This window comes from Agelaius tricolor, unplaced genomic scaffold, assembly GCF_023055355.1.
Source record: "Agelaius tricolor isolate 1412-34295 unplaced genomic scaffold, bAgeTri1.0.p SCAF_1, whole genome shotgun sequence".
NCBI classification, from domain to species: domain Eukaryota; kingdom Metazoa; phylum Chordata; class Aves; order Passeriformes; family Icteridae; genus Agelaius; species Agelaius tricolor.
This window is the reverse complement of record NW_027269261.1, coordinates 77,081,576-77,153,664: the sequence shown is the minus strand read 5'-3', so window position 1 is coordinate 77,153,664 and position 72,089 is coordinate 77,081,576. Positions and strand designations below refer to the sequence as shown.

The 72,089-nt window shown below is 38.5% G+C and overlaps 1 protein-coding gene across 5 annotated transcripts; it reads right to left on the bottom strand.

Moving 5' to 3' along the window:
* Positions 1-27,027: 27,027 nt before the first annotated feature.
* On the bottom strand, positions 27,028-48,581 carry CYRIA (CYFIP related Rac1 interactor A). 5 transcript variants are annotated; one of them, XM_071440460.1, is made up of 11 exons: positions 48,368-48,581; positions 46,469-46,548; positions 38,470-38,591; positions 37,525-37,630; positions 36,366-36,502; positions 36,204-36,281; positions 35,813-35,929; positions 35,639-35,718; positions 34,026-34,152; positions 30,338-30,459; positions 27,028-29,193 (listed from the first exon to the last, which is right to left on the bottom strand). In XM_071440460.1, the coding sequence occupies exons 1-11, from the start codon at positions 48,370-48,372 to the stop codon at positions 29,130-29,132; spliced, it is 1,038 nt and encodes a 345-aa protein (XP_071296561.1). In that variant the 5' UTR covers positions 48,373-48,581; the 3' UTR covers positions 27,028-29,129. The 5 variants fall into 5 exon arrangements, with proteins under 5 accessions (XP_071296561.1, XP_071296555.1, XP_071296571.1 ...); XM_071440454.1 differs by lacking the exon at positions 46,469-46,548 and adding an exon at positions 46,203-46,282 and having other exon boundaries at positions 48,368-48,575; XM_071440470.1 differs by lacking the exon at positions 46,469-46,548 and adding an exon at positions 46,203-46,282 and having other exon boundaries at positions 30,338-30,408; positions 48,368-48,524.
* Positions 48,582-72,089: the final 23,508 nt, after the last annotated feature.

Here is a 72,089-nt window from a genome sequence, read left to right as displayed (position 1 = left end):
CACCTGTATGAGTCCACTGTCATCATGGGGGATTGTATCTTGTTGTCCTCTCTGGGGTGGAAATAGACTGACTTCACTGGCCTCTAGTCCATTTGAGTTGTCACTTTCTTGTGTGTCAGCATTTCTTCCCTGCTGATAGAGATGGGCATAGAGAAAGTATGGCTTTGCTTGGCTCTTCTCAAGGCCACAGCTGCCTCCCAAGGGTTTTCTATCTAGTGAAAATAAAATAGTGTTAAGTCCACATCCTTAGTTGCTGTTTTATTACATGATCTTATTGATTTTGGTGGCTGCTGATGTCAGTTTATTTCAAATGAGGATTGGGCTGTCACCAAAAAAATCACTTAATTTCCATTTGAGAAAGGAGGTTTGAAAATTATGTTCTGCTTTATGTTATGTGTGTGACAGGTTATAGTCCATATATTTGGAGTAATATTTTGTGACATTTTCAACCCTGTTCAAGTTTAGATACCCAATCAAAGCTACTCATCAAGAAACTCCCCTCCTGCACATTAGAAATATGCACAGGCACTGTGAAGAAGTGCCTACAATATGTCCTAAAAACAGCTGGCCTGAATGTCTGCCTGCAGAGTTGCCTGCCTTTCTCTGTAGAGAGCAATCCTTTAAGCAATTCACACAGAGAGGAAAATCTGCAGCTTACAGAGACAGGAAAAAACACTTTATTGATAAAAGGAGGTCGTACCAAGCTTGCTCAGACAACTGGATTTAGTTTAGGGATGAAGTACATATGCTCCAAAACCAACTCACTGTCTCCATTAGCAAACATTGGCATACTGGAGGTGGTCTTTTTGGAAAAAGAAGACAAATAATGGAGCTGCAGACATTTTTTTCCCCTGTAAATATAAGAGGGCTCTCTGTTAAACCTTCACTGATCCACAGCTGCCCTGTGATATAGCTCAAAGTGCTCAGAGATCAGAAAGGGAGCAGATGTGGCAGAATCAGTGAAATGGCACAAGCCAGGTTTGCCAAGCAGCAGTCAGGGACCACATGCATCCGTTCCTCAGAGCTCAGCAGGCCAGCTGTGATGGAGAGAGATTAGCTCAAATGAAATGGAACATGAAAAGTCTGATGAAATTGCCACAAATAAAGTAAAGGGTGGTTCCTGGAGAGACAAGCAGCTCCATCTGCAACAGATCTAATGAAGCTTGGGGTTTTTTAATGGATTTGTGCCTTGTGGTTGGATTCTTTGGTGTGAGTACCAATTAAAACTCTTCCTGTGGTTGGGGTAGTCATAATAGTTGTCTTCTGTGTGAATTCTGCAGTGGGTGGAGAGCACACTGCAACCTCATGATCAGGGAAGGTCTGACTTGATTAGACCACTAATAACACCTCTTTTTCCTGCTCTGCCACCTGTTCCTACAAAACTGGATACTTAATTCCTGCTCACTACTGCTATCCTGGGTTGAAACTAGTTAAGTGATTCAGAGTTTTTGGGATTAGATGAGCAGTATGGCAGAGCCACATGCACAGATTCCTGTATGTGCACAAGTGGAGTGTAATCTCACACTGCTTACTGCAGGAACCATCACATGGGCCTAGGATATTATCTCCTGGGTAATGCTGACTTGTGATTTAAATTACAAAAGCTGAAACATGCCTGTGTCAAGGTGATGATGTCTGCTGAGATGACAGTGAGTACAGATGTGTTCTTGAAGATAAACACCTTTTGGCTTGAGTCAGTCCAGGCTTGTGGGTAGAGCACTATGTGGGACAAAGGGAACATGAAATCTAACTTCATGCTTTGTTTGGAAAAGCAGCTACAGCTCCTGTTTGTAACAGAAAATATTAATTCCTTCCATCCACATTGTTAGCCTCTTAATTACTTTCACATCACATTTTCACTGTCCCTGCAAGCTGAGGAGTTCTCACCTTATACGATGATGATGATGGCCATGACTGTTGATTGCTGGTTATCCCACTTATGTGACTGTGGAGCAGATATTTCAGGTGACAGTCCTTTCATTTTTGGGAAGCAGAAGTCCCCTTTAAGAGAAAGAAAGTCCACAGCTCTAATGTAAAGGTCTGCAAAATTAAAATTAATTTTCTTTGCACTCAGTTCTTCTTGGCAGTGGGACAAGTGGATCAGTTTTTTGAGCTACTTACTTAACTCTTATTTTTAGTAGTCATTAAAGAGTGACAAGAAAATAGAAAAGATGGTGTTATATTTGGCACTACCCTGACTTAATTTCCTGACTTGGTCACAGTCTTTCTTTGTGACTTGAAATCTTGTACCATTTTTTACCCTAAAAATGGTCCTTCCTCTTTTTAGGTATAATGGTACAAAAGCATAAAAGTCTATATACACCCATGTAAACCTTCAGTCAAGATTAATATAATTCCAGAGCTATTTAGTCACTCACAGAGATAGGATAAACAACTGAGTTCAGAAAGAAGGCTAACTTTTTATAGACCACAGGAAACTATTTGCAGAATTCTTATTTTGTTCCATTATTTTAAACCAAAAAAACAAATAAAAAACCTTCCCTCAGCTAGAGATTTAAACATTAAACAGAACATCTTTGTCAGGACAATTATTTCACATTGTTTCCAGTGATTATTTTAATTATAATGCATTGCTCCAGAACTATGGCTGTGGATTTTGTTATAATAAGACTCTCAGAACGAGACCATTTCTTAGATCTAGTCAAAGTGGTGTTCTGGTTGCTGTCAGAGCTGGAACATAGACTGGAACCAACTCTTCTCAGGTGGCAGCAGAGAATTTTCATATATTAGTGGATTGTACTCTTGAGAAATATGCCAAGAACACCCCCACTTGGTCAAGGAAAGAAATGGAGTCAGAGAAAGACTACCACATCTGAAATATATTGCACAAAAATGTGTACTATTCTGTGCTTATTTTTTGAAGGCTGCTGCCCATGAATGTCAGCATGAATGAAATTCTACAGGTCAATGAGAAAAAAAAATAAAGGTATAAATGAGTTATAAATGTTTTTAGTGTTTTTGTATAGTTCATTGAAAATTTCTCACACAAACTACATATCTCAGACTGTAGTTTAAATACTCAAGCCAACTTGCCTGGCATCAGCACCCAGGCTTCTACAACATCATCCTAAGTACAAACTAATTTCTTTTGTTGTTACCAGAGAACACATTTTCTAAAATAATCTCAACTCTACATGAATTCTTGTGTCCACAGGAACTATATCCTACTGTACACAGCCCAGACACAGTCATTGAAAGAATGCTGTGAATGTTAGCACCTTTTAAAAATTTTATTATCATTTGTTTCTTTCTTTTAGCATGAAGTTTTCAGCAGTGTTGAAGAGTCACAAGGAGAAGCCACCTACATACAGCCACATGTAAAGCACAACACCAACACAAACATTTTTTCTGCAGCCACTCTCAGCTTTCCCAGAAGAGTAGAAAAGAAAGTCAAGAATGCCTATTTTATTTTCTGTAGACAATCAACTTTGAATCATCCCTAATTAGCTTCCAACAAGATGTCTGGTTCCAGTCCAGAAGTTCTTAATTAGTCTCTATAGCCATTGATTTCAGGGAGTTTTACCTGAGTGAGGATTTTGAATGAGGTCATGAGGTGTAAGTGAGCCCTGAGGAAGAGAATGGAGCCTCACCCTTGTGCAGGTGTGCAGGTGAAATTTCAAGGAGCTTCACTGCTCCTTCTAATACTTTTAGTTCCCTATAGAGAAAGGCTGCTGTTTTAGCATGGCACTACAGGAATTTAGAAGCATTCAGACAGGGTCAAATGTGCCTCAGAAAAGGAAAAGATCCCAGAAAAACTGAAGGAAACAAATGTAGGGAAAAGGAATCCACAATAAAGTTCACAAACAGCAAAGCTTTAGGAATATGAACTGAGGGTTTGAACTTGGCACTGCGTTTCTGTGAAAAAAAAAAAAAAAAACAAACAACAAAACAAACCAATAATAATAATAAAAATAACAATAATAATAAAGCAGTTTGTGGCAGGAGACTGGGAGGAAATTGTGAACAGGATGTGAGGAGCTGGGGCTGGGCAGAGAAAAAGAGGTCAAAGCAACTTCCTGGGCTGGGCCTTTGGGAGGTCTCTGCCCAAGCTCCCACTCATGCACAAAAAAAGCCTTGGCCTGAGAACATGTGGGTCTGTAAAAGTGCAGACAATGAAATGAGAAAAGGAATGACTTTACAGGAAAAATGTGGTGAGACGTGCTGCTGCAGTGGGAAGATGAAGACCAAAATGTTGTAAAATGCACAGTCTCCCCCTTTTCCATATTTAAAGTCTCATGGCATGTGGGTAGCTCAATCACTTAAAGTAAATCACCTCTCTGTAACAGCTATAAAAACATATTTTTCTTAAAACTCATGTATTAGTTTTCAGAAACAGCTGAAGAATTTTCAATAAAAACTTCCGTGCATATGCACTGAATCCCATACAAGACAGACTCTTGGATTAAAAAAAAAATAGCCAAGAAAACAGGAAAAGTTCTAAACAACTGAAATTCGTTTCCTGTATGCAGAAATTCCTCTAGCCTTAATACCTAGTAACCTTAACAATATCCTTAAATTGGTCCTCCTCTAAGACTAAAAAAGGAAAGATCTGGCAGACTTGTGTGTGCATGTAAGAGTAGATAGATGATGAAGGTCAGTAAACACAATTGCAGCAATCAATAGATATGTATTGGCTTTGTAATTATCTTCCTATTAATGCTAAATTAGCTAAGGTATATTTCAGGCATCTGTTATAATTTAAAGGATTGCCAATAATTCTTATCTTATTGAAAAATAGATTACTCCTTATTGGAAAGACCATAAAGCAAACCTGAAAATCTTTATTTATGGAGTTTGTCTCACAGTGTGTGGTGTCATCAATAAAACATCTCATGGTCCACTCACTACTGCTGTGCAGACTGAGGACCATTAAAAGTAGGAGGTGTTGATAATTTTCTGTCCTGACATAGCCTAACACATGTTTTAATGGTGCTATTGCTCTTGCATCCTATCTCACTCCTTTAGGACATGTCAGTTCATCACCCAGCCGACCTATCCAGCATTCCTGGCATACCTTCAGTCAAGTGCCATGACCTGATATCCATAAAAATCCACTTTAGCTGACAGAAGGTGTATAATATCCTGAGTTTAATAGCCTGTTTTTAAAAATATGCTTAGTAAAACTTATTTTTGACTGCCTCCCCACCTTACCCCCAGCTCAGGGTGTTTTTGACACTTCAGGCATAACTGCTTGTATCTTCCCCTCTAGCCCTTACCAAACAATCTGAGGGAGGACAAGGCATTGGTTAAATATCTCACAACCCAAATGTTAACTCTCACAAATCACCTGTGGGGGGAAGAGTCTGCCTTTCCACACACTCTTACATATTCTGTGCATGATGCAGTTTCTCTCCTCTGCAGCCCTGGCAGCTTTCTCAGGATTATGTGATTTACATTCTGCACAGGCCTATGTGGATCCATACAGCTCAGCAGGAGTGATTTTTACAGATTTACTGCAGCAACCACAGGGTAGGATTTGAATTTTTTTCTGACTTAGATGTGATTCACAGCAAAATCTCAAGAGCAGAACACCCTCCAGCTGCTGCAGGCTTAAACTCCTGGGAAAACCATACCTGTCCAAGGTGGAAGGTACTTCCCAAGGTACAATCCTTGCCTAAGACTTTTTAAAGGAGCTGAAGAAAATAGAAGGCTCTGACACATGATCAAGTTACTGAATATTAATGAATTACCTTGCATCAGCTGAACCACAGCAGCTCCTGTGTACTTAATCACAGCCCATTGCTGCCACCAAGGATAACACACAAGTATTACCTTTTTCACTGAGGTCTAGTGAGACTCCTTTTACATTTGGTACAAACTAAATGCACACACAAAATATGAGCTATTGACACTCAGCTGGCAGGCACTAAGCCATGAAACTCTGGTCACAGGGGATACATGGAAATCAGGAGTCAGGTTCATCAAAGTTGCTCATACACTTCTGAAATGCAATGTCAATTGTCAGTTTCATAGAAAAAGCACTAGCAAATATCTCCTGAGTTAAAAAATCCTTCAGCTGTCAAGAGAACAGCCTCTTGATGCTGAGCATTACTTTCTCAGCATTTCTTAATGCTGAGCATTACTTTCAGTGGCTCTGTTTCTAAGCTCTACCTCCACCTAAGTAGCTTGTATATCACACCAAAAGACCTTGTTTCTCACCAGAACATCTGTTCTTCTCCTATTCAATATGCAGCACAACAAAGGTTTTACACAATAGCAAGTTTATGCACACAAAGAAGTCTTGAAAAGTGGCTCCTCTGGGTTTGGGTGGATTAAATTTTTTCTTTTTTTTTTTTTTTTTTTTTACTACTGCAGAAAATGGTACATAGAGTCTATCCACAAGAAATATTTTGATTTTAGATAACACCAGCCAGCTGGGAGCAGGGAGTGGGAATACTACCAGGTAATTGGCATTTTGTGTGATCTCAGGGGGCAGAAGCCACTGAACACTCTTAAAATGGTATTGCTAAGGAGGAAAAATATGCTATGCTACAGTGATCATCAAAAGTTTATGAACACACAAATGCTAGGAGAGGAGAAGTTTCTATGGGCCACCAGGTGTAAAAAATACTGAATTCTTGCTTTCAAAATTCCTTCCCTGAAATACGTTTCATGGGTGGCACTATAAAGAGACTTGGAGCTGTTCATATTTGTTCTTATTTTGGTATTTTGCAGTTGCAATTCAGCCTCACTGTTCTAAGGAACTGAGTCTTCTTATGGGCCAAGAGAAGCAAAATCTCACCTTGAACTAAATTCAAGCTAGCAGCATACAGACACAAGAGTACAGCACATGTGTTTGTGACACCTGTGCATCCAGACCTCCTGTGCATTAATGACAAAAATTACCTTTGGTTGGGTTAGTTGCACTGAGCAAACCTGCAGTGTAGAAATCTGTTTGCAAGTCCGTTCTTCCCTGGTTCTTGTAAAAACTGATTGAAAATGCATCATATTCCCTCATTATATATGCATTACTTGCATTCTGTCAACTTTATTGATTGTTTTCCACTAAAATCTGATTTTTCCAACAGCTTCTAAATGAAAACTCTACGGTGGGATTTCAAAAAGCATGTCATTAAGTGAATATTGCACAAACTAAAGTCACTGGAAAAATTCCAGAAAGAAGAATGTCAAAGGTAGCAGGTTTCTAGAGAAAAAAAAAACAAAACAACAAAACAATCCAAAGAATCATTAACCAAGAACTCCTTTGCCCATTACTGCAAAATGACTTAAAATGAGACAGAACCCCCAGTTTTGACTGGTGACAAAATAATAGTAAGAGGCTAGTGTTAACATGAAAAAGACATTTCTTGCTTTTCATAGCATTTAAATTACAGTTTGGTTACCATACCATGTTGGTGATATGCAGGTGTAACATTGATTGAAAACATGATTGTATTTTATTTCCAGAACTCTTAGCCCTCTCCTAGAAACTTATGCTTTTCCATACAAGATAGTTCAAGACCTTATAAGAAGGCATGAATTTTGCAAATAGCCTTTGCTTTTTGTACATTGTTATATCAATGGACTTTTGCAGCCTGACTTTCTCCCCTTCATGTGAGCTCCTTGGAGACTTGAATCCCGGGAGCATGAAAGAGGTGAAGTCCTGTCCTGGGCTCCCAGGTCAATCAGCATGAGCTGACTGTATCACAATATTGAGTCTTAGCACCATTGACTAGTTCGGGTTGGAAGGCGTCTTTAAAGGTAATCTAGTCCAACCCCCCTGCAAAAGGGCATCTTCCACTAGATCAGGTAGCTCAGGACCCTGTCCAACAGGACCTTAAATGCTTCCAGAGATGAGGCATCTAAAACCTCTGTGGGTAACCTGCTTCATTGTTCCATCATCATCATCCTTCCAGCCTGACTATACACTCTATTTTAAAGTTTAAAATCATTACCCCTTGTTCTGTTGCTACAAATCCTACTAAAAAGTCGTGTCCTCATCTTTCTTATCAGCTCCCTTTATGTGTTGAAAGACTGTATTAAGGTCTTCCCAAAGCCTTCTCCTCTCCAGACTGAACAATCCAATGCTCTTAGCCTGTCCTTACAGGGGAGGTATTCCATCCCTCTGATCATCTTGGTGGCCTCCTCTGAAAGTGCTCCGAGAGGCCCATGTCCTTCCCATGCTGGGGACCCCAGAGCTGGGTGCAGCACTGCAGGTGGGGTCTCACCAGAGCAGAGCAGAGCAGAGGGGCAGAATCCCCTCCCTCCCCTGCTGCCCACGCTGCTTTGGATGCAGCCCAGGGCACATTTGTCTTTCTGGGCTGCAGGGGCACATGGCGGGGTCATGTCCAGCCTCTCACCCACAGCACCCCCAAGTCCTTCTCAGCCAGGCTGCTCTCAGTGAGTTCTTCTCACAGTCTCCACTTGATCCCAGTGTTCCATTGTACCAATGAAGATATTAAACAGCAATGGTCCCAATACAGACCCTGAGGGACATCACTCATCACCACTCTTGATGCTCCCAGAACAGGTTGTCCTTGTTCAGATTGCTACTGGGACAAGGTGCTCCTTGCAGAATGGTAGATGCAGACTCTTGTTCCTGTAGTGCTGAGGCACCACTCCTTACACTCCACTAGCACACGTTTAATAGATAATTTAAAAATTCATTCTGTGCTGAATGGATAACTAAAGCTTGCAGGGAGTTGTGTGTGGCTTTGCAGAGTCCATGCTGTCAGTGATCCCACTGCCAGGGCAGGGGACTGCGGGCACAGCCGAGCCAGACGCAGAGCCCTGGCCACGATGGAGAAATGCTCAGTGCCTGTGGCAAAGCTCCAAAGCCGCACGGCAGTGAGGGAATTGCAGGGAAGGAAATGTAGGGAGATAGAACATAAGTAAATAAAGGGAGTATAGAAAGTAATCTTACCCCCTAAAGAGTTGCAGCTGGGTTAATTATAAAAGACTAGGAGCAGGCCTGATGTTAACAGGCCACAGCTGTAGCCAATCAGAAGAGTCTTATAAAAGAGTGGATTGGTTGGTTGAGGGGAGCTGGAGTCAGTTGGCTGCTATGAGGACAAGGAAGAGTCAGTGCCTAGAGGAGCTGCCTACAAGAAACATCAAGGAGGTATGCAACTCTAGCAATATGGAACCCTTGCACTATAACGACAACAAGGAAATGTAACAGAACCTTCCCCAAAGCAATGGGTGTGTGACACTGTTGGGAGGTGTGGTGCTGCTGTCTGGGTGTCATAGTGTTCTGTGTATCTGCTGAGGGCACCCAAACCTGTGGAAATGTTGTTGGTCCACATCCCTGGGTGTTGGCTGCCATCAGCCCCTCACACTTTTAGTCCCTGCTGGCACTGGATGGCCTTCTCATCTATCATGTACTCTTGTGTGGCTGTAATTGCCAGCAGATGTGACTGCTGCACAAATGTTATGGACTGTACTCCTCAAGGCTCCTGAAGGGCGACACTTGGAGAGGAACAGGAGAACAAGAGGTGGATTACTCCTGCTCCATCCTTCACTGGACTGTAGAATCTAGTCTTTTGCAAGTCCCAGCTCAAGAAGATTTTAGTCTGTGAACATATATGGTTCTTGTCCAAGAGACAGAAACCATCTAACCTCCTTGGCAGGTCAAGACTTTCTGGTTCAGTTCATATCCACACCTCTACAGCAGCTTGTTTAGCTCTCCAGTGACAGAAACATTTAACTCTGTGATTCAATCACTTCCCTCAAAACTGTCTAAGATCACAGAATCACAGAATAGTTAAGGCTGAAAGGGACCATTGGAGGTCATGTTCTCCAACCTCTCTGCTCCAGCAGGGTTCCCTGGAGCACATCATTCAGAGTTGTGCTCAAGTAGCTTTGAACACCTCCAGTGAGGGATATCCACAGATCCACAGCCTCTCTGGACAATCTGTTCCAGTGTGTGGTCACCTGCACAGTAAAGAATTTTTCCTTGTGTTCAGGTGAAACTTCCTGTACATCAGTTGTCTTTCATTACTCAGCACCACCAAGGAAAGCCTGGTCCATCCTCTTGATATCCTCCTCTCAGATAATTACAGACATTGAGAAGATGTCCTCTCCATGTTCTCTAGGCTGAACAGGCCCAGCTCCCTCAGCTGTCCCTTTAAGAGAGATGCTCCCCTCCCCTGATCATCTTTGTAGCCCTATTGATGTTCTGAAGTATCTAAAGTTCTCTTGGATATGTACTTCAAACTCATACTTACTAAGAAAAAAAACAAAACCTAAAGCTTTAAAAATTCTGTTAGCACAGCAGTAGTGCCACTTTTAAGCTAAAAAAGATCTCTGATTAGCAAGCAGGAGCTACCCTGCGGTTTAACCTGAGTTTTTTCACTCACTTTCTATTGTATTTCAGTTAATGAGACAAGAAGGGTCATGAATGATTAAGTACAAATATTTTAAAAGAGATAATGTAATTAATTAGCCTTGGTACCAGATAAGGACAGAATAGAAAAGAATTGATCTTTAAAAAGAGTTGAGCTTAATGGAGAGTTATGTGTGCAAAACTGAGAATATTTCTGGCTGTTGTCATTAAAACAAGTCTAGAAATACCATATCCATGGCCTTTTTAATGCACCAGCATAAGGGTGTGCTTTCTCTGCAAACAGAGTTATTGAGCACAGCTGATATGGCAGGAGGGGGACTGGGCTTTAGGGAGAGGCCTAAATGCTCATCTTCGATGTGCACATAGGGTGGAGTAGTTGCACCTGTAGATGATGATTCAGAGACATAAAAAACTTGAGGAAGCAACAAGAAATGGTCTGAGCTTTCTCCTGATAGACCAGTATTGCCCAAGTAGCAGTGAGTACCCAAAAACACTTCAGTGAAACGCAGGAACACTGACTGACAGAGGTCTCTCAGACTGCAGTGTTACCCAGCTCACACACCCAAACTCCAGGTGAGCAATGAGGAAGGCAGGCTGCTACATGGGTAATAACACTGAGACACTGAGCAAGAAAGCTCCAGTGAGCAACAGCTGCTGGACTGAAAAAACAACAAGATTGAAAGCTGAGGTGAGCTGCTCGGCTTCTAAAGGTGAAAGGGAAACCTGGTGTCAACTTTTAGCTCCTAAGTCTGGCAATTTCCTCACCTCACAAAACACACAGACCTGCTCTTGCTAATTTCATTAAGCATTTCATATTGCTGATGGTCAGGTTTTATTTAAATTTTGTCAGCATATAAACAGGCCATTTAAAAGCACTGCAGTAAAGTCATTTTAGGCAGTGATACTTTAAATTTTAAAAATATTGAATTCAATACAGTATTAGAGAGACTTTCAAAAAAATCAAGTTATGATTGGCATTGAATACCAAATGCTACACTTCTTGTTGAATAAATCAGCTGCAAGCTGTATGGATTTACATTAAAAAAATAAACCTTCTAATTCTTTTATTTCTATAACTTGCAAAGGATTATTTTAGACAGCTTGTTCTCAAACCATTGCTGGCATTTCCATGCTGTTCAATGAATTTGATGCAAACACTCTTCTGTGCTCAGTTTAGGGCATGAACTGGTGATATCTATGAATAATTTTCTGTGATACTTTGCAGAAAGTGAGAGTGGTTCTAATTAATTTATAAGTGGTTTAAACAATTTGTATTTTACTGATTAGCTAATAGAGATAGTTTTGGGACATTGGTGAAGTTCCTTAACTGCTGCCTTACAGGTTCCTCCTGCACCTCCCTTTAACTTGCTCACTTTCTGATGCTAGATTTCTGCATTCCTGAGATCAGCTTTAATGAGGCTGTTGGGGTGCTGGAGCACAACTGTTTGCAGGCACATAAGATTTTCTTTGAAATCACAGGTGATCTTGACATTTCCAGCAGGCAGAACTTGCACTAGTGTAAAGTTGCTGGATCCAGTCCAAAGGATTTGACTTGGATGAGTGAATAGAGCTGGACAGAAACCCTGGGAATACCTCTCCTCACTATGACTCAGAGAAGCAGTGCTGAGCATAGTCAGAATATTAAATTACAATAAAACCCCACTTGCTTTGTCATTCATGTGTTCCTCATGGCTTTAATGAAACTATGCACATGGTGGAATTGTGAAACATTTATCCCATTTTCTGAGGAATACTACCATATGGTATAACATCATGCCATTAATGTTTGGCTACCTGCATAATAAAGTTATTTATTTTTAATTGCCCTGATAATATGCTCCCATAAATCATAGTACCTGATCCTTCTGTGCACAGCCCCTGTCCATGTGTTAAAACTCCAACTTGTTCCTTACCGTTCTTACTGATGAAAAACTTTGCTATGAGTAATTTTCTGTACATATATGTTAGTTTTAGATAACTGAGATTGCCTAATGAGATTACAATCAGCTGTTAAATATTTCTGACAGAAAATATACAGCACGGAATTTGGAAAACATCTGTACCTCATGATGAAATCAACTTCTAGAAGATTTTGTTAGAAATATAAGCCTTTATACTTTGGCAAGAAATTATCCTGCACAATGCTAACAAAGCAGAATTAGTTCAGGTTGATACTGACAGCAAAAGGTTCTCCGTTATTTCACCCCATCAGGCACACTTGGAAATTATTACAAGCAACTGCTAGAAACAAGATGAACGTGAGAAAAAGTAGAGAGAGAATTTGGGTTTTGGCCCCTTGGGATGATCATCCTAAATAGGATCCCAGCTCAGTCAGCTGGGTGAATTTGCCTCCAGTGAAGCACACTTCAAGACATGGGAAAGAATTCAGACTGATTTCCTAGGAATTCTAAGTTTTACAGAATGGTGGGACTATATTACTCAACACTGCAATAACAGAATTTTAAAGGGAAGTTCATTTTTATGAAAACAATTTGGAAGTAAGCTGCTGAATAGTAGCATGCTTTACTCACTGACATTCACAGGCAGGAGTTCACCTGGTTGTAGGCAACTGGACTTTGCTAGTTTTTGGTATCATTCTCTGTTACATCTTCCTGTGATTGCTGAGAGATCAGACAAGTGGCTGAGCATTTTACCACCATGTCCAGTTGATTGTGGTAAAAAGCATTGTAATAAGTGTATACTAAAGCTCTGATCAGTGTTAAATAATAATGGATTTGACCCAATTTTCTTTTGTGGCTGAAAAGGAGTGAATCTGTAAAGCAAAATTCATGGTGCTGACATGATGTCCCTGTATGCACATTTTGGAGGCTTTACATAAGACCAGATCTATTCTAGTGACAAGAAATGAATGCTCATGAGAAGCCAGAGTTGTGAAGCAAACTTTTGGAGCACATCACCTGGTTTGTTATCAGGGCAAAGTAGTTTTTTTGTGTGCTCCAAGACATTTCCACCATAGGGGTCAGAGACCTGCTTCAAAGACTCCAATCCCCTGATATAAATTAAAAAAATTAAGGCAGATACACCCAAATATGTTGCTTAACTATTACCATGGGCCTGCTGTACATGGATGCAAACTCTGCCATGTCACTCTCCCTCATCTCAGAGCCAGCCATGCAAAATGCTACATTATCTTGCCTATGCAAAATTAGCCACAACAGTCCTACCCCCACCACGCATATTTCATTTGATGGAGAAGAAGGGGCAAATGCAACTCACATTTCTTCAACTTGATCTGCAGATTGGACATTAAAGAAGTGGGAAATATGTGTCTGATGACCTCAGGCTATGTCTGTGCTTGTAAATAAACCATGCCAAAGATCACAGCTTGGCTCACACCCATACATGTAAGATCTCCTTCCTCCAAAACCAGGGTCTTCTCAGGTAAAAGCCTTGTTTTCTTGCAGTGAAATTGCACATACCTCTTACCCATCTCCTGATTTTTCTTGTTTAATTTTTTTGAGAGTTGAATAAAAAGTTTCCTCAGAGTCAGATAAATCTTTCTCTTCAAAAGAGTGGCACTGCAGCTTTTTTTCATGGCAATGACAAAGCCTTCTGAATTTGTTGTCCACTCCAGCAGAGACTGGTGAAAGACGATGTGATGATGACATTTGTATTTCTGTTTGGGAAGTCAGCATGTTGTACCCATCCCTTACCATCTCCAAGAAGCAGAAAGCAGAAAGTATGCTCATGCACACTTAAGGTCTGCAGCACCTCCCACCTGACCTCAGAGACCAATGCATCCAAAATCCTCCATGCTTTGCACAAAACTAGTACAGCTAAAACCCATTCTGCAGGTTCTGTGTGTGTAGCTTTCCTGGCACTGATGAAGGTGCTGCTGATATCCAGGGGTCCCAGTCATTATCACTTCTAGAGCTGGTAGTTCTGTAGGTGCTGTGGAGTATTGGGTAAAAATTGCATTTTATCCTCAGCTCACACTGAAATCTTCCCTGTCTTCTATTTTTGCCTTTTTTATATAGTTATATAACTGAAGACCAAAAATAGGAGCCTGTATTTCTACAGACAACATAGTTCCACAGGGTTCAAGCATAAACTGTCCATATTTTGCCTCAGAATGCAGTGCTAGGTAAGTTCACATCCTGTACTTTGATTAATTAGAGACACTCATTAAATAGAGCTATTCTGACTTGTGCCAAATTAGGAGATGTTTTGATATGGAGAAAAAGTTCCTAAAAATTAGACACAGCATCCTTGAAGACTGATGAAGGAATATATTCCTCGCAGTTAGCAGGGACAGTTTTTTGATTTAACATCTCTGCACATATAAAGCTCCTGTCCAAGGACACCCTAAAAGTGCAAAACAATACTTGTCCTTGGAAATTACCAACTTAGCATGAACATTGTTGCAGGCATATCTGCCTATTAAAAAAAAAAACCCAACAAAAAACTCAACAAAATAAACAAAAAAATCCCTATTAATCCAAAATAATTAGCTTAAATGAATCTCTTAATGGAAAAATCAGTAATCAGTAGTTCACTGCCAGAAGGAAGGTGTGTAACAAAAGATTTGTAGGTGTCAATTTCTTCTCCCGAGGGGAAAAAGTCATGGCAAGTGGACTAGAGAATACTTCCAATGCATTTGTAGGTAATAGCAATGTAGGAATGACTGAGAATGCAACAAAAAGGTTCAGGTACATCTTGCTACTAAAAATGGTGCTGTTTTCCCCTGTTTTCTCTCAGACACATTCATGCTGGAGTTGACATTGCACATGGTATATGGAGAAGTGACATGACACCTGGCTCAGAACAGTGAGTCACTTCAGCCACAGACTTTGTAAAGGCACCTTGCAACTGCACCCCAAAAAACACTGAGAAACAGAAACAGAGTTAAAAATCTTGACAAGTGGGATATTCACTGGAAATAGGATTAAACAGGATAGGAGTAAAGTACTGTACTTAAGAAATACAGATGTCCATTGTAGGTGACTTACAAGGTTGCAATTCACCCTTTGAAGTTGGGTTTTTGTTTTGGAATTTTGTTGTTTTGTTTTGGGGTTTTTTTTTGTGGATTTTTTGTGTTTTGGTTTTTTTTTTTTTTTCTGTTGTTGCTGTTTTTTGGTGTTTTTTTTGTTAGGGTTTTTTTTTGGGGGGGGGGTTGGTTTTTTGTTTTTTTTTTATGCCCACGGTGACTTCTGATTGCACCATCTTGATCCTGTACTTTTGTGCTAGCTGTGTGGTTTTGGGTTGTCTTTCCATTTTGGTTATGATTAAGTAGTAAGGCAAAGCAGAGAGAAGGCTGTCCCACAAGTCAGTGAGCCGATACTAAACCTGCTGCCAGTGCTTACTGCACATAACACCTGTAGCAGTCCCTGTGTTCTATATAATTGTTTCACCTACAGCCTCCAGCTTCTGCCTTTTCAAACAAGGCAGGAGACAAAACAAGCAAAAAATCTGCTCTCCCAAGCAAAAATCACAACCTAAATGACATGGTTGGGTGGTTTCACATCTCTCCTCCTGTTTATCCAGACTTAAAGCTGACACCGATCTCTCCTCAGTTTTCAAGGAGACCTTACTCAGGTGTAAACCTTGTGGAAGGGTTCAATTCAGCAGACATCTCAGCTGCCTTGTCTAGATATCATTCTATCTTTATATGAATTTGCTTTCATAGACAGACACTCAAAAACTGTACCTGTACCCTTCTATGCTTCAACAGGATACAAGGAATATATAATTTCCATACTCCACTTACTGCACTGCCCTTGTTACCTTCCCACTATGAATGGAGCAATATTATGTGTATCTAACAGGTGAGATTTCTCTTCTTAGGCTTTTACCAGAGGGATAATTTATTTTCCTAACTTTTAGATGAAAGAAAATGCTTGTTGTTTTTTTTTTTTGGGGGGGGGAATTGCCTTCTGATGGGATTTAAACTAATAGAATTACATAAAAACATAAACAACATGCAAAAGAAGACTTGGGCTCCTCAGCCATGTTTACACAGGCGTCTGAATGAGGAAACCCTTGTTCTGAGCCACACACACATCATTCCCCATGGAATGTGGTTTGTAAAAAGCTGTATTTTTCCCTCTTCCAACTTACTCTGAGGTCTTTCTGTGCTTTTGTCTGCTTTCCTCTCCTCCAGTTCTGTACACAGCCCATTTTTCTCCTTTTATTCTTTACTGCTGCTGTGTTCTGCTTCTTTCTTTGGCCTCTTTGCAGGATGTATGAGAGCTCGGATTCCTGCCTTCCAGCAGGAAGCCCAGCCTGCAGAGCAGAGGAACACACTGCAGGGTGTGCCCTGCCGGGGACAGAGAGCTCCTCCAAGCAGATCCTGAGACCTTTGGCTGCTGGCAGCAAAGGGAGCCACAGCGTGGCGAACTCCATGGCTCAGCATTTAGCCAGGGTCAGCTGTAACTCACATGCCCCTGGTTTTACTCACATCCATACTGAGAAAAAAATGAAAAAAAAAAGCCCAACAAACCAAACCTAACCAAAAAAAAAAAAAAAAAAAGAAGGAAGAGATCATAAAATGTGTTAATACTTAAGTTTGCTGCCAAAACATTGTTCTCAACAGTTTATGCTGAAAAGAGAGGAGTCTTTTCATCCCCAGGTAAGATCAAGCACTGATGGAAGTGAGATAAAGAATGGGTCACAAAATTTTGCTGTTGTTTGGCATCTATGTTTATTAAATCTGTCATTATAACAATTAGAGTTTCATTTGTTCTTGTCTTACCTATTTTGTCTATCTGCTGATAAATATTATACAGCAGGAATATAGGAATGTGAGTAACATTTTACCCATATTCAATTATGCTACACTTCACCTTTCTCAGATTATATTTAATTAAAATTCATGGCTTTCACAAACCACTCATAGTTAAAGGGCAGTCAAATAAGGAAGAAAAACAAATGTAATCTCTGACTCCAGGGTATTCATGCAAGCCCTGTTAACCCACTGATTAAATTATCCAGCCTTGCATAATTATTCCTGTTCGTAAATAAAGGCAAAATGGTGGCTTTCCTCGTGAGTTCCAGCACAAGGAGATCTTATCCATTAATTTCTACTGAAGCTGTAAAAATATTATTGTTAGAATGTTAGTATTTTGCCTTAACATTCATAAAGTTCAGTCAGGACTATTACATTTTAAATCAATTATGGTGTTCTGGCAGGGTACAAGAGATGACATCTAAGTGCTTCACATTTTAGACTCCATGGGAGTGGCTGTATTTCATCAGCTAGCTACATTTTTATTTAATATCACCTAATAATTAACCACTTAATTGGACATTTTTCTTGATACATATGAACAGATGTTGGTGTTTGTTTAAAGGAATAACTACAGAAAAAGTATAATGGAATACAAAACCTGTTGGATGAACAATTTTTTCCCCCACCCAACAGCTCTGTCTCCTTGAACCACAGTTACCTGGAGTAAGATCCAAAGTGTCTACACAAAAAGGCTACATCACTACTAATAAATTGAACATGCACAGTCTCTGGCCAGTGGGCTGACTTGCAGATGTGGCTACAGCCATGTCCTTGCTCCACCTCTGCCTCCAGAACAACCCAGTCCCAACTGACAGAGCAAAGGCTCAAGCTGTACATAGACCTTGGTGGGCTCTCAGGTCACAGGCTGGGAGCATGGCTGAAGAGGCTCTCAGTCCTCACCCTGTGTCCTGTAGAGCTGGAATGTCTGCATTCCAGAAAGGCTGTTTGTTTATCCTGTCTAGATTTATCAAGACCACATTCCTCTAGGTGCTTACAGGCCATCAGTGTGGGGTAGTATCAAAAGCCTCATGGAGGCAAATGAACTTGATATTGCTGCTTCTTCTGTGCTTCTTCCTTCTGTTAAGGAAACTACTGCTTGGACATGGTCTGGCACAGTCTGTTATCTATGCAGGCTTGTTTTCACACTCCTACCTGACTTCTAAGGAAGGGCAGGCACATGACACCTCCCCTTTGGAAGTAACTACACACTGTGCTAACCCAGTTCATCAGATTCCTTACAATGAAATTTATCAGGCCCAATCCACCTGAAGATATTGCAATTAGCTAAGGCTGGGAAGCATGGAATCAATATTTAAGGATATTACTTGCAGTGTATGAGATCAGCTCAGCTGGTCAGTGCAGGGTGTTAATAATACCACAATTGTGGGTTTGATCCCCATATGGGCCTTTCACTTAAGAGCTGGACTTGATGATCCTTGTGGGGCCCTTCCAACTCCAAATATTGTGTGATTCTGTGATATCTCCTACTTGCTGTGGGATAACAGTGAATAAACCCTAGCTAATGGACTGAGCAGCAAGTAGCACTACAAAGCTCTTCTGTTACCAGGGTTCTGTTTTCTCATCTCAGTATTGTGCCACTGGAAGCATAATTCCTTTCCTTTCTCCATCCATTTTAATGCTTCCGCATTTTTAATATTTTATGTTGAGAAAGTTTATTTCTCTATAAATATCTCCACTACTATCAATGTAGAAGTAGAGCATCTCTACCAAGTCAATGCTTATAGGAAACAGTCTCTGTTTTTAAGCATTCCAAAGAGCTGAATTGCTCTGCAATGTCTCAAGTTCACTGCCTAGTTCTAGAGGCTTTTTGTGGATCTTAAATATTTCCAGGTCTCCCTGTCTCTGGTTGTTTGCATTCACCTCTCACATTCTGATTTCACTGTTTAAAGGGCAAGGAAAGTTTACTGAATGGAAAGACCTTGGAGTCTACAATATCAAACAGCAGAGTGACCTCAAAGGAAAACATATTTCATTAAAAAGAAAAAAGAGTTTCCTTGCAAATCCAGCTTGTTTTACCCACCCAGATCTGCCTTTTTGCTGCCTCTGTGGTGACACATGTTTTATATGAATCTATATTAAGATGAATTTTAACCTACAAATAACTAGATACAGCTATGCAGTAGGAGGGAATTCCTACAAGATGATGTAAGGTTTTTTAAGCAGTAAAATTAAAAATAGCACGTAAAACCTGACCAGTAGATTTGGATTTGAACCAAGGCAACACATTTGGGAAACATTATCAAGTTTATCAGGGGTAACATATCACAGAAAATCTGCTTCTGTTTATATGCCATTTATTATTCATTTTTGACATTTCCCTTTTTTCCTCAACCTTTTTTACCCCTAAGCAAATATATGTTAGACTTAACTGAAATGTGAGATAACAGACCAGTCTCTTAGTCTTCTTTCTCTATAAGACAAAAGCAGATCTGAGTAGAAGTAAAATAAAAAAAGTTCTATGAAATCTAAGTACAGGGGGAAAAAAGTTGCCAGAGAAATCTGTCTCACAATGAAACCCCAGAAAAGATAATTGCCTAATAAGATTAAACTCAGGGCCAAACTGTCCTTCCCTATGCTGTCTTGCATTTCATGATGTATAAATAGCACATGAAAGCCTTTGCTTCATGTAACACACCACATGTGTCATAAAGTCTGTTTTTTATGTCTAGGACACTTATATTAATGGGATTATGCCAGCAGAGAGTTCTTTGCCCAGGGCTGGCAGAATGTTTGCAGTTTATAGTAATCCAGTCCAACCCAGGGAAAAATACAAGCAATAAAAGCAATTTCACTCTTATTAAACAATCCAGTCCCCCAACTTTAGTTAAAAAAAATTCTCACACCATCACAATAAATTTTGAGAATGAGCTGTATGTTTAGCTGCACCTGATCTGATCAAAACAAAGGTAATCATTACAAGTCAGCTTAAAGCTGGTCCAAAGTCAGACAAGATTCATGCAGTCTTTCTACTGAATGCAAGTTGAAGCTCAATTTTGAATTCTTTTGTAATTTTTTCCCCATCAGTCATAGTGTGTAAATTTCTTGTATTCCAATGCAAAATATCAATATTTTTTGAAAGCTGTTATTGAACAGTGGTTTGTTTCAATGCTGAAATCTCCAGCTGAGCTGAATGTTTACTATTCTTTGTTATGATGAGGAAAAGTTTTGGAGTGGTTCAGGAGCAAATCTTTTCTCTGTGTGCTCTAGAATTCACACTTAGACTTTGCTCTATCAGCAAACACTCCTTACATCTCAAAGAAAACAAACACAGTAATGGGCATAAAATGGGGAATATATTTGTTTTAAAATGCAAGCAAATCCCCAGAATATAATAATATAAATAGATGTTATTTATATTTATTGTTTAGTTTTATTTTAGTAAGTGCTGTTGTTTCTAGAATCTATGTGATAAAAAAGCTCTGCGATTTTATGAGTTGCTGCACACTGTGGCTGATGTAAATGCTTTGATTATCTATTGAATAGTTCCATTTGAACAATTATTTGTAATTAGAATTAAAAATTACTTGTAATTACAATTAAGATTCTTGCCATTAAGACATACAATGAGAGCAGAATTGCACCCAGACCTTACTAAAGAAATGCTGGGTAACTCTCCACTACTACAGCAGAGCAAAAAACTTGTGTTTTGGCAAATGTAAGGTAACATGTCTTAAAACGTGGTATTTAGAGGACATTTATTCTAAGTGGATACAGATGGAAGAGACCAGAGAGAGTAAGTCAAAGGAGTTCCTAGTAACCCAGTAAGGTTGAACTGCTGACCCCTGTTGAGGAAATTAGCATTGCTGGTGATGCTGTCAGGTAGCTGAGTGCTACTAGACAGAGAAGATGATTTATAAGCACACATGAAGAAAAAGGTACAACTTTTAAGAGTGAAGAAGTTTTGCTTGACCTTTTTAAGGTTTATTTTCAGCTTGGCAATTTGAAAGCTAATGACTCAAACAGACTTTGAATCAGATCCTCAAAGATAAACTAAATTAGAATGAAAACCATGTCATTTATTTTATAATGCTGCTTGTGTTGCCTCCCTCTTGCTGTTGCAGAAATCCCAGAACAGGATAGCAACAGATACTGGTCAAAGCAAAAAAACTTTCAGATACTGAGAACACTTAGATGCTTTGATGCCCCTCTTGAAGATGAGTGTAAGAGCTGGCATTTCATTTAAGGCAATAACCCAGGTTCTCCACAGGCAACAGTGGAGAGACAGAGAATGGGGCCCATGCGAATCTCATGAGCTGCAACAAGAGCAAGTGCTGGTGCTGCACAAGGGTTGGGGCAACCCCTGGTGTCACTCCAGGCTGGGGGATGAACAGATGCAGAGCAGCCTGGCTGAGAAGGACTCGGGGGTGCTGTGGGTGAGAGGCTGGACGTGACCCAGCCATGTGCCCTTGCAGCCCAGAAAGCCAAATGTGCCCTGGGCTGCACCCAAAGCAGCGTGGGCAGCAGGGGAGGGAGGGAATTCTGCCCCTCTGCTCTGCTCTGCTCTGCCCTGGTGAGACCCCACCTGCAGTGCTGCACCCAGCCCTGGGGTCCCCAGCACAGGAAGGACATGGACCCATTGGAGTGAGTCCAGAGGCCACTGAGATGATTTGAGGGATGGAGTATCTCTTGTGTGAGGAAAAGCTGAGAGAGTTAGGATTGCTCAGCCTGGAAAAGAGAAGGCTCTGGGATGATCTAAATGTGGCCTTCCAGCACCTGAAGGGAGCCACCAAAGAAGATGGAGTTTTTACAAGAGCCTGAAGTGACAGGACAGGCAGGAATGGCTTCAAAGAGAGTAGGTTCAGTTTAGGTATTAGGAAGAAATTCTTTAATGTGAAGGTGGTGAGACACTGGAAGAGGCTGCCCAAAGAAGCTGTAGATGCCCCATCCCAAGTGTTCAGGGCCAGGCTGGATGAGGCTCTTGAGCAGCCTGGTCTAGCAGGAGGTGTCCCTGAGCACTGCAGGGTGGTCAGAACTGGATGAACCTTAATGTCCCTTCCAACTCAAACCATTCTATGATTTCTAGGGACAAATTAGTCTACACTAACACAAAGAACAAGGGTCTTTAGAGGTCTTTCTCTCCATACCCTTTGGAGGACTGCAAATGTGGTATAATTTGCTACCTCAAGCATTTAAAACCTGTGGGTGTTGCAAGTGCTCTGCCTTGAAATATCACATGAGTAAGTTTGTAACACCTATCACCTGTATTTTCAAGATGTTTGTGTCAGGCAGGATAAAAAAATCTGTGCTTCAAACAGCGTATCAGGTTAATATCTATATAAGCAAAGCTGTGGAAGAACTGATCTATTTCAAATGGAGGCAAAAATCCATTTTCTAATTTTGAAAAGAGAATTAAAAAAAAAAAAAATACTGCCATTAAAGAGAAGGTGAGAGGATGACATTTTAGGAACTCTGATACCAGTATTATGACCATGAATTAGTTTCACTTTGCTCTTAAGATCAGGGAGGTAAATGACCTGACGCTGCCATGTCTAGAACACTATCTTTCATTTTTATGCTTTTTGACCCATAAAGTCAATAGAAGATGTCCCAGAATTATTCCAGCAGAAGTTTGCAATACAGTTGTGATACAATTGAATCAAAGCCCCAGGAGAATTGAACTTTTCACATACATGCAAAACCCCACGCTGACTTTGGCAAGGCCAAATCTCTGCTGCTTCCTGGGCCTTTTGTTTCATGTGGTAATGTTCTCACTAGTACCTGGCATGAAAATAATCTGAGTTAAATGGAAGTCAGTGCCCTTCAAAGCTAAACCCCACAATGTTTGCTTGTTAGACTGGCTAAATTTTATTAAGTATGGCATTTCAAATTGTACTTGGGGTCAAAGACAAATGAATTTTTTTTTCTTCTAATTTAATCAGTATGAAAGAACTAAGAAATCTCTAACTTTCCAACACGAACAGAGATCAGTTTCTTGGGCACCTGTATCAAACTCTAACAAAATTGTTGTCTTCTCAGCTCAGTTACACTGCACCTCTTGATTTAAACTACTCACATACTCAGGCAATATCTGCAACAGTAAACCCTCAGTTTCTATTTGAAAAAAACAAAATACAAAAATACTGTTACTTGTTTATAAAATAATCTTGTCTCAGAAGTAATATTTTTCAACAAAATAATTTAAAGTAATTTTCACATAACATGCATTTACTTTTGCTGATTCTATTTAACCTAAACATGTATCATTTTAAACTCTGGTCAATTATATAGTAAATGACAAGAATAAAGAAAAAAATTTGGTCTTATCTGTGTATCTAAATTAATTACAATTGTACAACATATAATCAGAACAGTGGGTCTCAATGTGAATCTGAAACCACTGAACAAAAGGAATCTTAAGCTTCAAATTAAATAAAGCAAATGCCAATCTGACAGGCTGTGTAAAACAAATGTGGCATTCACTCTGTAGTTTCAAAACACAGCTGCAAACAGGCTAAGTCAGTGGTTACAAAAAATCTCTCATTGTATAAGTATCATAGACATTACTATGAATGTATACCTGAATATGGGGAATTCAAAATTAATCAGAACAAATATGTTCATTTAATTTGATACACAAAAAAATCTCCACAAAATCCTTTAATTAGGTTGGTTATATACCACAACTTTTCTTTCCACAAACTAAAAATTTCCCCAGAGATGTAATACCTCCTTCAGTCTTATATTGATATAATTCAGTATCTCAGCAACTAGAACCACACTTACCTGTTCAGTAAATGAATCTTAGACACCTAATTCAAGTCCCCTGGAAGGCATCTTATTTGGGAAGGTTTCTATTAAAGAGCATTTGAGCTTTGCTGCTGCACATTATTTAAGCCTGAGTTTAATAGTCAAAGTGCCTGTAGTTAAACACAGCCTCGTATGCAATACAAAAAAAAATTGCCTAAACAAAACCAAAACCAAACAAAAAGAAAACAAAACCAAAACAATCTCCACCTTACATGAAATGGATCCTCACAGGATGAGAATTATCACAAGCTGTAATAGCACTTTTGATTCAAGCCACATACAAATAGTCTAACCTTAAAGTTCTGGGAGCAATTTTAAAATGTCAAAAGGTATGTCAAATTCTTAATAACCAAGACTACATACTTAATTGTCAACAGCCAAAATACGCAAGACAAGAGGGTTATATTAATTCCAGCTCAAACCCAAATTAATATGTGCTGGAAAATAATGTTTCTTCCTCCTTAACTAGGGAACAGTGCTTGGTTGGCCTGTATTTTAACTATATACTTATTTTCTAGAACACCTACTACATTGTTCATTTTAGCTTTATTTTCAAAGCAGTTCAGCACAGGAGATCTCTGCAAGACTATCATGTTACGCCATTGATCCTCACAAGGAGAAGACTCAATTTGCTCAGTAATAAGCAACCTGGGTCAAAGGCCACGACTGAGAAAAGACAAAGGGCATTGTTTACACCTGTGTCAATCAGAAAAAGCTCTACTGAAGTCCATTGAGTTATATTTGACTCAAATCCATATGAAAAACTTCTGTGTTTGCTGAATCTGAATTATGTGGCAGCCAGGAATTCACATTTATTAGTCTGTACCAGGAAGCATCACAGACTGCTACATTAAAATACTAGTTTGCTACACTGGCTTTTTAATCAAAACTAGGTTTTATTCTCTTATTGGCAATTCAAATTCATGTCACTGCTTCAGCCTGCTCACTTGCACTGTGTTACCTAGTGTGCTGCACAGTACGAAGTAATAGATTCTGTAATTTTGGATAAGAGAATTCATCTGAGGGAAGGAAACAGTAATTAGTGTCCTACATTTTAAAGAAAAAGAACCGAAATTCTACCTCCTCCAACTATTTGCAACTACAAGCAAACTTTTGGATATGCAAGACTGTGTATTTCTTGACCTTTGATGTTCAAAGAACACTTCTAACAATTAAAAGCATATTTCTGACTACACAGCCACAAGATGATTTACAAAAAAGGCTTGGGAATTTCAATTTAGCTTGTTCAGGGAGCTGGCTGGAAGCATTGCATGGAATACAACCCCAGAGATTTGTCCAGGAGACCTGGCTTCCTTTCAAGGACTATCTCCTCCAGCTTCAAGAAAGGTCTTTCCTGACAAGCTTGAAACCAAGTAAAGATGGCATGGTTGGACTTAGGAAAGCTAAGGCCCTTCTGAAGTGAAATTTGGTGAAGGACATGAATGTCAACAAAAAAGGGATTCTATAGGTATATTGGCATCAACAGGAAAGCTACAGAAGATGTCTGCCTGCTGCTAAATGGGCTATGGGATCAGTGACAAAGAATACAGAAAAGATCAAGGAATTCAGTGTCCACTCTGCCCCAGTCTTTTAATGGTAGGATTTGCCTTCAGGAATCCCAGGCCTCTGAAACCAGGAGGTCTGAAGCAAGAGAGACTTAACTCTGGGCAGATCATGGATCAGGGTGGGAACACTTAAACAAGCCAGACCTACACAATCAGTGAGACCTGATGGGATGCACCGTAAATGTGGAGTGAGCTGGCCAATGTCTTGTTTATCTTGACTTTAAGGCTTCTGGCCCTTTACCTTTCTCATAGGCAAACTGGTGAACTCTGGATGAGATAAACTGGCAGTGGGGTGTACTGAGAACTGGCTGCACCCTAAGCTCAAAGGAGATGTCATCAGCAGCACAAAATGCATCTTGACAGCCACTAATGGTGCTCCCCTGTGGTTGGTACTGGGATCAATACTATTTAACAGCTTCACAAATGAGCCAGAGGATGGGGCAGAATGACCCTCAGGAATTTTGCAGCTGATACAAGACTGGGAGGAGCTGTTGAGACACCAGATGGTTGTGCTGCCATTCAGAGGGACCTTGACAGACTGAGAAATGGACATCTGTACTGCTTTGGTTCAGATGTGGCATGAAAATGTGATGAGCCATTTCCCAAATGGGGATCTACTGAACTGACACTGTATTGTCATAGGAATATATTGATTACACCTAACTGATCAAGAAATAAATGGAGGAGGGTGAGGACAGATCATTTAATATGAAGAATTTATGTCCAACATTGTTTAATTCAGTACCAATGTAAGAATGCAAGCAATTGCATACATTTATGTCCTACTTCCAGTTCAGATTTAGCTGAAATACAACAGAGAAAGCAACACAGAGAGGACTTCTTGTTGGTTTGTAAATTTTAGTAGACATGGAAAATGTAAGACAATTTATCTGAGTGACGTGGTCTACCAGAGACCTGTAAATGCAATTTCAGAAGCTATCTTTCATGACAGCCACTCAGTAGCAGCAGAAAGTTTAGAAGTCATAAATCATGTTTCAAACACATTCTATTGTTCAAAGTGACAAATCATAGTCTTTCAGATTTATACAACCTTAAAATAGTATTTTCTTTCACCACAAGACTAGCAAAATTTTTAGGGCTCTTCTGAATCAAACTATTCACACTTATTTATGAGCATTCTGAAGTTTGAATATTATGAGGCTTAAATATTTTTCATCCCACAAACATTTACTCTTACATAACAATGAGACAAAAAAAGAAGAAGCATTGACAAAATGGAGATCAATAACTTTTGATCTCCATTAGTCTATATGGATCTTCTTCCAAAAGGTATTCATTTGAATTTATCTTACAATTAAATGAATAATCCTCTGGTAACCTTATTGATTATAAACACAGCCTGAGCTGGCCCCCACAGGTCAGGATGACTAATGTGAAGATATAGAAGTCAGAGAAGGGATTCATGCCCTCAGCAGTATCAACAATTCCCCTTGGCCATGATGACAAATAAGTGCTAATATATGTCAGAAAAACACAGGATTTTTTAAGTGATGTGAGCACACAAGTGAAACAAATGCTTTTAGGACACATAAAGGTGAACCTACTATATGATCCAAAACTTTAAATGAGGTATTTCTCAACCTATTTATGTTGTCACTAAATATAGGGAGTCCCAAAGCTTACTGTACCAAATTTTTTATTATTTCAAACAAACTTCTGTACAAAAACATCAAAGCAGGCCAAGAAATCCCGTGACTTCACAAACAGCACATGACAACTCACAGTATGCTTTAAGGTTTACATTTTTATTATACAAGTGACAAATAGTTTTTCTCTGGGCTACTTAAAGATAAGACTTCATTGTTTGACAAAAAATTGCAGGTAAGCATATATTAACTTCAGTTACCAAAGCTCAACAGAATGGCCTGTCATCCACCTAATTTACCTAACTGGAAGTGACTATGAACAAAGCAGGATTTTCCCTAACATACATTTTTTAAATGTCCCCCCATTAAAAATGGAGCCTGTAAACAGTGGATTTGCTACTGTGAAAAAAAGTGTGGTCATTGCTTTCAGAAAAAGAAAAAGATCTAATGTGAGTGAGTTCTACCTCTCTCCCCAACAACATCATAGCAACCGGCTGCTGCACCTGCAGGGGTGTGACATGAATGCTGGAGTTGTGGTGCTGTCCAGCATCAGGACATGCATGACAGTGGCACCTGTGGGTTCTGATCGGGTCTGAGAAACCTCACAGGGGTTGCTCTGCTCAGAAATAAACTCTAAAGTTAATCCCTACTCCAGAGAACTTGTGACATTAATACTGTTTAAGGACTGAGTTCAATGACACAGTTTGTCACAGTGCAGCCGAGTTCCAGCAGACCAAATGCATCTTCAAAGTCTTAAGGTAATTTTTTAGAAGAGATGTGCATGAAAATTCCAGTGAAAGCACACAAACCCTGATTTATCTATAGGGGGATAAGCAAATGCAAATCTGAATCTGTGCACAAGCACTGGAGTTTCCACACATACATGCAAGCAAAGTACACAAAATCAAACACATTTTCTGAACGTGACCTCTGCAAGAATATGTACAGCAACTGCAGACCACCCAGTAGACACACATAACAGAGCATGAGCACTTTGCTGCTTTTGGCAAAGTATTTCTATTCCATTAACTGGAAAATTTACCAGAAAGTAAGAACAAACAACTCAGCAAGGAACTTAACTTTTTGAAGTATCAATCACATCTCAAAAGCCAGTGAAGAGCAGTCAGCTGATAAATATTTCTGTGTTGATTCTGAGTCATCTAATGAATAACACTACCAGGAACATAATGGAGTTCCTAAGAAAAGATCAGCTCTTAATTTTAAACCATCCCTAGTCTGATGCAGCCAATATGACACCAGGGAAGTTTGCTACAGAAGAGTGTACTAGTTTAGATCAGCCAAAAAATTACTGGCTAAAGCTGTCTGGTAGTTAATGTTCAGTGTGATATATTTACACTGACAAACCTTTTCCAGTTAAGTCAAGGCATTAGTATTTTCCCTTTCCTTTCTAAGTCTAATAAAATATACAGAGTTTTCAAAATCTATCAATGATCTTTAAGCATATTTTCTCTTCATTTATACTGCATCTGAAAAAGGATATTAATTTCCTAGGCTGTTGAAAGGTATGGGTTATACTTAATTAAAAAGGTAAAATTACCTGTTTGAAATACATTTTTGGATGCCAGACAGCACTTAATCCATAAAATCAGGTGGATCTCCACTTATTACAGGAAAGACAATGCATTTTATGAGTAATGAACATTCAGGTATTCTCCTATTCATACTAGTTTGACAAGATCCTAAAACTGACCAAAAAACTGTGCACATGTTCTTCAAAACATACCAAATGAATTTTGATTTCTCTTATATTAACTTTCTTCTTCTTTAAAGTTCCTTTTCTGTGGTACCTTTGACATTTCAGTTTGATTTCCATTTTGTCTTCACTACTACTTCTCTGATAGAGAAGGTGTTTAAGGATTAAAATGCACAGATAAACTGTCTTAACTGAAGTATCTAAGTAAAAAAGTATTTTAAAAGTCAAAAGATAAAGGCTGGAATAAGAACTTAGGTTGCACTATATAAAGTCAGTCAGGTTATGAACAGATTTATATATTTTAGCAATGTGAAGAAAATGGTTATGTAAATACACACAAGTATTAACATCAAACTGTATTAAATTATGTAAACATACACATCTTCTGTGATCAATACAAACATCTACTTGTCTGTGGGTACTACTGCAGCATAGCTCGAATTTGTTTTGAAGTAGATTCATCATTCAGGTGTTTTGTAGTGAACCTAGAAATTACAAGTTAAAACAATAATTTATAAAATGAACAGAGACAGGAAAAGTCTGAACACTTGAGCCTGTTTTTGAAATCAGCACAGTTCAGTTACACAAAGGAGGAATTTACATGTTCCTCTACCGATCACTGGAATTTAACTGGCAAGAATCTGGTGCTCTTTATCTTCTAAATACCCTATGCAATAAATTATTCTCTGCTAAAAGGTGGAGAACTGTGGCTAAATCCTGTCTGGTATCTGTCTATGACATTGTCATAATCTTGGGTCAAAATTATCTCTTATTTTTTCTAGTTAAAACCCTCAAAATAAGCAAAATAATGAAAAGACATAAGAAATATGGTAAATACTAAAATCACTTAGGAATTTAGACTGAATTTTGGCATAATCTATTACTTTAAGCAGTTTTCTTAAATATTCTGAGAGGACTGAAGAGCCTTAGTGTGTTTTTTTCCATTTAAATCCAAGCATTCTCCACTGTTTATGCTAATAGGGAGACTGATTTTAACATAAGCTTGAAACACACTTGATACCTGTACATTTAACTCCACATCAACTTTAATTCAAAAGATATGATAAGCAAGTGTAGAAGTGCAGCTCTCCCTCTATACAAGCATTCAACAGCTACAGAACTCAAAACAGTTCTGAAAAACTTGGGTTTGACAACATTCTCAGCTTCAGAGAAGTATCAGACCCCTCTGTGTCTTCCTTCCCAAGTCAGCACCATGAACAGGATTGGGATTTAGGATGCTGTTTTCTTGAAGCTGAGTAATTTAGCAAGATTAAAAAAAAAAAAAAAAAAGTCTTACTGAGATGGAAAGGGAGAGGTAGAAGGGAAGTACTTAGGGTTTGAGAAACAGAAATCTGACAATCTGACACTTCATTTCTAAAATGTTCTATAGATTCTGGGGTATTTTATATAGTAAATCTTAGCTAGGATATACTGTTTAAAATATTAACATTTATTGTTTATTCAAATGAAATGAAATGGGAAGAAATTAATATTTAAAAAACCCAGGTGATGAAGAGGAAACCTGAGAGGATAATCTTATTAAAGCAATGTTCTAAAGTGAAGAATCTTAAATATAAGGAGATTGGGAGAAAAACAAAGAGGAATTTTCTACGGCTGAATCACACATACCTGAGAGCATTCAGAAGTCCTTCCACAGAGTCAGGTGGTTGTTCCTTTAAAACTTTTATGCATCCCTTCATCTGGGAACAGAAGCATGCCACTATTGAACAATAATATATGAATTGCACTAGCTGAAAACAAGGAAAAAATTCACCATATACCGGTAGGTTTCTTTTCTTACTGAGTTTTAATGCTGCTTTACATGACACAATAAAAGCATTACAACTTATTAAAAATTATCTCCAAGTTAAAAACTTAACTTTGGAGAAAACATCTACTTTAATAAGTGTTTGTAGAGAGTAAATTATGTATCAAGTGTCTATATTTTAACTTGCACACTGCTTCTTCAAGCCAAGTAAAAATTACAAAAATCAAAACTATCTGATACAAGCTGAAAAAAAAGAGATTTTGTGAGTTCTGTGTCATTGCTGTTAACTCTAAGAAGAGATGTTTCAACTCTGACTTATTTTTATGTTTGCATACAAGGAGTAATTTTCAGTACTCAGTTTTCAGTTGTAAACCTAACCAGTGACAACTTATTATTTGTTTCATAACTAGTGGTTAAAAATTTAATCTAAGAAGTCCATGGTTCCATGGTGTTGATTTTAACACCACACTGAATGAACATCTTTGTGGAGACTGTAAAAAATAGGCTGAAACTCTGTCCAAATCTACAAAAGGGGAAATGAAGCAGAGAAAGCAGGAGTAGAACTCATTTGACCCATTGTACAGACTCCCTAGCTAGTCAATAGAAAAATAAGGAATTCTTCTAACCTTTTCAGAATATATCTTCCCCAGTAGTACGTTTTTCTTCCCACTGCTATGAAGACATCGAATCTAGCTATTCAGAAATTAACCTAGATTAATTCCATCTTATTCAAAATGACAAAGACACAGCTGAGTCAAGATTTGAATCCTTTAATTTTCCAAGTCACATTGGAGTGCTAAATCTACATGTAGAAATTGCTTTGCAGCTGAAGAGCACCTCTGCCTTATTAAGGAAGCAGATGATGAAACACTTAATTTAAGTCAGGGTCCCAGCAAAAATTAGTCAGAAAATGTAGCTCAGCATCCCTGACAGGGAGCAGCCCAGCAAACACTGCTCACTGCTCAAGTGGTTCATTTCTACCTGGAAAGTGTAACTAGCTTTGCAAATACCAGATCAGATGAGATTGTCAGGCTAGCACAGTTATTTTTCCTAAATTAGAGAAGCTCAAGTCTATGTGCACATCACTCAGTACCGGTTTACATGCCTCAGCAGGTCTGATCAGACCAGACCAAGCCAAAGGGCATAAAAATTCAAACAACTATTTTTCATTTCTGTTAGAATCAGAATACCTAAACCAAGTAGGATAATGTTGGGGTTTAGGATTCTTCCTTTTGTTTCTTTCTCTCAAGGAATTTTTCTCCCATATGTGTTGCTAGGAGACAATAACGACTGCATACTCAAGAGAGACAAAAGTTGACGCAGCTCAGGGGAGGAGAGCAGCTGGCTACCCTCTCTTTTTACCTGGGTGTTTCTCTGGGAAGAGCAGAGACACAACGAAAATTGGATTGGGAAAAAGGGGCTGGGTGCAGCCCCCAGCTCTCTTGTACTCTGGGCATTCAGAGGGGACAGAGGCTGCAGTCGCTGTGAGAATTCATCACCATTGCAAGGCTCCATCTCATGCTGCCTTTCTTCTACCAGGAGTGGCTGTTGCACTGGGACCTTATCAACACCACACCTTATTAACACCCCATCTAAGCAAAAAAAGTACTCTTCCCATCTGCTGGGGTGCCTCAGGGCAAACCCCAGCATGCCAAGCCTGCCTTTCCCCTGCCCTGCTCGGAGCCAGGCTGTGGCTGCCCAGCCCCTCTGTTCTTTCGGCTGCACTGTAGCCCTGCACCCCCTGCCCATCGGGACACGCCGCGGTTCCAGCTACAGCTGCAGAGTTTCTGATACAACTCCTCCCTCCACCACCCCAGGACTTGTGCTCCTTCCTGCCGTTCCAGCCTGCCGCTCCCGAGGAGCCACCGGGGCAGTGGGATCGCTGTCCCTGGGGCTTTGTACAGATCGCTTTTTACCCTCCCGCCATTGCCGTGTGCTCCCGAGCCCGCGCCACAGCGCCCCCTGCAGCTGCGGGGGAATCACCGCACCCGCCCTGCCCGCCGGGAGCCAGCAGTGCCCCTGCTGGCCGTACCCGGAACTGCACCCAAGGGAACAGTGCTTGGAAAGCAGGAACTGTTTGTTGGGTTTTCTGGGATTTTTCTTTTGTTTGTTTTTGCTGCCATTGTTGTTGTTTGCTTGCCTTGTTATACACATATACACTAGTAAAGAACTGTTATTGCTTTCCCTGTATCTTTGCCCTGCACTTAGTTTCAAAGTTATAATAATTCAGAGCGAAGGGGTCATACTTTCCATTCCAAGGGAGGTTCCTGCCTTCCTTGGCAGACACCTGTCTTTCAAACCAAGACAGATGTCTAAGCTAGGAGACTGCCATTAAGAGCTTAAAATACAGCCTCCAGTCTTGAAAGAGTAAGGAAAGGCTAATATACTCCACTGTCCCTGAAATTATCTTGAAATGGCTTGAATGGCTGAAGTGAATAGTTTGTAGAAAAGAATTGTTTACCACAGTAAAACAAACTCATAATCTGAAATGATAGGAGATTTTTTGAATTAAAAAAAAATCATGGAGCTAATCACGCAAATCAAGATTTGGGACCATGTACTCATTTTGTAAAACTGAGTCGTACATCCCCTGCCTCCCATTTACACCTATGTAACTTTCCTGCATGATGACAGGGCTTTAGGATAAACGTGAGAAAGAAAGTACACACAATGTACATTTGATCCTATCAGAATTTCATTTGTGTTGCCTCTGTAGGCAAGAGACTGAACCACCATTCAAGAAATCTGCATTCAAGTCCCAGGTTCTATCTGTTTCATGACCTTGAGCAAATCTATTCACCTCTGTGAAAAATCTTTCCCTCTGTAGAGAGTCAAAGAGGAGACGTGGCAAAATTCTGGTATCCACAGATGCAAAATGCTAAGGAAGACCCAGTGTCATGGAGAGCAATAATATATGGTTTTTTTCTTCTCTTTTGAAGAAGTCTCTCATGTAAATCAAAAGACTTGGCATCTTTTTCATTATTAAAAGCTTATTTCTGCTGAAAGAAGTGGTGTGTGAGATTTAGGTTTGTAAAAACATGTAGAAAAGACAAGAGTACTCTTTTCATGTGTGCCTGCAATTTCTCAAATGGAAAAATAAGACTGATTTCTCTGTGACTGGCCATGCCAAAGATAAAACTGAAGGGTCATTATCAACATTACAACAGTAACATTTCAGTTCTGTTACTTCAAATCTCAGACAAAGCAGAGACAACATTGAATATCTACTTATTTACAAGAGAACTACTGCCAAAGATGAGCATTTCCACAGAACATATTCCAGGCTAAGTGTAATTATACAGTTGGCAAAAAAGCAGAGGTAACTAAGAAAAATTATTATCTGTGTCTGTAAAAAAATAAAAAGGAGTAAAGCTGGTCCTTATTTTATTTTCAAACAAACTGATGTATTCAAGAGCACAGGTGAAGACAAATTCTAAATTGTCATTCAAAAGTAATTAAAATTATTTCTACCAAGCATAAGCTTGTGCTGAAAAAGAGCTGCAGACTAGTACTCAAACCTACAGAGTATTAAAGAAAGGCTTCTCTTACATCAATCTTTGATGTCTTTGAGAAAGCTCCCACAGGATGAACGTGGTCGTACAGGATAATAACTCCCACCATCACTCGCATGCAGAACATAAGGGTCTCTTCACTGGTGAATCTACTCCTGTACTCTCTGGAAGACAGAACAAAAGAAATAGACATTCCAGACCTTTTACTAGACAATTTTAAAAACTATACTGGGAGTGCGTGAAATCTGAACCAGAAGTAGAGTATATTTTAGGGTTGCAGATGCACATTAGTAAGACTCTGAATATCAGTGAATTCTGTAAGCCTGTGCCAATTTACAAGAATGGTTAGAGAGCAGATAGATGTAAACCTCTCGTCATACCCATGCACAGCTGAGATCCTCAAAATATATGCGATGATGGCACATAGAAAACTTAATGAAATATAATGGAGACTAATCTGAAACACTTCAGTTTAATCTCAGAAACACCACATGCCGGGACCTCAAAGGAAAGCCACTGCTTTTGCTTGAATTCCTACTTTGGAATAGTCCAGTGGGACCCAAGTTCAGCAGCTGGGAAGTTCAGGGCTTCACCAAGATTGATTGTAACAGTCATGCTCTCTCTCTCTCTCTGTGTATTGGAGTACCTCTCAGTCTACAATAACTTCAACTTTTATTCTTCCACAGCATTGTAACATGAACAGACTTAAAGGTGACAGAAGTTTTGATGTGAAAATGCCTGATTAACCCACAATTAGAATTAAATATCAGATAATCTTCTAGATGACTCACAACTTTTTCTCTCCTCTTGCCAAAAAAAGAGCTGACTCGTAAGGCTACTTTTCAATTACCACTTCTATGATGTCTAAGGATTGTGAGATGAGTCCTACCCCTACAGACACTCCTCCAGAATCTTCATGAACAAGCACAAACCTCAGGAGTTCTACCCTTTACATGGCTCCATGAACAAATGACTCATAGGCAGAAAGACTACCTTGACTCTATCTTATATGTGTTTTCCAGTTGAAGAGACATCTAACCTAAAATATACTCCACTAAATGCATAGCAAAATAAAGAAACCTACTGGCTATTATTGCCTACACTAGCAGATATGAACACAATTGTACAGCTGAATACATTTATATGAATGAAAATTCATACAGCTGACTTTTTTCCTATCTAGAATAAGATGGCTGCATCCAAAAAAAGATCTATTTAAATGATCCTTGAAATAGCCCCTGTGTATTTGCTAAAGTACTGCCTGGAAGAGCCAAAATCTTGCCCTCTGTGTGTTAATAATTGAGCAGCATGGGCAAGCAGGAGGCCTTTTGCCTGGTTAGACAAGACACAGACACTGAAGCCTGAGAGTGCATAAGATTATTCCACTGTATTTTAACCTTTTGTGAAATGCAGGCTGACCATGTAAGCTCTCCCCAACAGAACTCAACACTGACTAATGAAATATGTCATAAGGTGATAAGAACAGGAGGCATGGCTTTCTAACACCAGGCCATGCTTTTTATACAAAAGAAGTAACAACTTAAGGCAAAGATACAGGAATTCACCTGGAAAAGAATGTATTATCCCAGGTGGCTAATTAAAATATAAGTTCTGTCATACAAACCCCCCAAGATTTAAGATAAAACTTACGGCGTTTCCAACATGACTTTACATACACTGGCCATAGTACTAAGACAGTCCGTTGTATTTTCAATTGGTAATGTTTTGTTCTGGAAGGGTAAGAAAAAGGCAGTGTTCAGTAAACTATCTTGTAAAATTAAAATCAAGAATGTCTGTGTTAGACCTTTCTCCCCCTTTACATACTTCTGATACAAAATGTGTTGTTGCATTACTGAGGGTTTTCAGCATTGGTGTGGCCTCTGCATAGAACAGGGACATCCTATTGGCCATTTCATTGTTCACTTCATTCTCAATGTCTAGCTGATAAAAACAGGAGAAAAATAGTCAGTAAAGCTCTTTAAAATCTTGCCAGCAGCAAGAAAAAGATGCAGTACATGCTCATGTCAGAAAGCAGATTGTTACTTGAATAGTCCTCTCTAATCACTTCATCCGGACTGCTGATTAACACTCAGTGGGAAGGAAAGAACATGACAGCTACTGAATCAAAAGCAAAAACTTTACCAAAAATGGCATAAATGCATCCTGACAAATAAATACCTCACTGCATGCAGCACATCAGAGTTTATTTACTTACATGCATGTTGTTTATTCTGTTGCGACTTATTGTCCGCCTGTAATAACTGAAGTCATTCTGAATTGCTGGGTTTCTCATCTTCCAGGAAGAGAAACAGGAAATAATCAGTTTTGGTTCAAAATACACAGCAACAATCAACATATACTGAAAGACTTTATTAACCTTAAGTTCATCAAAACGAAGAGTAAAATGTAAGATTTCTGCAAACTCTTTTGCTAGAGCCTGTTCCCGTTCCAGGTGCTGAGTTGGAGTGTAGGGAGGGCATGTCAAGGATTCCAGTAAACTCTGCAGGGCTTTCTCTGAATAAAAATCAGAAGCATAAATTGTAGTCAGTCCACACCAAGTTTTAGCTACATATCTAAAAATACTGTATTTGAAGGAAAGAAACCCTCCAAACATGCCAAGCCCTAAAGATGTTTTTTCTAACTATTCTGAAGTGAGAAGCATTAATTAAAGACACCTGCCTCTTCAGGCACTGCCATTTTCTCTCCGTTTTGTATCATTGAATTATTTTCCATTTTTGTCAGCCTTTATCTGGGATCCTTATCAAAAATTCTAGAGGAGGCATTTTTCTTGCATTCAGATATTCAACACTTTCATCCTCCTCAATTAGCCATTAGCTCAGTATAAAGATTATTCTGGCATCTCTGTTACTAAAAGTGTACTCTTAGGCACTGATAGCAATATAAATCAGCTTCTGTGCCTGTAATTACTAGCATAACTCAAAAAGTGAAAGACATAGTTAGAGGATGTTGTAGAAGAAACCCCTTGCACTAGGAGCCCTCTCACTTCATACATGTATTTTCATTCCTGTGTCCTAATTCAAAGAGTAATTACATCACCTTCTGTGTTTGTTGGGATGACAAAGTGAGTGTACAACACATCCAACTTTGGATTTTCACCCTGTGAGAGAGTTTATTGATACACTTTCCCCATTATCCCTGCTTTTAAAAAGTCTCAAAATATGACTTCCTTACATTCCTTTAAAGCTCCAGGGTATCCAAATTACAAAAAATAAATTGCATTAATCCAACATGGACCAGAGAAGTGCAGAAATGTGACAGGAAATAGAGAAAAACAGTGTAGTTTTATAATGTTTTTTGCTTGTATGCTATTTAGGTAATATAGACAAACTAACAAAGTATGAAATTAAGATTGAAGAGATGCCTTGATAAATGCAATTACTGTTAAATGTCCATTGATATCAAACAGAAATAATATTAACTCTAAAAGTCTTTTAAAAAGTTTGTGGAAAGACAAAATTTCCTCTTTCATTATATATAAAAAACATATAAAATGGAGATACTAAAACAGGGCTCACCTAATCTGAGTGAAAACTCATAAAAGCGCTTTAGCCTTACAACCAGGGGGCAGACTGAATTCCATGCTTTTTCTTGCAGCTGGATATCATTGGGATTTTGTATTGCCTGAAATGAAAATATTACTGTAAAGATCTGTGATAAATAAATAACAAGCAGGGGATGGTTTGGAATTTTCCTATATTATTTTAAAAAGTATTGTAAAACACAGAAGAATTCTGAGAAATTACATGGCATAGGATTCAAAAAAATACCATGTTTTTCACCTTCCCTTTCCCCCTGTAACATACTATTTCAAAATAATTAATTACAGTGAACCACTGACATATAGAATTATGTTCTAGCATATTCTTTTGGGAGCAAAACTACTGTAAAACCATCAGGTAAAACCTTTTGTGTAACTAGTGGTTGCAAAAGTAGCCTTTTTTTTTTCAGGTTTTAATGCTTTTGAAAACTTCAACATGTTGAGGTTTTTAAGTAACCAGCAACCTCTCACTAAGTGTATCTACAAATCTGATGCAGGAAAAGTTTTGGTCACCTGAGAAAAATTCTAAGTTACAGTTCAGAAGTGTACTTCAGGACCAGTTTCAGAGAATAAGATGCCTCTAAAGTGGATGTGAAGTTATAATTTACTGAGGTTCATTATTCCACTTACAGAATAGAACTATGTGTATCATGTATTTCTGACACCTGACTATTACTTTTTCTATGTCCTCAAATTTGACTTCTGCCATGAGATATGTGAAACAAGGTATCTGAAATGGTGTTTCTTGAAGTGAAAAATAGTAACTAATTACTAACAGAAAACCTGAAAGAAGTTCCAACGGCTATCATTTAAGGAGATTTCACTTCAGCTCATAGAATGTGCTTGGACAGAGAACAGAAGCAAGGAACACATCGAGTTTTGCCTGATTTTGCTTCTAAAGAACTGTCATTAACAAACATACATCTCTAATTTCTTGTCCAGCTCCTTTGTAAGCCTGAAGGTCTGCAAGCATGCTTTCTGAGTCCTGTAAAACTGCACTGATCTGGTTCCAGACCTCCCTTTCTCCATCCGTGGGCTGTGCATCTAAAAAAGAGAAAAGCAAAACGCACAAGTCAAAAGGAAGCTGCAGTACAAATGGCAAGATTACACAGTTCTACTTAACAATACCATATGCAGCTTGAGTATGTGTAACTCCATTCTGATGTAGCTTTTTTCCAAATATACAATTATACAGCCATTCTGCTAACATCCAAGCTTCTGCTTTTTATAGCAAGGAAGGAAGAACAGTACAGTTTTTGTATGCTCTGGCTCATAATGCCTCTTCTCATAATGCAGCATTTTAAAGAGCAGCAGTATCATAAAGCAATGTTATTAGAAAATAGGATAATGCATCAGTCCCTCTCTTTCATGAGCTCCATGGCTCAATTACAAAGAATTGCTCACTTTTCTTGCAGCTTGGGGATAAAATCAGGCCTTTCAATGGATAGAGCAGTAGGATATTGCTCCACTTTGACTTCCCTCCAGGCTTCCTCAACCAGGGTAATTTATTTCTCCTTTTGTAAAACAGATACAGTACTATTAAAAATATTTTTTTCTTATGTATGTCAGGGATCATTCCTGTCACTAAAATAAATCCAGCTCTGCCAGTTTTCAGGGTGTGAGTGACCTGTAGACCTTTACTGTTGAGAGAAATGACATTTGAAATTAGATCAATTTTCCTATTCAAATCTCTTCCTATGTGATTTACACAGCAATGTGACACCAGGGAGTGATGTTATCCCCAGAACACTGACACATTAGACAAGGTAGAGATCTTCTGTCTTCTTTTGCTTTAAAACATAAAGATGACAGGCACTGACCAAAGACTGGATGACCTACATATGGGATTGCAGTCTATATGTGAAGGAACAATGAGATCTCTATGGAGACACAACTATTTCTTCCCTTAGATTCTTTTTAGCTTCTAAAGGTAGAATGTTAATTTTTATGAAAGAAAAAAATCACCTTGAAATTGAATCTTAGAACTTAAAGACTATTTGTTTGAATTAAAAGCAGTGAGGTAAGTTCAGTTCAAAACTCACCAATTAGGATGAGCTACTGTATTAATGTCTACATTAATAGACAAGAAATAGTAAAAACACCTATTCTATTTAGGTTGCCTCACTCTCCTTAAGAAAACTGACAGAATTTTCTACCCATGTATCAGTATGGGATTAATTTATCCAGTCTCCATTAGAAACAAATGAACTGGTTCACACTGGAGTATATGGGAAATAGGCATTCTCTCCATGATGTTTCAGGTTAGGATAATTTGTTTAAATGTATGAAGTTACCTATGGACCTTGCACAAACAGGATACAAATGTAAATTAGATTTAAATGTCTGTAGCTTCAAAGCAACGCATACTTAAAAGCCTTCCCATATTCCTATGGTACCCTAAGTTCCATGAGACTGGGCACATAATACTGATTGGACTTTCCTTTTGTTCTGGAAGTTTTCCTTTCTCTTATTTAAAAAGTTAAAATAAATATAAACTGGGCTTACTTAGCTGGGTTTTATAATCAAAATATTTCATCTAACTAAAAAATTCCACTATTCTTCAAAAAGTGAGGGAAAGGAGCACCGAAGGGAAAAACTCCCCACAGGAAAATCCCATCTGGGACGTGGCTGTTGAACTGACCCATCAGTGACTTTAAATTTACAGTGTTCCAGACTGGTTCTTTCCTCAAGCTGCAAGAAATCTCAGGTACACACTGTAAGGGGTTTGCCATCTTGTGATAAAGAAGCAAAACAGAAAACTCCTCTGACTTTAACAAGGAAAGCAGTGATCCTGAGAAACAGTTACACACCATACAACAACAGAGCAGGGGAAGGTGGGAGTCACATAAAAATCAGTATCTATATTTTATTAGTTAAGATAATGAAAATAATATTTCAGTGAATACTAACACAAAAGAGAATAAATAACTTGTTAGTGCAGTTCATGAATGTCAAATTTGCATGTGCAGGTAACCTGAAGCATCTTGTTTAACCTTGTTGGTTAACAAGGTACTTCTATGTTAATTTTTACAATTTATTTGCTTTAAAAGGACTAGTGCTTAAGGGGGATGCAAATGCTATAGACTGCCCAGCACTTTGGGACTTCAAAAAGGCCTTTAGTAACATCCTTTATTGTAAGTCTTTTTCAAAAGTTCCAAATCTATCTTTTGGAAGTTGGTGGAAAGAGGAATATTTGAAACTCATTGAGCTTTCTGTAGTATCCCAGCACCTGGAGAAAGAGTAGGAGCAAGAGCCAGGTAGGTGTGTGGAAGAGGGAAAGAAAGGGAAGGGAGAGGAAGAGGGGTGCAAAGGCTCCAGAGCAGCAGGCTTAGCTTGCACTTGCAGAAGCAGTTTATATTTATGTTGGAAGTGTTTAGCTTAAAAAGAAAGGTAGGGAGGATGATTCAGGCTTCTTTTTTTTAAAAAAAAAAAAAAACCATGCATTTATTTATGAAATAGAAGCTATGCAAACAGATGTTCTGATAAGACCATGGCCATTTTTCAAAAGGGATTTTACAAGAAGATCCTGCCAAAAATGGTCAGCTAAAATAACTGAAATGGATCACTTTGAAAACAATTTCACCTTACTGTCAACAACAATAATAATAATAGCAGCAGCAACAACTAAAAGGAATTGAGACTTCTTCATGACATATTTTGACTTTTAGAACTGGCTTTCTATTTCAATGAAACCAAAGCTTGTTTTTCTGCTCTGAATTAAACAATGCCAGTCCTGAACCATGGTGTGGAATCACTGGTTGGCCGTACTCACCTCTTATCCCCACACTGCCAGAGAACCAGCACGAGCTTCAGAAACCTGAGCCCGTTTATAAATGAAACCACCTCCACTGGCCAACCCATGTGAATGCAAACCCCCTCAGTAGCAAGTTACCATAATGGCCAGACTCACTGCATTTCAAGGCTGAGTTTTTAGAATGCTCAGGATTAGCAACCAGAGCTGTCTTTAGACAAAACAGAAAACCCTTTTACCTCCCTTTGGACAAATGTTTCTGATGTGAACCCTAAACCAAACAACTACATGAATCCTGTATCAAATTAATGCAAGAGTCAGACGAGGCCTGAATCTCACATATACAGATTCTACTAGCAAAATTTGAAAATTTTAGATCTGGAAAGAAATATACTTCCACTGGCTCCATCAGAAATAACCAGGACATGATAATTCATCCATTCCAATGAACACATGCTCTTTTTCACATTTACACATGGCCTATGCCATGTTTTGGATGGAACTTCAGATTTCACAAAGAACAAGAGGAAACCTGGACTCAATACTGTTCATTTGTGGATGGATTAAGAATTTCAAGTGAATGCTGGGGCTTGAAAGTGGGGTCATGATTATTTTCTTAGCAAAATACCTGTCATTTGTTTCAGAAAACTCTCCTAACAGAGTTAGTTAGGGTTAGTTATCTACCTCATCCTTCACCAAATGTGCATTAGAAACAAACAGAGAAACTTCTAGATAGGTAAAACATTAATATTCATAGGATAAGACTAAATATAGAAAGGATGTGATGCCATTACCAATACCAAATGAAGTACAAAAATACTTCAGGAATCAATTTTAATGAAGAAAGAACAGTACTATGAAGAGTACTAACAACAGGACTACAAGAAGCACTTCCAACTCACACACCCTTTCTGAATCTGAAATGCAGAACAAAAGCTGAGAACTTTATTCCACCCTTCGGTGGTTAAGAAGATTCCTACTGAGGCTGGTTAGTTCTTCCATTTCAGTGAATGTAGAATCATATTTGTTGTAAAAATACCATGCCCTTCTGACTTCCACAGCATAGCAAAAGAAAGTGAGTAAAACAAGAGCTTTCATGGGTTCTGCTTTCAGCTTTTCTTGTCCTGCCCACTGCTGAACATGGCAAATAATTCCTCAGTCAGCAAGTTAGAGAGGAGTATACATATTTGACTGCATAATGCTAAAGTCCTATTTCAGATTTGTCACCATGACAATGATTTTTTTCCATGCCAATCTGGGACAAAATTAAAAGAAAAGCTCAGAAATGAGCAAAGGCATTACAATTACAGCGAGTAATGCACTTTTGAGGGTACCAGAACCTGCTCCCCTCCATACATTAACAAATCCCCAGTATTTGTTCATGTATGCAGTGGAGCAGGTTCTGGTACCCTCAAAAGTGCTGGATAGAAACAGTACCCTATCCAGGCTACATGGGATTTTTAAATTTCATTCCATCTGAACTAGCTAGAATGAAGTGAAGCTCCCAAAATTGTTAACACTGGCTCCAGGCAGGGTGCTGTGCCAGGGAGATCAGTGCCCAGCTTCAGCTCTGTGGTGGATGGGGGATGGACACACAGCACCTCTCTGACTGAGCTGCAGTTTCTGCCTCCAGGCATTCCACAGCTCGGGAATTGAGTGCAACCTCCCACAGGCTGGACCCAGATTATATCCTCAGCCTTGCTGCCTGTGCAACAAGAGTATTAATTAATAGCCTATTATGTGAAAAGTGGGCAGTTGCTCTGCTGCCAGACACATTCTAATAATACACCCTTTTAATGTACATGAATAATAACTGAAAATTTCATTAATCTTGCTGGGGATGTGGGGAATCCTAGAAAATAAGATTCTTGGAGGGGATGAGAGAGATTTAACTAGGCTCAAGTGAAATCCACCTAGCTAACAGTAAAAAAAAAAAAAAAAGAACAAAAGAACCTGCTCACATTAAGGTTAAAAACATCTTATAAAAAGTATTTGAGGAGAGGATGGGACTGTAGGTGTCACTTAAGGACATCTTCAAATAATCTATAAGCTTTAGTCTTTTAGATTCAAGGTAAATTGTTGCTTCAACTTTCAAATAATTTCCAAGAATTCATGTGGAATTATTTGTTTACTTTGCCTGAAAAAGGCAGCTGTGACTTGTCAGTAGATTTTCTGCGAAAAAGAGCAATTTTAAGATGGTATAGGAAGAGCTCAAATACCCAGAATTAATTTATCTGCAACTAATTTAAATAAAGTCAACATTTAAAGTACAAAACAGTTCTTGAACTGACAAAACTGACAAAACTGACAAATCCATTTCAAGAGAATTTGATGTGAAATCCTGAAAGCCAAAGACTCTCAAGACTTGCCACTCTTAACACTTGCCAGGCACTATCACTTTTCCTAACACTATTTTCAAGATGAGCACCAAGAAGGAATTAAAGTAAATGATATATAACCAAACCAAGAGGTAGTAGCTTGATTAAAAATACTCCCATCAAGATCCAAGTGTAAAAAGCAAAATGGTGCACTTTCTAATAAGGATGAAGTTATTTTTCTCTATTTAAACCTTTCAGTAGACCTTAAAAAAGAGTAATTTGGCTGAATGCATTAAGTCTGCAATACCCCTTTAAGAAAAGGCCTTTCTACCTACATGGAGAATGTTATTCTCCACACAGACCTAGCATAACTGCCCAACTTTAAAATGAGTACTGGGGAGCAAAAAGAACTGCTTTTGCTATAGCACATTAAGTGAAATTAATGCTGGATTCAAGTTTTTTCAAGTATGACCATGGAGTTGCAAAACTTGATTTCCAGTTTGGATTGAAGAATAATGTTAGGTGTCAAAAAGAATTTCAAGTGGACAATGTGGACACCTCCCTGAAAGTAGGGGAAAAGAGATGATGAAAAACTTTTTTTTCTTTTTTTCTGTTTTTTTTTAGTAGCCAGCTAATGAAAAAGCCCACAGAAACTAAAAAGCAAGATGCTGATGCAAATAATGAATACAGTAAACACATCAGCTCAGCACACCTGTCATCCTCTGAATGGCCAAGTGTAGTGACCATGTTCACCCATGAACTCAAACTGACAGCTCAGGCCACACAAAGCCACATGTCCAGCAAGGCCACACCAGACTCTGACCCATGTCCACTCAGAGTGTCCTTTTCTACTGCACAACAGCCAGATACAGGAGACCAAAGCACAAAACCGCAGCCCTTTTTTTAGTCACATCCCTTTGAGCCAATACAGATTTTGTGCCACTAAAAACCTCTGGGACTTACAAGCATGAAATTCTCTGAAATTTGGAGATGACAGTTTTGGTCCTCCAGGTAGGTGTGCCTGACTAGTGTGCCCCTAACCACTGGCACCTCCTGTGGGAGAGGGTACTTCATTCAGTTCTTGGCCACGTGCTTTTGGAACGAAAAACAACCTTCACTGCCAAGGCAACAAATTTGGTATTTCCCCTCTCACCACCACCTCTACCAAGGCTCCCCACTGCCAGAGCAGCTGTTTCCTGCCAAGCCTGCAGCCTGGGTCAGGAACACTTTCTTGCCAACAAGGACACAATGGGGCTGATTAAACCTGTAAGCTCAGAGCAGCTGAAAGCTTTCACAATAGCTTGGCAAAGCCACAGAGCACTGCCAAGGCCCTCAAAAGTTTGGTAGAAAAAAATTAAGTGGTGGTTTGCATAGAGGTTTGACATCCTGGGGTGACAGCAAAGTTTTCAAATTATATACACAGAGAAGAAGGGATAGGGCTCCTCCTAAACCCAAACGAACCAATTAACTTTTTTTTCATATTTTAAAACTAATTTTTCATAATGAGGTAATTAAGCTCTAGATGCGAAGATTAAGGTTTGTGCACAGTTCTAGTCATACATTCTAGCTCTCTTCTAATAATGCATGTTTGAACAATTTCATCAGATTTAAATATGTATTTAAATGACTTTTTGAAGTAGTGCTTCTGCACACAGACATACATGCTTATAACATGCCAGTTACTTCTTTCAGAAAATAATTCAGGAATAAATTATTAAAGAACAAAACTATTTCAAGATGACAAAATATGTGTCTAATCACCTGAAATGCTCTTTTAAACCATGCTACAGAAGGAAAATATTTTAAAACCACTAGATTTTCTCAAAACTTTTTGGTTGGCTTATTTTTTTTTCTTTTTAGAACAGAGGTATTAAGAGAGAAAACGTCACACACAGTTTCTGTTTCAAATAAAATACATTTCATGTATGTGGTGAAGACAGATTTAACCCATATTAAAGGATTTGGTGACAGTGTCTAGAAGTAGATGCAGGGAAACTGTAGTCAGCAAAAGTGAAAACAGCTTTGGATCAAATATCAATGTGACAAGAGAACTGGAATGGGAAACACTGTTCTGCAACTGATAACCATGCCTGATAACTGATAATCATTTAGAGAGATGCAATCAGCACACACACTTTGACCATTTCACTACTTTTTAGAAACTATAAACCCAGCTAAATCATCACCGAACCAAGCAAAAATAGTTCCACCTCCACTGCTTTTTTCCCCAGCTTCTTATTTCCACATGTATTTCCATTCAAGAAAGAATCATAATTTTTTAACCCTGATTTGTTAAAGAAAGCAGAGGTTGAGTTCATTCATATGCAAGTTTAACAACGGCTCATAAATGTTTTGAATTTAATTCAAGATAGGGTTTTACTCTCATATCTACCTCTCTGCCCTTTTCTCTGCTCAGAATGAAGTAATTTTGTATGGTTTTATAAATATCAGAAAGTAATATTCTACTGAAGTGTAATTTGATTTGTTTGCAAATCCCTTTTGAATTGCTTTATGATGCATAAGCACATGCAGTTTATTAGGAAATAATAAGCAAAGAAGGCAAGCCAGGCAAGAAGCTTTGCTCACTTTCAAAGTCAAGGAAAAAATTTGGCCCCTGATCAAGCTCTGTGCAAGTGAGAACTTTTAAAAGATTTCCCATTTGGTTCCTGAAAAATAGAAAAGGAAGAGAAAAGGAGTCCTGAGTGAACAAATTATTTTAGAGACAAGGACTTGGACAGATTGGTTGTGCTGGAAAATACACACTGTAAGCAATCAGATTTTAAGTTTTTCCTCAGTTTGCTGCTAAGTCAAGGAAAAAATTTTCTCATTGTCTTGTAATTGTTTGAACTTACTTTCAAAATCCAGGAAAAAATGTGGATAGTTTTCAATTTCCCTGGTAAGGACCTTAAGAAGATTACCCATCCCAGCAAACCTAGTAAATGCAACAAAATCATAAACAGTTATACATGTAAACTCAGAATACTACAGCTAAGAGCTTGACACAGTCTGCATCATAAATTCAACATTTTGGCAAGTTCTGGACCATGAGAAACATTTTGATGGTCAATTCTGTGATATTTATGTAGGAAGAGGAAGACCTCAGATAAACACAGAAATAATTCTGTTCAACAAATTGGAATTTAAACATCAGGATAACATCCTAGTGTATAAACAGATATTTATGAATTTATTTACTTAGCAAGAGAAATAAACTCAGAGCTATATCTCTATTTGTTAATTCACTAAATTGCTGGACTCCATATTACTTAATACCATTTCAAATTAAAAACTGACATCTTAACACTTGTCTTAGATCTTCAGCAAAAATCCATGTCATTTTAAGAAAATAACTCACTATAAGGAAAAAAAAATCTAGTTGTTTCTAGTCGGTAAGATTTATAACAAGATTACTACAAAAATCTATCAAAAAGGACAGCTAAAAAGCTTTTTAGCTTTTAAAAGTGTATGTATGCATTTTAAAAAAAGAAAGAGAGTAAAAATGGGAGGTTTGAACCCTATTTTTTATCTGTTATTCCTATATTTTATCATCTTGGAATTCTTTGCATTTCAAGTTATGAACAACTTCCAAAAGGAAAAGTGACCAGTTCTTAAAAAAGCAAGTCTCTCCAGAAGATAAAAATGAAAGAGATTTGAAAAAAGGTTCTTTTGCCAGTACAGTCTTTAGGAAGGTAAGTTATTCTAACACCGTGTAGAAGAAGAACTTTCTTGGTCAAACTTAAACTTTCTCTCAGAAGACAGAAAAATTAAACCATGAAAAGCACGTATCAGGATAAAGACATCTGCCTGGAGGGATGTAGAGAAATGTAATTTTAGATTTAAAACACAGATTGAAAACTGGTTTTTGCCTCAAAGAGAAATATTCTCATTGCTTTAAACCACGGCTCTTGGGGATCACATCTGATGTTCATCTGTGATTCAGTTTAACTCTTTTCCCACTTAAGAAATCAGACCACAAAAAATTATTCTAAGCATGTACATGGCTGATACTCCACATAAGGAGACAAAGCTTTTTTCAAGTTTTCCCACAAGCATTACAGTAGGAAAAGAATCATCAACCCCAATTTCTATGTGCATATAAAGGATGTATTTCTACATCAGTAAAACCTAGGAAAGTAATGTGAGGCTTGGAGATTTCAAAGCAGCCACAGTCATAACATAAAATGATACAAATTTAATCAATAGTCTGTTCAGAACATGCAGTTTCATGTAGGCAAGGCTTTTGTTAAATAAATGGCTTTGTTTTGCATTAAATACTTCTTCAAAGTATTCTCTCCAGAACAAATCCAGTGAGCAGACTGTCAAGCCCTTCGTAATTAGCAACATCTTGCATATAAAAAATTGAAACACAAAGAAACATTTTCCATTATTCATAAAGTTACATTCATTACATGCAGGAAAAATATTTACACTTTTACTTTCAGAACAAAATCAGCACCTTATACACTGAGTTTGACTTTCTGATTAGCCTACAAAGGAGAAAAACATGCAAACAGAGCAAAATAGATTTTATACAGTGTTAAAACTTATATCTTCAATAATTTAATACTTTCATCACGCTGGTATAGTACATTTTATCAGCATCAGCTAGGAGAAACACGATAAAGTACACACATTTATTTTCCTTTTCATAACCTTGAAAAAAAATATTATATTATGTAATACTATCACAATCGACATGACTGACTCAGCTTGGATTCTTCACTTTCAACTCTTTTAAAGCCATAACTTACCTCATCGCCTTCAATCTTCAGAGAGTACCCAAGCATTTCTTCTGCTGCCAAAGCTTGCACTGCATCCAGAACTGGTTTAGCTGATAGCATGCTTCGAACAGCAAGGAACCCTTTGTGCCAAAAACCTGAGGATACGCTCCCTCATTTGCATTGAGTCGCTTGGGGTCATGTGCCCAAGCTCTGCCTCTGATCCTTCTTAAACAAGTACAGCACATCTCGGCTTGGGAGATTTCTGAGTGTTTTTCCAGAACTTTTGTTACATTTCCTAGCTTGTTTTTCACTTTATTCCCTCTCCTTCAATCCCTGTGTAGAAACTGATCCAGCTATTCAGGTCACAAGTATGGAACAGAAGCCTACCACAAACTTATTATACACACACATGTTCATGCAGGTGACATTTTCCAATGATCCTGGAGGCTCTGGTTTGACACTACCCATTTTCAAAGCACACCAACCCCAAAAATAGTCATATTCAACATCAACATCCAGAAAAATATGGTTGAGGCAGCTGCTAAACATGTTTTAATTATTTTTTATAAAATTTCTTAATGGTTTCCTAAAAAAACTAAAAGCAACATCTGGTTCCATGAAACTTTCCCTTTCAAGTGTAATTCATCATTCAACACTAAATTTTAGCTTCAAATTAAAAGGCAAAACTTAAAGGAAGTGCTAATAAAATGCAAATCTTTGCCTCAAACTGTATTATTTTATTCTGCATAGCCTGCTGCTTCCCAGTACTTGGCTCTTTCAAACTGTCTTTCCTCAAAAACTCTAATAACATATTCCAAACCTCAGGAACTGAAAGTCACCTCCAGGATAATTTTAATGAGATTTCAAAGTAACTAACAGCACACATTCTGAGCAGGTCTATATATATATCCTGTGATTGCAAGAGAAATGCAAATAACAGCTGATGTACAGAAGCAAATCATAAAGGTTTAACATAGGAGCATAAAACTCTATTTCATTAAACCGGAAAACATTTTATTTTACTTACTGTAAAATCAGTTTAAATGTTGAACTGAGACTCAATGCATACATAAAAATATTGCTGATGCTGCACTACTAGATGCTAGCAGCTTCTCTTTAGTGTTTTAATCCCTTAAAATTCCAACTTGTAACTATGCTTTAAAAACTATGACATGTTGACAACGTCTGCATTTTTCCCTATTGTTTTCCAAACCATTAAAGCTTACCCTAAGATATTATGTAAGCATAAAGAAAATAGTTTTTAAGCTATTGTTGACATTTTAAAGCTCATTGCTTAATTTTTGATGCTCAACATTTAATTAGTAGCACAGAGACATAAATAAACCATAACCCAGCAATGAACAGGAAGGTACATTTAGCATTTTGCATTTTATTTACCATTATCCAATAGCAGGTTTTAAACTTGAGCTTTGAACAAAATATCACAGGCTGGTTTTGCAACAAATAACTGTGTTCCTAAAATTCTACTGATTTAGTTTCAACATTCTAGAGGTACTACCTTGTATGGGAAAATAAATTCCTTCTACCCCACTAAAGAAATCAGTTTATTTCTGAATTGTGATATATAAAATAGTACCCCCCCAAAAAAAAATCAGAATTCAACCCCACAAATCTGCCATGGATTTTACATACATATACTGAAAGTATACTGAAATATATCTATTATATGCTTAAATCCACTTTCAAAAATATAGTAAGTGTTCCCAAACTGCATATTACTAACTGAAGACTGAATATCGTGTTATTCAACACTTCTTGAAAATTTTGGTTTTACACACTTTTAAGCAACTACCCAATTCTCAAGTGTGGAGTTTTGCACCCCTTTCAAGTCACAGCTTCAGTACTATACAAACTGCTGGAGAAGTACTGATCGATTTCTTCTCTTACAGGACTAATTTAATCAGTACCAATTCAACACCAGCAGCAGCACTGCAGTACACTGAAGATGTAACAAAGAGACAAAGCTTTAAAACTCTGTGTTAGTGAAAAAGGACACATTCACCAGCTCAAGCCTTTGCAGCGCATCAGTGCTCCTTTGCCAGATAATATTTCCTAAATCTGTCTGCTCAGATAAACATGGTCTGAAAGGCTTTTGTCAAAATGAGCTGGATCAGCAAATACCTACTGCTTAACCCCATTTAGAACATCCTAACGAAAGCAGGGCTTGTGCATGTTTTCATGAGCAGCTCCACTGGGAGTTTCAGGAGAAAGGTTCCCAAGCTCAGGAGTGGCAATGGATGATTCAGAATGATGACTTCTAGTGGCACACCTAAGTGGGCAAAGACAGGAGGCATCCAGTCCACAGTCTGAGGGAAATGTACTAAGCACATCAGCATCATTAAGATACTGGAACTGACCTTACTGCATGAATAATTAATCGTGGCTTCAAAAATATACCAGAATCTGAACAAACTCAAGACCTCTCAGATCAAAAGCATGATTCCAAATCACTGTGATATTCACTCATACAGTTTGTCGAAGTGCTTGTAAGGAAACAGCAGAAGTGCAAAATTCAAAAAATTATCTTGGGGAAACTGGCTGCTAATGGCCTGGACAGGTACACAGGGTAAAAAACAGTGGTGGTGAATGGAGTTAGATCCAAATGGTGGCTAGACACCAATGGTGTTCCCCAGGGCTCAGTACTGGGGCCAGTCCCAGTTAATATATTTACATGGGATCTGGACAAGGGGATTTGTAGTCGTGAGGCAACACCTCAAGTGCTGTGTCCAGTTCTGAACCCTCACTACAAGAAAGGCATTGAGTGTGTCCAGAGAAAGACAGGAAGCTGGGGAAGGGTCTGGGCACAAGTCTGATGAGAGCAGCTGGGGGAGCTGGGGGTGTTTGCCTGGAGAAAAGGAGCCTCAGAGGAGACCTTAACACTCTGAACAACCACCTGAAAGGCGGCTGGAGCCAGGGGGGTTTGGTCTCTTCTCCCAGGCAACTGGCGTTAGGATGCGAGGACATGGCCTCGAGCTGCATCAGTGGAGCCCTAGGTTGGATACCAGGAAGGATTTCTTCATGGAAAGAGTGGTTAAACACAGGAACAGACTGGCCAGGGAGGTGGTGGAGTCACCACTCCAAAAGTGCTCAAGAAACAGCTGGACATGGCACTTGGCTCTAGCTGCCATGATGGTGTCAATAAGAGGTTGGACTCAATAATCTTGGAGCTCTTTTCCAACCTCAATGATTCTGTGATCGACTGCACTCTCAGTCAGTTCACAGATGACACCAAGTTGGGCAGGAGTGCTGACCTGCTGGAGGGCAGGAAGGCTCTGCAGGGGGATTTGGACAGGCTGGACTGATGCAGAGGCCAGTGGTGTGAGGTTCAACAAGGCCAAGTGCTGGGTCCTGCCCTTGGGTCACAACAACCCCTGCAGTGCTACAGGCTGGGGAAGAGCAGCTGGAAAGTGGCCAAGAGGAAAACAACCTGGGGATGCTGGTCAGCAGCAGCTGAACATGAGCCAGGCTGGGCCCAGCGCGGCCGGCAGGACCAGCAAAGTGGTGATGAGCAATACGACAAGAAAAATGGCCTCAGGTTGCACCAGGGAGGTTTAGATTGGATATTAGGAAAAATTTCTTTTCTGAGAGGGCAGTCAAGCACTGGCACAAGCTGCCTGGGGAAGTGGGTGAGCCAGCATCTCTGGAGGTATTTAAAAGACTTGTAGATGTCGTGCTTAGGGACATGGTGGATTTGGCAGGATCAGGTCAACATCTGGACTCAATGCACTCAAAGATCTTTTCCAACCTAAATGATTCTGTGTTTCTATTACTTATCATCAAATTCCACAGTAGGTTTCTTTTTAATAATCCCTTCAATTTTCTTATAGTTGACAATATTTGCATGATGGTATTATTACTGTCTTCAGCTGTTTTACTGCTAAGTGTTTAAACCTTAGAAACGACACTTGCATTGATGAAGAAAAATATTACACCTGATATTTAATATTTAAAAGTCTCAGTTGTGCAAATACTGTTAATTTTCAAAAATGGTATTGCTTCTCTATGGACTTGATTCTAAAAATAAGTTTAAAATGACTTTATTCTAAAAATAAGTTTAAAATGTATAATTATATTAAGAAAAAAGTAAAAATAGCATACATTTGTGTTGAGGTGATAATTGCACAAAACCTCCAAAGATATTTGATAATGAAGTATGTACTGTATTGTCTTGAAAGGCATAGTAAGACAAAAACATAACCAAACTCTTTTCAGAAAGCAAACCATATTCGTTTTCCAAAAGAAAGAAATTATCCCCAATGCTGGCCTCTAAACACTGGATTTATAAGGTTTTCATAATACAAATAACATACATAAAGAGCACTAAGTGGCAACCTATACACAAGCAAAGAAAAATCAGTGCCACACATTCCTTAGGAGGTAAGTATAAACAGACAAGAAGAAACCCCAACAAAACTCAAAGCCAGAAAATAGCTATAAAGAAGTGAAAAGTAGAATAAGAGTAGAAAGTTGCTCAAGGTGAAAGGAACTGAAGATAAAAGAATCATTCTCTCTTTGAACAACCATTTTATTAAAATTCCTGGTTAAGGAGCACTTCCAGCCAAGAGCTTTTGCTGCTAACTGATATGCAGATTGCAGGACACAATTAAAACCTAAAAAAAAAAGTGATGCAAGTCAAAGGGATTTAATAAATGGGTTGTAATGACAAATATGTTTTTCAGTAATCATAAAATGTTTAAGAGTTGGCCAACATTAATACCTGTAGCCTCGAGGATTACAGAGCTTGGATTGTGGTTTCTCTAAAATTAAAAGTAAAAAAAGAAAAATTTACCTTAGATGAACCTAAAACTTATCCAGCAGGGGGATTTTTCTATATGCCAACCCTCACACCTGAACTTACTTTGAACAGAACTCCTGTATATTTTCAGAGTCTATAATGTCAGAGCAGCCATCATGAAAGAATGAAAACCAGGCATCCAAAATATCTGGATTTTGACATATGTCATAATAAAAAACAAAACAAAACACGAACCAGACAAACAAAAAAACACCAACAAAAACATAGAATGGAATCCAATTAAGAAATTAGAGTAAAATTATATTTGAATTTAAGAAAGCTGCACTTTGATCCTTCTGCCTGAGCAGAGAGTAACTAGAGTAACCTAGTCTGAACAGATGCTTTACACAAACCAGGGACACAATTCCTCTGTACACAACAAATGGAGCCTCTATCAATTTTCACAGCACAGACACACCTTTAGAAGACACAGGACAGGTTTGGATAGTTTGTGTGTTTCTTCCTTCAGAATAAAATCACTATGTTTTCTTCCAAGTGGAGTTTTACTCAGTTCCTCCAATATCTTGTAAGAGAGCCACACTACAATTTTCCTCTTAAAAGTTTTCTTGTCCTCATCATCTCCCACCAAATTCATAGTGGGAAAAGAAATAAGCCATCTTAGAATCCATTCAATTTTGGAAATCTAATGATTTGAACATTTGAGAAGGTATCTGGTTTCAATATTTGTGAATATAATGAGTGAAAAAGCTAGGCTAGATCTAAGAATTAGAATCAGAAACGGGACTTTCGGGTGAAAATTCAGAAACAGAAAAAAAAAAGTTTCTGGTCCTTTCCACCTATAAATGACTGCTTATCATTCAGTCTTCTGACTATGCTACACAGAGTATTTTTATTATACACACAGAAAATCCAATGCAAGTGTCTGAGAGACAAGATGAAAACCATCATATTCTAGTTCTCTGGGCAACTATGGTAAAAACTTTCCTCAAAGTGATTTTATGTTACAGTTATTTCTTGTGCCAGTTGATAACAGGAGTAAGTCTTTGCATGCTAGCTTTCTTTTTCTATTTTACTTCTCGTTTTAACACATAAATGCCAAAACAGCACATCTAATCTCAGTAAGTCAAACATAAATCCTACAGGGACTGGATTTCTTAGTGAATACTTCCGAGTGATCTGCTCTGGATGTGTCACTATGTAGGATATAATACATTTTACCATTTTGTATTTATGGTTTGGAGGGTAATAATTTAGAAGATATGGATCAGAGCAGTCTTTACAAGTATGGTTTCCTAGGAAAGGGAAAAGAAGTTAAAGAATATCTTAAAATACTAAAAGGACAATTAATTCAATCAAAGATATCGACCTTAGTGGAATTAAGACAGCTACAGCTGGCAATAGCTACCAAGATTTGAGGAATTAGAGATGAAATCTGGATCTTTCTAGGGATTTCCTGCTTTTAGTTTAAAACTTTGTCATAGTGGTCCTATTTAATATCTCCTTACAAAAATAAGAAATCTTGCTGACCTATTACAAGGCTGTTACAAGGCTGCTGATGGATAACAAGAGTTCCGCTAGGAAAAAAAAAAAATCAAAATCCACTTTAACTAAACTGGAGGATAATGTATACTTTTAAAACGTACTTAAAATTTCAGGCAAAGGTAAAAGAAAAACTTCTATGTGTGTCTGGGTGAGGGGAAAAAAAAGAAACAACAGGTTAACATCCCAAAACAATAACTTGAGAGACCACATAACGCAGAGAAGTGTTTAAGAAGGTTCTGCTGAAGTATGGAGGCATACAAGTAACAGACTGGGGCAAGAAGCTTCAGGAGGATTAACCATGCATCTCCACAGGCTTCTGGAATAATAAATGTCCTTTTGAGAGGCTGTTATTGACTTTTATGGTAGTTATGGGGAGAATTAATTGAATATAAGGATGGAAACGTGAGAAATTAAAAATAGAGGAGGTTACTAAACAAGGAGAAAAAACAGCAAATTAAACTGATTTCACAAAAGCAGTTTCAGTACTCTCAGGTACTGAAGGACAGTTCTCTTGGAAAGTTGATTTAACGGATAAGGGAGTGCAAGAAACTTAGCAGAAAAGAAAATACACAGCAGGTTATTTGGATGGACAAGAGAGACAAAACGGAGGCTCAGGAATCAATACACCTTCATAAGCATAGGGCAGAATTGAAGAAATATACAGAGGGAACTTGGACAAAGCACTGGAGATGAGGAAAATGTTATTTACTACCATAAATTTCCTAGAACACTGAAAATCTGAAAAAGTAGCTGTCAGCAGTTTACTGGCAAAAAAAAGGTGATGGTATTTTTAAACAGTATTTGTGGTATAGATCTGGTTTTGTTCAATACTTTAAATTAGTGATAGGCAGAGAAGAAGAGAATACCCTTTTAAAATATGCACTAAGCTAGAAGGGAATTAAAATATTCTGGAAAATAGTATTGTAATTCAAAATACTTTAATAAACTAGAGATACTATCCAGAAGACATTCCATAAATGCAAATGTAAATTATTCCACTCAATGATAAAACCAAATCAATCCCACAGAGACAGACAGACTGGTAAGCAGAAAGACCAAGGAAAAATATTTAATCATTATACTGGACTATAAATTTAACATAAGGCAGGTTAGAAAGGTGCTAAACTCTGGAATTTTTCAATGACTGCTCTCACAGTCAAGTTAAGGGAGGAAGAGACTGAATATTGAACAGTAAAAGGTTTTCTCCAAAATATTAGTCTAACCTGTAAGTATGCAGGAGTTACTGAAAAGTATAAATTTCAATAAAACGCCTCCTTTCTTTCTTAATTAATTCTGTGTCATTTTTTTAAACCCTCCTGATATTATTTTGTTAGTGCACATACTTTCAAATTAAAGACTCAATTCATTAAGGCATACAGAGCAGAATGGGTGTGTGACATTTTTCTGCAAAAGAGCCTGCCTTGAAAATTGTGTTAATAGACAAGCACATTAGCCCTCTTAATGATGCAAACACAAAGAGATTCTTAATTTTGCATTGTGCCTAATACTTTAAGAAGCACATTCCCGAGTAAATCTATTTTCAAATAATGTGTTTTACTTACACTGATTGGCAAACAAGCCTCATGCCTCAACAAGAGCTGCTAAAACCACTGTAATTTTTCTGAGTATATTAACAATTCTGTTATTTGCCTGAAATGACAAACAGGGAAGGACTAGTATGGATGGTGCAGAATTAAAACCATCCTTTTAATTAAAAATTAGATTTCTTGTAAGCGTAAATGAAAATTGAAAGCATGTACTGACCCTGGCAGGCTCTGCAGTAATTAATTCCAATCACTCCTGGAAGCCAGTCCTAGTATAGTAATGAAATCTGCACAATAACTTTTTATTAAGACATTAAAATTGATGCACGGTAGTAGTGACTTTATACCCTCCTCTCACTTTCCTGTAGGTATGTATGTACTGCTGACTGACCAGTACGAATGGTGGCTGGTCCCAGACCCATCCAAGCGCATCGGTTCCCCACCCTTGGAGGCGCACAGGCCTGCAGAGGCTCATTATTCCTTAGCCATTACCCACTATCCATTATCCTTTACCCATTATCCATGGAATGCGGAGCGCGGCCGTGACGGCGTGGGAGCGCCCCCTGCTGCCGCACGGCCGCCACCGCACCGCCCCAGGCTTTGGAACCGCTCCGGCGAGGCAGATCAACGCACAGCCCGCCCGGGCCATCCACAGCCCCTCCGGGCGATTCACAGCCCCTGTGGGTGATCCACAGCCCCCGTGGGTGATCCACATCCCCTGGGCAATCCACAGCCCCCCTGAGCAATCCACAGCCCCTCCGGGCGATTCACAGCCCCTGTGGGTGATCCACAGCCCCCCTGGGCGATCCACAGCCTCTCTGGGCCTCCACAGCCCCTCAGGGCAATCCATCGCCCCTGTGGGTGATCCACAGCCCCCCTGGGTGATCCACAGCCCCTGCGGGCCATCCACAGCCCCTCAGGGCAATCCATCGCCCCTGTGGGTGATCCACAGCCCCTCAGGGCAATCTGCTCCCGCACAGAGAAGTTCTTCTCATGTTTAGGTGGAACTTCCTGTGCATCAGTTTCTGCCCATTGCCTCTTGTCCTACTGCTGGGCACCACCAGAGAGCCTGGTCCATCCTCCCTTTCACACACATTGATGGGGTCTACTCTCACTTTTCTCCTCTCCAGGTTAAACAGGCCCAGCTCCCTCAGCCTTTCCTTATAAATGAGGTGCATCAGTTCCCTGACTGTCTCCATAGCTCACCTTCCCACCTAAAGAAAGGCCAAGGAGCCCTCACAGCAGTTGGAATCAGCCCAACAGCACCACCCTGCCTCTGCACGATCAGCCAGCAATTCTGCATGGGCTCCAGGGCATGACCTTCTCCTCTCCTCTTGCAGCTTAAACAAAACCCAAACTAATCCAGACAATATAATAACCACATTTCAGAACTAATACCTGTATTAGAAACCAAATCATACTGCTTTCCTTTTCTTCCTGCTGAAACTCAGAATTTAGCTTAAAAGTAACTGTGACTGCATCTGAAATTATCAGAACTGTCATTTCCACTCAAAGGCTGAGTGGAACACACATGGGGGCTGCTCAGGCTTTAGCACAGTGAGATCCCGAGGCTGGTGAGGGTTCTCAGCGGGGCATCTCTGCCTGGCATCTGCCATGTGCCACATCAGCTCTGGCACCAGTACAATTGGTACAGAAACACTGGCTTTATTTACACTTTCTCAAGAAGTATGGATTAACATTATTTCTTTTGAATTCAAGAAGCAGCTTAGAAGCTGAGAATGAAGAAATGGTTTTGTAGTCTGAATAAAAGAGATACAAATGATGAGATCTCTAATTTTAAAATGCCAGTTACCTGCTACCAAAAAAGGAGGGAAGCGGTCATATCCAAGACTTTATACGGTGTTTGCTGAATCCCATTTCAAAGACAAATCATGCCTTCTAGAACTAGGAACTATACAAGATATACTATATTTAGAGCAAAATTTAAAATTTTACTTTTGCATAACCCTGTCTCATTTTCACTTGTAACTAACTTGCCATCACACTTAGAGATGACAGAAGTCACATCTAAAATAATGACATCCTTGAAAAGGTATCATCCATTAGTTTCTGAGAACATTTCAAATTATAAATAACTATTTAAATAGGAAATGTAAAAACATTTTAAAACTTTGCTGAAAAACTTATATTTTGTAAAAAGTAAACATGCAGACATGCAAACACCCACTGTGTGCATGTACACAAGGACTTGCAAATCAAAAGATTAAACCCATTGACTTAACCAAAGCATTCTGTTTGGTGACTGAGAGCCATCTATGGGCAGGATGACTTCAGCTGCATTAAGAAGAATCCTAAAGCTCAGGCTCCTCTTACCTCATGACTTATTATGATGTGAGTTCTCTGGAGGATGGCAGAAGGCAGATAAAACCCTGCAATTATTCCTTATTTCATTGTAAACAAATGGAAGATAAGAAATTTTCTAAAAAACATTGTTACTCACAAACCAAAAGTCTTTGTATTGTCTTTCAATCTTCATCGTTAATTTAACCAGCCCATAATACAGCAGTAAAACATGTCTGGAAATTGAATTGTGGTTTATTTTCCTCTGAGCCAATTACTATTTTAGTTGCAAATTATTCAACTGATTTACTAATAAAAAAGAGCATACAGAAAAGACTGAGAGATTAGGTAAAAAATACATAGTGATTGAAAATTATCAGGGTTGATGGAAAATAATTGATGGAAATTTACTGAAGTAAAAAAATAATTTCAAAGAACAGAGTTTTCAGCTTTCACAGACTAAAAAGAAATTGAAAGACCTAAATCAATACACATTTCAGAAGTCAAAAATTTTTTCCATAAAAAACAGCCTTTAAATTGCAAAAAGGATATCTTTTTTGTATAGACTATATATTTTTTTTAAACACTAACATTAGAAAAAAAATTATACAATATAGATTATATATGTATATACGTATTGGTATCAGACAAAAGATGGAATTTTATACATTTACATTTTGTATCAAATATACCAAGTTATTAATATTACCATCCAAACTACTTAGCAAAAAAAGAATTTATATTAAAAAATATATTCAGGAAATGATAACTTCACTGACAGTGGTGGAACAGACATGTGGTATCTATCTCACCTTTCAGATCTTCCAAAGGAGAATTACAGAATCACAGAATATTGGGAGTTGGAAGGAACCCACGAAGACCATAGAGTCCTGCTCTGAAGTGAATGTCCCATGTGATTAACTCTGATGTAATGGCCCACCCAACCTGGGCATTATCAGCACCCTGCTCTCACCAGTTATTTGAAGTGTGAAGAAGTCCAATTACAGCAGAGCCTATCCCACTCCCATTTTGGATACATCAAACAAAAGGTACTCACTATCTTCGAATCAGTTCTTGAACTATCAGCTTGTTCCAGGTCAGTATTTGCTCAGTTACCAACCAAAAGGGCTAAACAAAGCATTTCCTAAACCACCAAAATTATCACCTTACTATCAATTAATATTTCATTAACCTAAAGAATCAGTGCAAAGTGACCAAGACTATTTGTTTAATATTTCAAATCACATTAAATATGTAATTAAGATCCTTATTTTTCCTCTAAGTTCAAAATTCTGTAATAAATAATTCCTACATTTTAATAAATTTAATTTAAAAAATGAACTAGCAGTAAGAAACTTCCTAAAATGTACCTGATAATTAAGTTTCTTGAAAACATGCTATAGTCAACATATTCTAGGCAGGAGGAAAACTCCAATATACAAATTAAGAGAGCTGTCTGGCACCTGATTTGGCTTTGGAACAGGCTGCAGTTAAGGCAGATATCCACTAAGTGGCATTAGCAACCCAAACACCTAATTTTGACAAAAAATAATACAGAACACTTTATCTCCCACAAAACAAATCGATGGAAAACATTTCCTTTGAATGATTCATTTTATTCAATTTTGTCATAAGCTTTGGCATAATTCCAAACAGCATTGGCAATTTCCTTTTCAGATCAAGACATCTGCAAATATTTAACAGGATGGTCTGATTAAAAAAAAAACCATAATGACAAATTAATTAAACAAAGAAACCAAAATATGGGAGCTATGTGACTTCAAATTAAGACACATAAAACTACAGCAAGATATTTTAAAAGTAGTTGGGGTTTCAGAAGTGCTGTAAATCAACAAGCCTGTCTTGAAGTGCAAAAGTACAAAAAGTCACACCAAATATTTACTTTACATAAAACCTTTAAAAAAATTATAATAATTTAGATATACTAATGCTACCTGATTCTAGGGAGTATAAAAGATTATGACAACTGGGAAAGTAAGAAAATGACTACACTAATTATTTAAGGATTTGTTTTCAAAATATTAATTAATGGTTAACAACTGTAAATATAGGGTTCTGAAAACTGTTTACTGGAAAAACGCCTTTAGGAACAATATAAACACCAGAGAAAAGTATTAGAACAGAATACTCATTTTAAAATAGCTTTCCCCTATTCCTATTGTTTGTCCCTGGTCTTTTATCACTGTCAGTTTGTTCATACATAAACAGCTCATGAATATAAAGGGGGTGGAAAAATCAGTACTACTGTATACAAGATTACAGAAAAATTAAATGAGCAAGTACTTCCATCTCTCTGCCTCATCAAAGTATATATTTTAAGCTTGTGAAATATCCTATATAGGCACTCAAAATTCTCAGCATACTTCAATGCTACAAGGCGTAAGACATTCCTTTTCCTTTTTTTTTTTTAAGTGATTTTTTTAAGTGATTTTTTTTCTCCTCACTGGCCACAGAGGAATTGCATTAGGACATGGTCCTTTTTCCCTACATCCGCCTACGACAAACATTTGCTGCAAGTCAGCGACTCCAAAACCAAATTGTTTACAATTAACTCCACAAGCCATTAAAAAATTGTTTCTTTGTTCCAGTTGGAAAGAGAGAGAGCCAGATGTGTGGCTTGTTGATCTTGCTCTTTGCTGACCTCTGAGTGTAGGAAGAACTGCAGCTGAGGAAGGAAGTCAGCAAGTTGTGTTAATGAAGGTGAACACTGCAAAAAAGGGCTTGTAATTTTTTTCATTAAAAAATGTATTTGAAAGACTTTTTATTAAAAAAGAGATAATACAAGGCCTTATTTTTTCCTGTGGATGAAGAATTTGAGCCTTTGCTTCAGAAGAATTAACTGAGTTTGTGTCTTTTGCTACTTTTGAAAAATGTTGCCCTTAATTTCAAAATCTTCATGAAGTTTCACTGAGGTGCCTGTAAATTAGCAGACAACTCATAATTAACACCTGCTGGAAAACCATCATTCTTTGAGAATGTAAAACTCAGGAAAAGCCTTTTAATTTTAGGTTCTGAGTCACAGTCTAGCACTACCGACCAAAATCTGGCAAAAAGCTGAATTCCAGATTGAGAGTGTGCCCAGTTCTTGGGAAAGCACATCTGCCCAACAATACAAGGCAATCCCAACAATTACCACAGTACTTTTCTTCACAGTCCTCCCTGAAACACATTTATGCATTATATCTGTAAAATACCTGGCAATGAATTAACTAGAGGTCTGTGTTAAAAACTTCATTACGTGGTACTTCTCTTAACCGTACAGAACATGTCTGTACAAGATACTCTGTGAGATAAAAACAGGCTCGAAAACTGAACAGCAACAGGTGTGAAACGTTATCAACTTGTTTATAAACTTTTAATTACTTTCTAAAATAATGTTTGAAATGCATTCTGAAATTCTAAAACCACAGTGCTCGTCATTTTATCAAGATACCTGATATGTTAGTAAGTTATCATGGCCTAAGGTAAACTAAGGACACATTTGTGTGTGAAGTACAAATTCACTTCAGAGATTCAACTTCAGATATTAATTCTGGCACTTAACATCAATCCTTAAGCAGTTAGTGAAGACTGCTTTAGACATCCAACTTAATTGTCTGGATTAGGCTAAATGTTTGATCTCGTTCTCCCTGCATGCTAACTTCATCTTAAACACTTCACACTACTTTTGGTGGAAAATGATGCCTAATTCTTGTCAAGTAGTTACTGCTTTAAGAACATACTTACCATATAAAGACCTGAATATAATCACAGTTCATCTTCCAACTGTCTATTATGATATTATTTAATTAAGAAACTTTCCAAAGTATTCTTAGAAAACAGGAAATTGAAAATGAAAAACAGTTTACTCCCTTCCCACCCCATATTCTCCTGCTCCCAAGGTCATTTAAAAAAAACCAACAGTAATAGATCACCATATTCATGTATACACAAAACAATTCTGAAAACAGTTATGCTATTATTTAATCTGATAGGGACATTCAAACTCTGGAGAACTAAAGCAATAATTCATGTCACATTTTTCAAAAGTAAGGAATACTGGCCATTTTAAAACCAGTCTACAAGATTCAATTTTCCTCTTTGCACTGACAGAAATTAAAACCTTATCATGTAAAGTTCCCAGCACAGCTCAAACAGCTCACACTTCAGAACATAAAAAATTGCTTCTACTGCATTAGTATTTAGAATTTATTATTGTCTTTTCATTTTTATATTAAGATTTGATTTTCAGAACTTTTCCTTTTAGAAACAAAAAAAAAAAATCTTGTATTTAGTTAGTCTGAAAAAAAAAATTAAGATCAGTAAAGTCATATTTGAGGGTTTCATTTTGAAAAAAAGTCTTAACTGTAAAAGGTCTAACAGCCAACAGTTAGGACTTCAAAATATATCAGGTAAAAAAAAAACCAAACTAATTTTCTTACCAGGTGTAATTCCAACCAGTTTATTACTTTCTACCATTAAACTTAATAAAAACAGTCAATCATGCTATAGTAGTATTAGCTTTATATGGAATAATATTAAGTAGTCCATAATTTAACAAATCTTTATTTCTTCCTTTCTCTCCCTTTTTTTTTCCTCTCCATTTCCTGTTTTCTTCTGTCTCATCAAGAGTACTCATCTTCACTCCTACCATTTTTCTTTTTATTTTTCCTTTTCCTTCTACTTGTCCTGTCTCTAAGATTTCCCTTCAACTCCTCTCAGTCCCAGACACTGGAGTGGATAAGTCCATGCTGAACACCTGGATTTGAGATTCTCTCCTCTCTGGATCAGGATCATCCTGGGCCATTAATCTTAGCTGAAATGCTATTATAAAATTTAATAGGTATGTCATTTGCATAATTCCTATTTCAACTCCCATATGACCGTAACCAAATAGCAGATTGGAAGCTCTTTTAACGGAGAAAGTAAAACCTAAAACTAAAATATGCAAAATAGGTTTGCTGGTTGTGTATACAGTCCTTACAAGTTCACATCAGTAGTTTAAAACACAGCGAGTAATTTTCTACCCTGTAGAAATTGTCAAAGCTCTGATTGCAGTCTTTCATCTTAAGTCTCTCCTGCCACCCCTGCCATCCACCTCCTCCCTTGGACCTGGGTTTGTTGACCCATCCACTGAAATAAAACAGGAATATTGCTGTCTTTCAGCTATGCTGGTTCCACTCCTTTGTAACCTTAAAGTGATGAATCTCTACACCTTCCACCTCTGCAGGTGGCTTTATTTCTTTTGAACAAACCTCCACATGATCAGCAAACACCTTTATTTTGACAGACTGCCCAGACTCCACCTGGGTACTGTGAACCTGCTTTGACAGAAACCCAGTCAGGCTGCTGCTGTGTTGGGCTTGTTTTCACCTGCAAATGGAAGTTTTTGTGGTCTTTTGCCCACAGCACCACTTGTTGGATGCCCCTCACAGCAAGCTGAATTAATGACAGCATTCACTGTTACTTAAGCAGGGTTAACTTAGAGAATCCTTTCCATACTCAGTGTCTTCCATCTCTCTGAGAAACCACTGGATCAAAGCTACCATCTCACACAGCCTTACTACCAACAGTACAGTTAAGATACCACTGCCTTTCAGATTTTAGGTGTTACATGCTGCAAGCACTCCAGGTCAAATGCTTCACACTTCCCAGGAATCCAGGAAGGGCTGGCAAACAGCACTTTTTGGGTCACAACCAGAACCGATGTCCATGACTCTCAGCCCTGCAGCCCTGGTGCAGTGCTGACCACAACTCAGCTGCATGTGAAATGTGACAAAGATGTCCCTTCTGGTCCCTATAATCTTTGTAGAAAGCACAAGAAGCTGGACTGGCACAACCTCTAGTATTTCACTAAGAAGTAGTTTGTTTCCAGTGACAAATTTTCTTTTAATTACATCTACAGATCAAAACCTTCTAGTTCATTTCTATCACTCCGCTGCTTCCCCCTCAGCTATTGAAGTTTGCAGCTGTTCACAACCTCTTCATAGTCCTTCTCATGTATCCTTTTCTTGGAGCAGAGAGAAATAAGAAGTTTAAAGCCAAAAAACAATTTGTTACTGCAGGTACTGGCACTGATTCCCTTGTGTTGATACCAGTACTTGTGTGAATCTGCAGTGAGCTGATGCAGAGGCCTAAACTGACAGAAGAGTAATCCTCTGGGAAGCCTTTGCAATCCCACAGATTTTCAGCAGCAAATTCCCTAAACCACTACATCCTGCTGAGTGAAGGTGTTGATGCAGGAGAAGGGGCAGACAGCACTCAGCTAACTCCTCAAGATGGCAATGAGCTAAGAGAATAACTATACACCTGATCACAAAATAAACTCCTGTACATATATTGACCATACAGAGTGGCTGGTGTGGTCTCTCTCAGGGAACAGACATTTTGGACAAATGAGCACTTAAAATATCAAGTTACATTGGACTCATTCAACAAACACATAAACACTGCATAAAGCAAAGTCCAGCATACTGCACTCTTTAGCTTTCTCACAACTCACATATAAAAGGAAGAGGGTACTTAACACAAACCCACAGTTATGTCTTACCTAGAAATAAAGTGGTTCCAATTCACATGCAAAAATCCAAAGAGGCGATGCTAAACATTCAACGTCCGTCTGTCATGAAAAACATTCAAGATTACACTTGGGGTCAGCTTTGCTCTTCCCTATCTCAATTTTGCAATAAAACTTTCTAGTTTAAAAAAGAAATTTCCATTAGAAATGGAGGTTATTCTATTGAAAGTGAGATTTGTAACATCCAAAAATTTTTGTAGTCATACCATTAAAAAATGCAGCTGGGTTGAAATGATCAGGTATTCAAATTAAATTTTATATCATATAATTCTGCTGAATAGATGCAGCAGATAAGTTAGATTTTATAATGAGCTGTTGGCAAGACTGGTACAGCCAAAGGAAAATAATGTGCACTGATAGTGGTATGCATTATATTAAGAATTAAAAGATATAATCATGAAATCATGGAAATGGAATACACTTCCAAAACATTTAGCAATTTAGTATAAAGGCTATATTTATTTAAAGCAATATTTATAATGAAAAAAGTCCAGTTCTAAGCGGTTCTAAGTTCAGAAATTAATTTTCCAACCTTTTGAAACTACTGAAATAAAGATTGTAATTTAAATTATTTTAGTGATCATTTCATTTTCCAAGTGTTGGGGCAGGGGACGTCACTAGAAAAACAAGGAGACCAGGTGCTTCATAAGGTTCTATACAGACAGCTATTTTAATGGTACTTTTTCAACTCTCTAAATAAAATAACTTGAGAGAGATGCAAGCTTGCTCCCGGAATAAAAGTGAAACTAATAAGGAAAACAAGTCCACTACAGAAAAGCTTGGAAGTGAACTTCAATTTCAACCATAACCTTAATAATGGTAATATAGCTCCCCAAACACTTTTCCCAAATATTGAGTTTCACTATCCTCATAGCCTCAGAGGTCAAGCCATCCAGTTCATAAATCAGCTTAATTCAGCTTCATTAGGTTTTGGCTTTGAAAAACACATGGTTGTGTTTCTGCAGCTATATTTATAAATATGTGACTAAAAACTTGGTTTAATCTAATTATAGACTTTTATTCATTTAATTTCAAAACAGTAACCTTGATTGCTGCCTAAAGAGGAATTATCTCTTGAAACTCATGTGGTACAGTGCAGATAGGGTTTTTTTTTCCCTAAAAATACGTTCCTTACTGCAAATTGTAACAATTCATTATAAAAGCAGATTATATCAAAATGTAACACTAATTTCACAAGTAGAACACCCACACAGGGAACTAATTAGGACTTGCTCCTCTGTGTAAACAAATCTTTGTACCAATTAGTAGCTGGTCAAGTCAGGGAACTCCCTCTCTCTAGGGGAAAAACAATTTTTTTTTTTTTAGCATTGATTTATTTTGCTTCTGGCTGCAAATTCTCTCCAGTTCTGCAGCAATGCATGGTATTTGCAACTTGTATTTCAGACACTTTGATGGGAACTCAGTCAAGATCTGGGAAAAAAAAAAGGTAGTAGAAGACCCATAAAAATCACAGAACCAGGACTTCAAATGGGATGTGAACAAATCCTGCTCTCTGCCTAAGCCAATTCTGTCCCAAGGGTTTAGACAGACCAGAACAATAACAGTGAAATGACTCAAAACAAACAGTGGAGTAAATGAAAAAAGTACATGGGAAGAAGAATTCTCAATTGTTGTTTTATAACAAGAAAAGCAAACAAATAAAAACCTCAAGGCGAGAATATTATGCCCAGATAGCATTGTGAAAGCATCAGTGAGGTGCAACAGTAAAACTGCATAAAGGATGGTATTCAATGAGGGCTGAGCATTCATTTATCATTGATGATGATCAAATCTGCTCCACAGCTGTTCTGTGCAAGTCTGAAAGGATGAAAGGACCAGAGTTGACTCTTACCTTGTTGAAGATGATCCAGAGCCTTCCCAATACTTAAACAGAGGCTGCAATCTGTGGATTTTAAAATTTATTTAAAAGGATCGTTATTAATGAAACTGTTTTAATTAATGAGTAAAAATCAGAAAGTTACTTAAATGCCTTCAATAGAGAATAACTTCAATTTTTTCAAAAGCAAAGAGTACTCTACAAGGTGTCTTCTACTGTGCATTACTCCCAGAGCCAAAGTTCAATTAATCTCATACTAATGCACACCAGGGTAGTGAGGGACTGTTGCAGAAACACCTCAGGGCAGTGAAAGGACTGGCAGCACTGCACAGAACCCAGAACCCAGCCTTTCCCACAGAGCAGTGATGGACAAGACAACTCCTGACCCTCCAGTGCTACAGGGCTGCAAAAATCAGCTCTAAATACCACTGTTTAGTACAGCATTTACTGCTTGAAGATGTAAGAAAACACGTCCCCTTCCCTCTTGACCCAACAACAAAAATCACAGGTCTGAAAGACTCTGGAATTCCAGCACTAATTACATTTATACAGAAAAACTAAATTTTGGAAAGAAAACCCCAGCAACTATCAAGGAGAACCTCCTGTTCATCTGAATTATAAAACTACAAAACCTTTGCAACTTATACAGAATAGCTATCCCTCTCAGCACAACTCAAGTAGTAGTTAGGACTGAACTAGATTTTCAATCAAATACAAAATTCTGGAAGTCTGCTTTTTAATATTTTAAAAAATATCTCAGATATCTAAATTTTGTTCAGTATAAAACAAAATGAAACAAAAATCAAATGGGATATAAAAACAATGTCAGTGTAATTTACAGGGTTAATATGATTAGCAGGTATGAAATGGGCATTAAAAAAAGACAACAAACAGATGCCAGAAATCATTTATTGTCTGTGAGCAATAACTGCATGGAATAGGCTGCAAGGCAAGTTCACTGAGGTATCACATTTGGATTGAGAGAGGTGCCATTGAGTGAGAAAGCCAACGCCAATGCCATGGGTGGGAAGGAGGATAAACTACTGTGAAAAGTTTAGTTTCCAGTTTGGTATCTTTAAAATATTCCTTTAAAAGTGGAGATAAACATCCCAAGATTGGTATGAAAGTTTTCCACAGGAAAGCTGAGGGAGGGAAGAGGAACAACACTTTAATGACTTCAGAAAATAACTATCAAGACACTTTCTTACAACACTGTGACTTAACCACAGTGTGAAGAAATGTATTTATGAGCAACCACTCTTGTTCTTGGGAGAACTGGGAGTCAGAAAGAAAGGAAAGTGATCATTTCTTAAACACCAGCCTGACAAAATGGACTGAGGTAAAATAAGGCACCCTGAAACTTAGTAAAATGCTACTCGAAGGGAAGGATATTAGCAAGGAGGCAAACCATCATATACTAACACAGAAGAGAAAATTCTCTTTTACTATTTTGGGAAGCTACAGCAAGTCAGTTTATCTCTAGTTAAAATGCATTTATACAATGAAACACGGGAGTCAGTTCAGTTCCCTTAGCGCAGTAGTCTGGGGGACCTGCTGGGAGTAAAGCTTATTATCCTCCCAGGGATTTGAGCAGTCATAGTTCACAACCAATTTGACTTAAGGAAAAACACAGCTGCTATTTTGAAGGTTTCCTGCTGTGTAAGAAATAATTAAGGCTGTACGATCAGTATTCAACAAAGCATAAATAGCAGAGATGCTAAATTAATTCTATTTGGAAATAAGGAGTTAAGTGAAGCTACATTACAGACTGGACTACATAATGTTCAAAGGCAAAAGAGGAGAGTTAAATGAGAGGAAGTGTGTGTCAGAGGCCAAACTCTCTATCCTAACTATGCAACCACAACATTATTTCATGTTTTAGAAGTCCTTTACTCAAGAAGTAGAAAGTACAATTCCAAAACGAAGCAATGAGTTTTATTCCGATTTAAAATACAAAACCAAAAAAAGGAGCAGCAACTGAACACACTTATCAATGTAAAAAACTGAAAAAAGCACAGACTCATTAAAAACTCTACTACAATCCTGGTACTATTTATATCTCATGCAGAAAAATGCAAGAGATGGCAATGGCAATCCCAGTAATTCAGGGCAGTTCATCCTTAGAGCAGCCTGACCTGAGCTTTGATGCTCTCCCCACACAACCCTCAAAGCACAAACTGCAGCAGAATTCCCAGCCCAGGAATGGCACTGTCCATGTGGGGACTGGGAGGTCAGTTTCTGATTGCTGGACCACAGCCAGCTGGAGGAACTCATGACAAGAAGCCTATGCCATCCCAACAGCTATTCCTCATGTCCTGTAGAAGCGAGGTGGTGAGACAGATGGCTGAGCCCCACGGACTAGAGTCAACCCCTGAGTTGTCTGTCGGACCAGACACTGTTAAGTCATTAGGATGCTAATAGCTTTAACACTGCTTAAAGAAAAAAAAACACCCCCACACAAAACTTCACACCCTACAGTTTTTGCTAAATATAAGGTTAGACTTGCATCTCCTAGACAGGAGGCAAACAGACAATTAGAAGAGGGCTGAGACATCTGCTGAAGACAGGGATTCTCCAAGGAAAAGCTAAGGATCATGACAACTCAGGTTTGCACTAGCACTGCTCCTTTAGCTAACAGAAAGCAAAGCTTAGGTTAGGGATAAGTTTTACTCTACTGCCAGGATTTACATCCTCTGGTTGAGGACATTGTAGATGCCATCTGCTTAATACTCAGGTTATTAATTTTGATTTAAAATGCCAGGCCATAATTCTTCAAATATATATATTTTTTTAAACAAGTGCTTTCAAAATGGCTGATTATACTAGTGTATTCTCTGGGGCTTGTCTTATAAAACAAATATGAAACTTAATTATTCCATGATTTTAAGTTGCTCTGGCTCATTTTTCCAGCTTCCCAGTCAGCTTCTAACTTCCAGGCTTAAAAGAATTGTTCTTCTACCTTCCTAAGCACACATTGACAATGCTGCTACTGCTTCCCTAAAGAAGCTGCTGAATCCCAGCTTCCTGGAAAGCAGGATCTGTGGCCACATATATGTCAAAAAATAAAACAGACCAGGGCACACAGCCACGTTCTGGGCTTGGAACCAGCAAACACATTACAGCTTGTAGCTGGACAACTAAAATCCTGCTCCTCCATACAGCCCAGCCAGATACAAACAGACTTTTGGAAACAGTCCACCGTCTCTCCCAACCCCAGAACTATGCTTGGGCATTATCTGGGAGAGTGTAAGTTGGCATAGAACAAAACTGTGTCATGAGCAGGACTAAAAATGTAACAGTAGAGTGGCATGCCATACCCACTCCTTATTTAGTTCCTGCTATGAACATGCATCACAAATACAGTACTCAGTTGCTTCTGGAGAACATCATTTTTATTAGTTAATATGGAAGTTAATTCCATAACCGGCCAAATGTGTTTCAGAATTAACAGATCACCTTGCCTAGATGCTGTTGCTTTCAAATCAGGGAAACAGAACCACAAAATCATGTAATATCTGAGCATTTGTGTTTCCACGAGTATCAGATGCAGCACACGAGAAAATCTGCACTCTCTAGGTTTTGGAGCTTTTTAATGTGTTCAGATGGACTGAACATGAGCATCTGATTTATTAATTTCGGCAAGCCTGGACTGCTGCCAGTACAACATTAGTCCTGATTGTCAGCTGGTATAAAATGGGCATAGCTCTATCAACTGCATTCCAATGCATAGCTGAGATTCTGCTTCTCCAACTTCACCCACATAGGAGTAATGGGCAAGGAAGAAATTCATCTTACAAGATTAGCATTTTAGGAACAAATCTGTGGGTTTATTTCAATAATTCATAAAGTTATATATGTCTTCATAAATTTGTTTTTTTACATCTAAGTCAGAATTCCCAAATTAATTACTTTTTAAAAATTCATGCAAACCTGAATTGAAAGCATTTACCCTTATTTTGCAGAAAAAGGAACACAAGCAAGAAGTTGTTGTAAAGACAAGAGAGGCACATAAAACTTTCCAAAGGAAAACACAACTACCTTGGTGCAAATATGGATGTAAATATTGTACTTGGCAAGAATTACTGTGTGTAAAACTTTGTATAGATGTGATTGTGTAGTGTCATAGGGGACTGAAAAATCATTCTGACAATACAAAAACATACAACACTTTCACAACTGCTGACCCACAGATCATCATCTTCAGTGCCAACTCCTCACCTTGGAGTCCTAAGTGCAGTGGCACTGTGTATCGGGTTTCCGTGGCCAGGTTTTGGTAGTGGGGAGGGCAGTGAAGGGGGACGGGATGGGATGATACAACTTGCCACTAGCCAAGGCCAACCCCATCAGTGATGGTGGCAACACCTCTGGCATAACTGAGTTAAGAAGGGGGAAAAATCTGCTGCAGAAGAGCAGCTGAAGAGAAAGTGAGAGCATGAGCACAACAGCCATGCTCTCTGACCCAAGGCCAGTGCAGAAGGAGGGGCAGGAGGTGCTCCAGGTGCTGGAGCAGAGATTCCCTTACAGCCCCTGGTGCAGCCCATGGAGAGGCAGCTGTGCCCCTGCAGCCCATGAAGGACCACAGGGGAGCAGAGATCCACCTGCAGCCCAGGGAGAGGCAGCTGTGCCCCTGCAGCCCATGAAGGACCACAGGGGAGCAGAGATCCACCTGCAGCCCATGGAGGACCCCACAGTGGAGCTGTGGGTGCCTGAAGGAGGCTGTGACCCTGTGGGAAGCCTACCCTGGAACAGGCTCCAGGCAGGACCTGTGGCCTATGGAGAGGAGCCCACACTGGAGGACATTTGCTGGCAGCATTGTGACCCCATGGGGGACCCATGCTGGAACAGCCTGTTCCTGAGGGACTGCATCCCTTGGGAGGGTTCACACTAGAACAAACACTTCATGAAAAACTGCAGGCCATGGGAAGGACTCAAATTAGAAAAGTTTATGAAGAACTGTCTCCTGTGAGAGGGGGCCCATGCTGGAGAAGAGAAAGAATGTCAGGAGGAAAGAGTGGCAGAGGTGGGCTGAACTGACTGCAACCTCCGTTCTCTTTCTTCTCTCATTTTTGAGGGAAAGAAGTAGAAAAATTGACAGTGAACTTGAGCACAGGAAGAAGAGTGGGGTGGGAAGAAGGTGTTTTAAGATTTGGGTTTATTTCTCAATATCCTACTCT

Coding starts and splice junctions, on each gene's coding strand:
- CYRIA (XM_071440460.1), bottom strand. Junction 38,592..46,468: donor TTTTTTCCTGGATTTTGAAA/GTAAGTTCAAAC, acceptor TCTCTTTTTTAG/ATGCACAGCCCACGGATGGA. Junction 30,460..34,025: donor CAAAGACATCAAAGATTGAT/GTAAGAGAAGCC, acceptor CCTTGTTTTCAG/CTAGTGCAATTCATATATTA.